The sequence below is a fragment of the Palaemon carinicauda genome, chromosome 4 (genome assembly GCF_036898095.1).
Source record: "Palaemon carinicauda isolate YSFRI2023 chromosome 4, ASM3689809v2, whole genome shotgun sequence".
Lineage (NCBI taxonomy): Eukaryota > Metazoa > Arthropoda > Malacostraca > Decapoda > Palaemonidae > Palaemon > Palaemon carinicauda.
This window is the reverse complement of record NC_090728.1, coordinates 172,130,663-172,183,162: the sequence shown is the minus strand read 5'-3', so window position 1 is coordinate 172,183,162 and position 52,500 is coordinate 172,130,663. Positions and strand designations below refer to the sequence as shown.

At 38.0% G+C, this 52,500-nt stretch overlaps 1 protein-coding gene across 1 annotated transcript; it reads right to left on the bottom strand.

Moving 5' to 3' along the window:
• Positions 1 to 4,387: 4,387 nt before the first annotated feature.
• LOC137639201 (galactosylceramide sulfotransferase-like) lies at positions 4,388 to 39,288 on the bottom strand. Its single transcript, XM_068371494.1, has 10 exons — positions 39,237 to 39,288; positions 30,717 to 30,859; positions 29,766 to 29,874; positions 29,051 to 29,221; positions 17,345 to 17,443; positions 15,816 to 15,962; positions 6,263 to 6,400; positions 5,863 to 6,105; positions 5,219 to 5,331; positions 4,388 to 4,883 (listed from the first exon to the last, which is right to left on the bottom strand). The coding sequence occupies exons 2-10, from the start codon at positions 30,836 to 30,838 to the stop codon at positions 4,859 to 4,861; spliced, it is 1,167 nt and encodes a 388-aa protein (XP_068227595.1). The 5' UTR covers positions 30,839 to 30,859; positions 39,237 to 39,288; the 3' UTR covers positions 4,388 to 4,858.
• Between the last annotated feature and the right edge of the window lie 13,212 nt (positions 39,289 to 52,500).

Genomic DNA, 52,500 nt, shown 5'->3' with positions numbered 1-52,500 from the left:
TATATCCTGGGACAAAGTTCTCCCGGGGGATATATATCCTGGGACAAAGTTCCCACAGGGGGATATATATCCAGGGACAAAGTTCTCCCGGGGGATATATATCCAGGGACAAAGTTCCCACAGGGGGATATATATCCTGGGACAAAGTTCTCCCGGGGGATATATATCCAGGGACAAAGTTCCCACAGGGGGATATATATCCTGGGACAAAGTTCTCCCGGGGGATATATATCCAGGGACAAAGTTCCCACAGGGGGATATATATCCAGGGACAAAGTTCTCCCGGGGGATATATATCCAGGGACAAAGTTCCCACAGGGGGATATATATCCAGGGACAAAGTTCTCCCGGGGGATATATATCCAGGGACAAAGTTCCCACAGGGGGATATATATCCTGGGACAAAGTTCTCCCGGGGGATATATATCCAGGGACAAAGTTCCCACAGGGGGATATATATCCAGGGACAAAGTTCCCACAGGGGGATATATATCCAGGGACAAAGTTCTCCCGGGGGATATATATCCAGGGACAAAGTTCCCACAGGGGGATATATATCCAGGGACAAAGTTCTCCCGGGGGATATATATCCAGGGACAAAGTTCCCACAGGGGGATATATATCCAGGGACAAAGTTCCCACAGGGGGATATATATCCAGGGACAAAGTTCTCCCGGGGGATATATATCCAGGGACAAAGTTCCCACAGGGGGATATATATCCAGGGACAAAGTTCTCCCGGGGGATATATATCCAGGGACAAAGTTCCCACAGGGGGATATATATCCTGGGACAAAGTTCTCCCGGGGGATATATATCCAGGGACAAAGTTCCCACAGGGGGATATATATCCTGGGACAAAGTTCCCACAGGGGGATATATATCCTGGGACAAAGTTCCCACAGGGGGATATATATCCAGGGACAAAGTTCTCCCGGGGGATATATATCCTGGGACAAAGTTCCCACAGGGGGATATATATCCTGGGACAAAGTTCTCCCGGGGGATATATATCCAGGGACAAAGTTCCCACAGGGGGATATATATCCAGGGACAAAGTTCCCACAGGGGGATATATATCCTGGGACAAAGTTCTCCCGGGGGATATATATCCTGGGACAAAGTTCTCCCGGGGGATATATATCCAGGGACAAAGTTCCCACAGGGGGATATATATCCTGGGACAAAGTTCCCACAGGGGGATATATATCCTGGGACAAAGTTCCCACAGGGGGATATATATCCAGGGACAAAGTTCTCCCGGGGGATATATATCCTGGGACAAAGTTCCCACAGGGGGATATATATCCTGGGACAAAGTTCCCACAGGGGGATATATATCCTGGGACAAAGTTCCCACAGGGGGATATATATCCTGGGACAAAGTTCCCACAGGGGGATATATATCCAGGGACAAAGTTCTCCCGGGGGATATATATCCTGGGACAAAGTTCCCACAGGGGGATATATATCCTGGGACAAAGTTCTCCCGGGGGATATATATCCAGGGACAAAGTTCCCACAGGGGGATATATATCCAGGGACAAAGTTCCCACAGGGGGATATATATCCTGGGACAAAGTTCTCCCGGGGGATATATATCCTGGGACAAAGTTCTCCCGGGGGATATATATCCAGGGACAAAGTTCCCACAGGGGGATATATATCCTGGGACAAAGTTCCCACAGGGGGATATATATCCTGGGACAAAGTTCCCACAGGGGGATATATATCCAGGGACAAAGTTCTCCCGGGGGATATATATCCTGGGACAAAGTTCCCACAGGGGGATATATATCCTGGGACAAAGTTCTCCCGGGGGATATATATCCAGGGACAAAGTTCCCACAGGGGGATATATATCCAGGGACAAAGTTCCCACAGGGGGATATATATCCTGGGACAAAGTTCTCCCGGGGGATATATATCCTGGGACAAAGTTCTCCCGGGGGATATATATCCAGGGACAAAGTTCCCACAGGGGGATATATATCCTGGGACAAAGTTCCCACAGGGGGATATATATCCTGGGACAAAGTTCCCACAGGGGGATATATATCCAGGGACAAAGTTCTCCCGGGGGATATATATCCTGGGACAAAGTTCCCACAGGGGGATATATATCCTGGGACAAAGTTCTCCCGGGGGATATATATCCAGGGACAAAGTTCCCACAGGGGGATATATATCCAGGGACAAAGTTCCCACAGGGGGATATATATCCTGGGACAAAGTTCTCCCGGGGGATATATATCCTGGGACAAAGTTCTCCCGGGGGATATATATCCAGGGACAAAGTTCCCCCGGGGAGATATATATCCTGGGACAAAGTTCCCCTGGGGCGGGGGGGGGGGGTGGGGATTATATATCCTGGGCCATATTTCCCCCGAGGGGAATTTCGGCCGGGGGGAAAAACAGACCATTACAACGGCACCCACTGTTCTATAATCAAGTCGAAGAAGCCTCTTGAATTGTTTCAGTTCTGTGGCCTATTCAAATACTCATTATACATTATACTTAGCCTTGCGCAGTACATGGGACTTGGGGAAAGCTTTACCCGTTATAAACTATTATAATACCCGAGGTTAAACTAACTCTCTTGGCCTATGACTCCTTACTCAAAATGAAGTCGGCCTACCCACTTTGCAAATAACATATCAGTTCATATCTTTTTTAATAACTGTAAATATACTTCCAATAAAAAAAATTGCTATTTGAATTAAAAATATCAACCTTTGAGAAAAATTGTTACGTTTAATTACCCAAAATGGCGTAAACAAGGAAAGATTTCTGTTTTTCTGGTAGTGAAGCCGCTGTGGAATGACACTGTCACCTTTTCACTGTCACTGTCACACACGAGTGAGGAGCAATACATTTGGCAGGAATCTAAAGAACTTTTTTTTTTAAACATTATTTAATAGTATCTCTTTTGAATATCATGATATAAAATCAGAACAAAACATACAATAAATGTTTACTTCACATCGCTGGTTTTACGATAAGACGGAGGAAATACGATGAACTACTTTTCCTACTTTTTTTCCCAGACTATGGGATTTTTTTTTGCAAGCAAAAAAATGCATATACATTTTGCACAAATTCATATGCATGTCCATTGAAGGAAAAAAAGCTGCAGAGACCCATCAATATCTATGTTAAACAGATAAAATCCATTTCCTATCTCTTCTACAATATGTCCTGTTTATATACATACATATATATATATATATATATATATATATATATATATATATATATATATATATATATATATATTATCAAATAAGCACCTGTACGGGATTGTCATTGACTTTTTTCTTTCTTCGTTGCTAAATGGTAAGGTCAATGTCATACAAGTATCCTGGACCAAGGTTCGAGACCCGGCCGGTCAGATACTATAGTCTTTGAGTGATTTTGCCTGGGGCTCTGATCCCGAGGTTGTTAAGAGAATCTAGACTTTAATGTATTAATATATATGGTTTATTTGAAATATGAAAAACACATTTAAATGTGCAAAATTTATCATATATATATGTATATATATACATATTTATAAATGTATATATATATATGTATATATATATATATATATATATATATATATATATATATATATATATATATATATATATATAGATATATCGTTCTACGCCTATAGACGCAGCAGGCCTCGGTTGGTTTTCGCCAGCCGTCTCTATCTTGAGCTTTTAATTCAATACTTCTCCATTCACCATCTCCTATTTCGCACTTCATGGTCCTCAGTCATGTAGGCCTGAGTCTTCCAACTCTTCTAGTGCCTTGTGGAGCCCAGCTAAACCTTTGGTGAACTAATCTCTCTTGGGGAGTGCGAAGAGCATGTCCAAACCATCTCCATCTACCCCTCATCATGATCTCATCTACATATGGCACTCGAGTAATCTCTCTTATAGTTTCATTTTAATCCTGTCCTGCCATTTAACCCCCAATATCCTGCTGAGGGCTTTGTTCTCAAACCTACGAAATCCATTGGAGATAGTTTCATTGTCATACCATGACTCATGTCCATAGAGTAACACTAATCTCACAAAACTGACATATAGTCTGATTTTTATGTGATTTCAGGCGATTTGATTTCCAAATTTTACTTAACCTAGCCATTGTCTGATTTGCTTTTTTTTCAATCTTTCACTAAACTCTAATTCGTAAGACCCTGTATTGGGGATCATAGTCCCTAGAGACCCAAGAGATTATAGACTTGCAATGAAATGTAAAACTTATGAATCTTATCCTATGAATTATTCATAAAGTCTGAAATTCTTGGTCATACATTTTAGAAAAGGATAGTACCATACAAAACATGTTTGATAAAAATTATTATTCAATAAAATAAATGTATAAGTCACGTGTGTTAACATACCGTAATCATCAAATAACATTTTGCTAAAAATGTAAGAAGATATATTATTGATTTGATTATTTAGTAGTATCCTAGCTAATATAGTATACAAAGTAAGAACTCAGTCTTAGATTATATAATAAAATTTGTGTTATTAGAAATAGAAAGCACATAATAAAATCCCTTTGTCACAGCAATTTCACACTTCGGTTGCCAACACAGAAATGTGAGTCACGAAGGCAAACTTAAAACTAAGAATAAAAAAACCATGAATAAATTGTACTAGATCATTTGTTCTGGTATTGCCATATAAGGTGAATAGATCTTTTCTTATCTGCTTCAACTGTCTTCTCTTTGAGTGATGTTACCCTCGACGGATTCTTCTTGAGTTCTGTGAACGAATACTTCCTGAAGTAGCTTCATCCTTTTAGTTGGGTCTCCAGAACAACGTAAGGCCATTGCCCTAATCGACAAAGCTCATTTTCACCGTATCTCTTTTGATCCAAATCTAAAATAAATATTAGACATAAGCAACAAGAATTTTCTCTTCATAAAGCCATATTTTTTTCCATCTTATTAGCGTTCATTATGTATCTGCAGGTATTAACGAACAAATGCTGTAACCAACGATAACACAATGAGAACAGGTCAAATGATGAGTTATTTCATATCAGTTATTTCGTTCTAAGCATAGGCGAAGTAGAACACCGGAAGAAAGATCTAAATAAATATTCCTTGTATAATACAACTTGTATTATCAAGATTTAACACTATTAAGCATATTCGCAAACAGGCATAATGGAGCGCGTGAAACAGTAGAATAAAATAAACTTCAGAACTTACGTTTTGTTATATAGAGACATTTGCCTTTCACGCAATTCATGCATGAAGGAAATTTCTGAAAATGACATCAGCTGACATACAATGCTTTTAGACTGTGACTGGTAACCAGAAACCTGTGAAGAGAGGGAGAGAGAGAGACAGACCTAATTTATACGATACGCAAGATATGAGGATCTAAGTTGACCAGATTCACTCTAAATGTAAACCACTGGCTAGATGTTGTGAATACAAATAGCACCCCATCAGCACCTAAGTCTAAGTCTCCGTGCGTTTGTAGCTGACTTCCTTGACTGCTTGACCTAGCTTGTGGAAGTGGGATCTAATATGCAATTTCTTTAAAATGTCATTGTAATTTTCTTACTTTATTCTATTCCTAGCAGTTCTAGTATAATTCGTCTAGCTTACACATCCTTTAAAGTTATGATATTAGAATGGAATGTGCATTGAATGAGACTGAATTTAAGGACTTTAAACATTTCTACTTGGCCCCTAAGGAGCACTGCCTCTAGTCTGCCTTGTAGGATACATTGTAGAACTTGAACAATAAATTCTATAAGCCTAATAACAGGTAAACTCTATTAAAATCAGGTGATAAATAGTGATAATTAGATGTTCGGTGTTTCATCCCCTTTTTAACATCACACCTGAGGAGACCAGGGTTTGTTTAGCCCTGTCATATTCTGACTCGCCCTCTGCTCGAATCCACATTCAGTCCTAAGTTTTTCAGTTGCTTTTCTAAGCTTAGACACGTCCTCGGCCATCCTTTTTCTTCCGTAGCGCTCCACCAACTTGTCGAGCTTCTGAGAGAAGAAGTTGTAGATGAGATAGTCAGGAGCTAGTTTCCTTCTCAAAAGTCCCTTGGTTTTCTCGTTTATCTCCTTCTTGAACTGAGTGGAAAATAGGACGTTGTTAGTAGTAGGAATAGATTGTAGTTGGGACGCATATGGATAGAATTTATTTCTTTATAAACCCAGTATGAAATAGTAGTTATAAAGACTCGACAGCTATTGAAAGAGTGCACAAACGTATTGTCTCCATAGTTACATCTGACATCCTAGCATTAATTTTCAAAACGAGCACATCAGTAATGTTCCAGCAGAGGAGACGGCTCATGAGAATCAAAGACTCTTCCATCCTCTCAGCTACCATGACGAGATCAAAGTCTTTGTCGGCTTTTTTTACCTGTAAGCAGTTAGAGGAGGAAATTGTTATCAAAATGTGATACCATAATTCGATAAGATATGAAGACATTCTACATTCGTGAGACAGAATTATCAATAATAATACCCTGGCGTTAAAAATAACAATTATCCTTTGAGATTACATTGGTCAAAATTAAAATCATATTTCAACAATTACTACCAAGATTAAACAGAGTTGACTAAATTACGCTGAATGGTTACGCTAATATCCTATCTATAAAAGAGAGCATGTATCTGGTTATATACACACACACACACACACACACACACACACATATATATATATATATATATATACTGTATATATATATATATATATATATATATATATATATATATATATATATATATTTTTGGGCTCGAGCCATGTCGTCCTGATGGAAGTTCCTATAGGGTAGCTTCCTAGGGTATATTACAACTACGGCGATATTCCCAGAGAATTTACCTTAAGGTACCAGAATTCTAACTCCTGGAGCGAGTATCCCTCGTGAAAGGGATATCGCGACATATCAGAGGACGTATTCTAGACACGCCACATGGCAATCTACATCCTGGACAGAGATTTCGTCTCGTAGGAGGTGATTGGCGAGATACGAATTCGGGAAAGAAAAAGGGGAGCCGCTCCCAAGACTTCCCTATCCCCGATTCGTATGCGTGCCTGGCGCCAATCCTGGCGCCATCTGTATTCCTTTTTGTGTAGCTTAACAACTCGGTGTTTTTTCCTGTTTTTCTCGCAAATCTTGGATTTATTCTACTTTTCATGGCTTCTCCGTCTTCGTCGGCCTCTGATAAGTTGAGTATAGTGTCTTTTATGTATAAATGTAGGCTCTTGGTAAAATTTTGAGTGATTAATAGGATTAATCTTTGATACAAGAGCCGTAGCCTACCAGAGGCGTCTTGTACGCTGTCGCTCGCTAGGTATAAATTAGTTAGTCAGAGCGACATTCCTGGTTGTTTTGCTTTAATAAATTTTAGCTATTTAGCATTACATAGGATTTCCTTTCGTGCTTAGTATTATTTGGCGAAGTATTCGCCATTCTGGCCTACGCTAGGCCATGTAGCCTAGTCGTTTGGTCCTAGTACTTCATGCATGATTATGGTTTTTCCGAGTGTAATTAGAATTTTATTGAAGCTTTAGGCTATATTTTATACATTTTAGACTGTGTGGAATATTTCCAAGATAGTATACGAGTGAGTTTCGGTGATTTAGGTAATCGATTCTCTTGGTGCCTAGGCTAGTTGCTTATGGAGCCTTAGTATACTTTATCATACTCCCCGGTTGCTTTCTTTTCTTCGGAGAAGGTATGTAATCCCTTTCCCTCTGTTTAAGCCTTGGGCTTATCCCTAAGTGGTTTTTTCCGAATTTATTTTCGATAAAACTATACTAGGGTGTTACTGTACCTTCCTGTTCCTGTAGTTATGGTTCAAGAGGGACAGAACAACAGAGTTTTTTAGTCTGAGTCTGTGTTGTCTGGCTTGGGGCTGAGTCCCCCTCGCTGACCTAACACAGACAAAGGGAGCTTAGCTCCCTTAGGTCACTACCGAAGGTTTCTGTGGATATGATTCCTTCTTTTGTGATCTACCAGACTAGTCCTTGTTGCTGTTCTCGGGGGAGGATAAGTTCTTTCCTTGGGAGTAGCAACGCCTTCCTTGCTTTGGTGCTCTGGGAGCTGGCAAGTATTGCTGGCCTTCCCCCTTAGATCTCCCTTAGGCTAAGATAAGTTTCTTGGCTGCGGGTGATCTGTCACTAAAGCAAGGTTGGCAGGACCCTCTTGTCCCTTCCCCCTCTTTCTTCGTAATGGCCGAGCCATTACTGTACTGTACGTCGTTCTACATCTGGACCTAGTGTAGGTTAGGATGTGGAATTGACTCAGCCCCTTGCCGGCCGGCAGAGCTGCTGGCCGGCAAGGGTCTTATGTTTTCGAGTGCTGCCCGGACCTCTCTTGGTCCCTCATCCATGCCTGCCGGCAGAGCCAGACGGCATTGGTCAGGAAGCCTGAATTAGTTTCTCCCCTTCCTTATATGCACTCTTTTGGTTGCCGGGCTTGGAGGTTGTGTACACTCTTATATCGGCATCCATTCTATTTTTTTTCTAGTGCTGTACTTGACCCGGCTGCCGGCCTATGTAGTCCTCTGGTTCTTTTGCTGCCGGCTGGCATCGGTCTTGTACCTTTGCCGGCCGGCTTATGTCAGCCCTTGTCTGCCGGTCACCAAGAGTGTGGCCGGCAGCTGGGTACTACCTTGTGTAGTTGCTGGCCGGCAGCCATTGCCGGCCAACATTGGCTGTTACCGGCCGGCAGTTGCTGCCGACCGGCACAGGCATTTGAACCAGAGTGCTGCCGCCCTATAGCTGTTAAGTAGTATACTTTAAAGCTAGTTGTGGTGTGTGCCGGCCGGCAAAGGCAGGCCGGCACACATCCCCCTATACTGTACTAGTATTCTTCAGTATAACATATACAGTAAGAAGAAAACTATGGTAAGGGTTTTGGTACAGCACTGTGTCTTCTAACACTATTGTGTTTTCTTGCACATCCCTTTGCTGTTGCCCTCAGATAGGAAGCTGAGTTCTTTCCTGTCTATTATCCAGGATTTTAAAATCATTGCTTAGGTGTGAGCTCCACCTGTTTCCTCTGGAAACCTTGCATTGGTTACTCTAGAAGAGATAAACCATTTTGATTTTATTATCTGGAAGGCTGCAACAATGGGTTGTGAGGGAAACACAAGTGTGTGTCTTTCCTTTATGAATTGTTATGCTATACTATGCATATCCAGTGATACATAGTTCACTTGATACTCATGGAAATTTCTTCTCTTTACAGGAGGACCCTCCGAAGTGCGGAAATGTTTTCTGCAACGTCCGCAGCAAGAAACTCTGCGGACATGAGTGTTGTAGGAGACACGCAGCATGCGCTGTCTCCAAGGATGATCTACAGTATTGGGACCCTCAGGTATGTACTGTATGCACTAACCTGATTACTGAGGCTTTTGATTCCCCTAGAACGGCGGAATCAAGGGATATAGCAAGGGAGAAGCTTCGTACTTGGGTAAGGGGCTTCAAGAAGAACACCTCTGGCCCTTATCTTCCAAGTGAGAAGATGAGGGCGTATCTTTTTCCCCAGGCATCAGCTGATGCAGTGATTCCCCAGCCTCAAGAGGAGATCCCTCAAGATCAAGTCCAGGTGGACGTGGAAGTCGCAGTCGCGATGCAAGACATCCAGTTAGATGACAGGATGTCTGACCTGGACGAACGTTTGGAACAAGACCTCCTGGCAGAAGGTCAGGATGAAGTTCAAACCCCGGATGTCGTAGAGGATGAGGTCGACGAGGTGTCGGCTACTCCGGTTCAGATTCCGGAGCCTATCCCCTCAACATCGGCCGGTCTCCCAGTAGAACTGGGACAGGCCCTCTCTTCGATTGTTGGAATGATCCAACAAATGCAGAAGGAGAATCAGGAGAAGGCGGCTGCTATGGAACTGCGTATGCAGTCCCTGGCAGAATCACGTGGGCCCCGGAAAAGGCTCAATGTGAAAGACCTTCCCTTATGCTCAGATGCTAACCCATGGAGGTATGCTGAGCACATGCCGATGACGACTGGAAAGATCGTCATCTCGGATAATCTGGGTTCAGTTCCCCTAGAGGAGGTGGAATTCTGGCCCAGCAAGGCATCATATCCGGACTGCTATGTCCGGCTGAGAAAAGAACCAGCTTCAAGGGAGGAGACAGAGCCGAAGGAGGTCATAATTATGGACCACACTAAGGCTCAAGCCCTACTTTCATCCTCGATGAAAGAGAGGGGCTTCTCTAACTCGAAGGTAGCTGCATTGAGCAAGAAGCTCCCTTCTTTTGTGTCCTCTCCTGCTAGAGCCTTCCCCTTTCTACAGAAAGGGTTTGCGGCTGTCCTAAAGGCAGTCGAGGCCGGCAAGCCTTGCCCCTCCCTGGAGGAGTGTAAACCCTTGTCGCTGGCCCTGCCTATGGACCACAAAGACTGGAAGGATGTCCATCTGACATTCTCTGTGGGAAAGTTGGAGGCTGATATTGCCGGACGGCAATTCGGCGAGGACCTCCCCAAGCTGTCCGACTCTCTTTTACGAAGAGAGTTCGAGACAAAAGAAAGACTGGCTGCCTCAATGTCTCATCAGACTACTCTTGAGACGATGGCAAGTGACCCCAAGGTCCATGAAATGTTCATGGTAGTGGCTAAGTCTCACCTAGCCACAGTGACGAAGGACCTTTATAGCTTCGTCAAGGCAAGGAGAGCTTGCAGGGAGTTCGTGTTCACCGGGGCTACGGTGAGACACGAGCCAAGGAAGTTAATCTCCTCCAACATTTGGGGAAAAGACCTTTTCCCTACCGATGTGGTCAAAGAAGTTGTTGATAAGGCCGCCGTGGAGAATAGAAACCTTCTCCAGAAGTGGGGCCTGGCTATCAAAAGAAAGTCTTCCCCGGATGAGGGTCCTCAACCAAAGAGGAAGAATATGAGGACTAGGCTACCGTCTCGGCCAGCCAAGCCTTTTAGACAGCAACAGCAACTGCAATTGCCATTGCCTCCAGTGCCCCAGATGGTGGCACAAACCCCGACTACTTTTCAGTGGGTACCCCAGGCTGTGCCAGGTCAGTCAACCACATTCACCCCAACGTTCGAAGGACAGTCTTCTTCCTTTCGTGCAAAACCTAGAGGAGCAGCCAGAGGCTCGTCTAGGCGCCCCTCAAGGGGAAGGGGATTCAGAGGTGGTCGTGGTCAGGGAGGCAGGACCTCAGGACGGCAGTCCAAGTGAAACGATACCGGTAGGAGGGAGACTGATGAAATTTTGGGATCGCTGGACCTTCGATCCCTGGGCCCAAAGCCTACTCAAGAATGGACTGGGCTGGAGCTGGTACAGCACTCCACCCCCGTGCCTTCGGTTTTTCCAACACTCCACCCCCGTTCTGGAGGAGTACGTTCAAGAACTGTTGGAGAAAAAGGTGATCCGAAAGGTGAAGTCCATCAAATTCCAAGGGAGGCTGTTTTGTGTTCCCAAGAAAGACTCGGAAAAGCTCAGAGTCATTCTGGACTTGTCGCCACTCAACAAGTTCATAGTGAATTGCAAATTCAAGATGCTAACACTGCAACACATAAGGACCTTACTGCCCAAGAGGGCATACTCAGTCTCTATAGACTTGTCAGACGCCTATTGGCACATTCCAATCAGCCGTCGACTCTCCCCCTACCTAGGGTTCAGGCTACAACGGAGACTATACGCCTTCAGAGCCATGCCATTCGGGCTAAACATAGCCCCAAGGATTTTCACGAAGCTTGCGAGCGCAGCTCTCAAACAATTACGCCTAAAGGGAATTCAGGTAGTAGCCTACCTGGACGACTGGCTGGTGTGGGCAGCATCCGAGACCGAATGCTTGCAAGCTTCCAGTCAGGTGATCCAGTTCCTAGAGTACCTAGGCTTCAAGATCAACAGAAAAAAGTCTCGACTTTCTCCATCCCAAAAGTTCCAGTGGCTGGGAATCCACTGGGACCTTTTGTCACACAGTTTCCCCATCCCGACGAAGAAAAGGAAGGAGATAGCGGGCTCTGTCAAGAGACTTCTAGATTCCGAAAGGATATCAAGACGCGAACAGGAGAGGGTACTAGGCTCTCTCCAGTTTGCTTCAGTGACAGACCCAGTGCTAAGAGCACAGCTAAAGGATGCAACCGGAGTTTGGAGAAGGTATGCATCAAACGCGCGAAGAGATCTGAGAAGACCAGTGCCGCCTCGGCTACGTACTCTTCTCAGGCCTTGGTCCCAAGCCAGACATCTAAAGAAGTCGGTTCTTCTTCAGCCACCTCCCCCGTCGATGACGATTCACTCAGACGCCTCAAAGGAGGGATGGGGAGGTCACTCTCATCGGAAAAAAGTCCAGGGGACTTGGTCCAAGCTATTCAGGACCTTTCATATAAACTTTCTAGAAGCTATGGCAGTGCTCCTTACCTTAAAGAAAGTCTCCCCGCGTCACTCGATCCACATAAGATTGGTGATGGACAGCGAGGTGGTTGTAAGATGCTTGAATCGACAAGGGTCGAGGTCACCACCTCTCAACCAGGTGATGTTAGCCATTTTCCGATTGGCGGAAAAGAAGAAGTGGTACCTGTCGGCAGTTCACCTTCAAGGAGTCCGCAATGTGACAGCGGACGCTCTATCCAGGTTCACACCGATAGAGTCGGAATGGTCCTTAGACGCAGGATCATTCTCCTTCATTCTGAATCAAGTCCCAGAACTGCAGATAGACCTCTTTGCGACGAAAGACAACAAGAAGTTGCCCCTGTACGTGTCCCCGTACGAGGACCCCTTAGCGGAAGCAGTGGACGCGATGTCCCTCGACTGGAACAGATGGTCCAGGATTTATCTGTTCCCTCCTCACAACCTTCTGTTGAGGGTCCTCAACAAACTGAGATCCTTCAAGGGGGTAGCGGCAATAGTGGCCCACAAGTGGCCGAACAGTATGTGGTTCCCCTTGGCGTTGGAACTACAGATGAAGTTTGTGCCGCTACCACATCCAGTTCTGACCCAGCGAGTCCAGAAGTCGACTGTCTGCGCTTCATTACAGAAAACCCGGACCCTACAGCTCATGATTTTCTCGCCCTTGCGGTGAGAAAGCGTTTCGGGATTTCGAAAGCCAGCATAGACTTCCTAGAGGAATATAAGTGCAAATCGACTAGAAGGCAATATGAGTCATCTTGGAGAAAATGGGTGGCCTTTGTAAAGGCAAAGAATCCGCAGGAGATCTCAACAGACTTCTGCTTATCTTTCTTCATCCACCTCCATGGCCAAGGGTTGGCAGCTAACACGATTTCAGTGTGTAAATCTGCTTTGATGAGACCCATTTTATTTGCCTTCCAGATCGACCTAGGTAACGAGATCTTTAATAAAGTTCTGAAAGCCTGTGCTAGGCTCAGACCTTCAGCACCTCCAAAGCCCATCTCATGGTCTTTAGACAAAGTTCTTCATTTCGCCTCCCTGTTGAGCAATGAAGAATGTGCGTTAAAGGATTTGACGCAAAAAGTTATTTTCCTATTTGCACTCGCGTCCGGGGCCAGGGTTAGTGAGATCGTAGCCCTCTCGAGAGAGGCAGGTCGTGTTCAGTTCCTGGATGGGGGGGATCTGAACCTGTTTCCGGATCCTACGTTTCTCGCCAAGAATGAGTTACCCACCAACAGGTGGGGTCCCTGGAGAATCTGCCCTCTGAAAGAAGATGCATCTCTATGTCCAGTAGAATGCCTAAAGGTCTATCTTCGTAGAACTTCAGACTTCAAGGGTGGTCAACTATTCAGGGGAGAAACATCAGGCTCAAATTTATCTCTGAATCAACTCAGAGCGAAAATCACATATTTTATTCGCAGAGCGGATCCTGACAGTACACCCGCAGGTCACGATCCGAGGAAAGTTGCCTCATCCCTAAATTTCTTTAATTGTATGGATTTTGAACATCTCCGTTCATACACGGGCTGGAAGTCTTCCAGGGTGTTCTTTCGCCACTATGCGAAGCAAGTAGAGGAACTTAAGAGATCTGTGGTAGCAGTGGGTCGTGTAGTTAACCCTACTGTTTAACTCTGCGAGGAACAGTGGTCTTAATTGGGACGATTAAGTCCAGGGTGAGTGTGTAGGTACATACTGTACTACAAACTAAATGAGGGCACCAAGTGCCTACATAGACTGTTCCTTCTTTCAAAGGTGAACCTAGCATAAGTACAGACATGTGTGCCGAGCGTTTCTAACGCTAATGTGATTGATTTGTAATACAGACTTTTATGACTTGATACCTCGGTATCTTATTAAAGTGGCGTTTAATGGTTTTTCTTTCAGATAAAAAAGTTCTGTTTACTATCATACTTATGCTTAAAGTTTTGGGTTATCCTCTTTTATATATATATATATATATTTGTTGTTAACCTGTCTGTTTATTGTCTGTCAATAAACTTGTTCTTGAGAACCTTGCGTCTCTTTCACCTGTGTCAATTTATTGGTATAATTGAGCATTTAATTCTATGTATCTTATCTGGGATAATTCTGATAGAATTGTTCTGTTATGCAAGCTATGTTGCATTGGTTTATGTAGTCCCCTAATGGGAGGACTCCGTCCCATAAAGGGACGAGGGCGGTTTTATTAGTTTCTTCCTATGCGGATATAAACCTTTGTCCAATACAAGTATTGTGCGGATTACTGGTCAATATATATTGACGCAGTGGTTCTATACAAACTATGCTTTACTTAATATAGGGCGAGACCACTATATTAGCTTGCCTGGTATTCATACATAGGTATATGTACTCTTCGAGACTTTTCCAGAGTCTAGTAGGACTCTTCCCTGTAGGGGGCAGGAAGCTCTAACATAGTTTATAGTTAGTTGAAAAGATGAATAACGGTAACATCTTAGGTCTCTAGGTCTAGTCGACCGGGAAAAAATTACCTCCGGGGAGTACGGCACGTTCTGAGAATCCACAGATACAGTAATGCTCTGGTACACTTCCATCAGGACGACATGGCTTGAGCCCAAAAAACGGATTTTGAGCGAAGCGAAAAATCTATTTTTGGGTGAGATGGCCATGTCGTCCTGATGGACCCGCCCTTGCCTTTCTAAGAAAGGGCTGTAGGACCCCTCCCTACATACAGTATCTGTAGCACCTCGTGTACGCTACAAGGAATACAGATGGCGCCAGGATTGGCGCCAGGCACGCATACGAATCGGGGGATAGGGAAGCCTTGGGAGCGGCTCCCCTTTTTCTTTCCCGAATTCGTATCTCGCCAATCACCTCCTACGAGACGAAATCTCTGTCCAGGATGTAGATTGCCATGTGGCGTGTCTAGAATACGTCCTCTGATATGTCGCGATATCCCTTTCACGAGGGATACTCGCTCCAGGAGTTAGAATTCTGGTACCTTAAGGTAAATTCTCTGGGAATATCGCCGTAGTTGTAATATACCCTAGGAAGCTACCCTATAGGAACTTCCATCAGGACGACATGGCCATCTCACCCAAAAATAGATTTTTCGCTTCGCTCAAAATCTGTTATATATACTGTATATATATATATATATATATATATATATATATATATATATATATATATATATATATATATACTGTATATATATATATATATATATATATATATATATATATATATATATTCTTTTTTTTTTCTGGTCACGCTCAACTCTCTTTAAATAATAATAATAATAATAATAATAATAATAATAATAATAATAATAATAATAATAATCATAATAATAATAATAATAATGATAATAACAGCAACTTCAATTTTTGCATCTTCTGAGTTTCAGTGATATTCGCTTTTCTCTAAGTGTAAGAAAAAAAAATGAAGATAATGAGTAGTGTATCTCATTAAAACGAATTAACATACCATCTCTTGGATAAAAGTAAGGTCATTGATCTCTGATTTGGGCGCGCCAAAATCCCAACTCATTTGGTTGTATCCCAAAACCTCCAAATACCTCTCGGTATCAACATCTCGAGAAGCCACATACTCATCAAGAGTTTGGTTGTAAATCTGTTGAGTAGATGAGGCAATTGCAATCAAAAGTATTTATCAATCATTAAATAATTCTTTAGGTAAGGTTATAAAAAGGCTTAACATATAACTGTCTGAATTCCAATTATTTCAATTTCAACTCTAGGATAAGACTGTAGATATTCCAAAGCTACCCCAATACCAGCCTTCTTTTTCTTCTTCTACTATTTTGTCTCAAGATGAGGACAAATGTTGTTTGCTGTATTATTGAGACAATGCTCATCTCTTTAAACAATCATTTCCTTTCTTTAGTGTATTTTTCTTTTTTTTCTAAATCTGATTACAGCCATCACCAAGCTACTTCGGCATTCGGAAGTGAGGAAAGGAAATAAGGAAACAGATAGAACAATGTGCCCGAGTGTACCCTCAAGCAAGCGAACTCTAACCCAAGACAGAGGAAGACCATGGTACAGAGGCTATGGCACTACCCAAGAGTAGAGAACAATAGTTTGATATTGGAGTGTCCTAGAAAAGTTGTTTACCATAGCTAAAGAGTCTCTTCTACCCTTACCAAGTGGAAAGTTGCCACTCAACAATTACATTTCAATAGTTAACTCCTTGATTGAAGAATTTTTTTCGGTTATCTTACTGTTGGCAGGTGTATAAGGAAAGAGGAGAATTAATAAAGTATATGCTAGACTATTCAGTGTATGTGTAGGCAAATAAAAAATGAGCCGTGATCAGGAGGGATCCAACGGCTAGTCAAAGGACCCAATAACTCTATTGCGGTAGTATCTCAACGGGTGGCTGTAGAGCTTCCATTCACAACAATCTATACTATGATTCTTTCATAACCAATAGGCAACAATATAGCTTTCCTACTCTCAAGGTTCAATTCCTCCCTTCATAGAAGTCAGTAACAATGTTTCTGTTTTTCAGTCATTATTACCATAATTATACGATTCCCCTTTAGGGGAACCTATGAAGCTTTTGTCTTTCCTTTCTCAACTGCTGTTCATATATTTACATAATTCATTGTTTGTCTGTTGACTTATTCATTTGCATATTAGCTTGATATTTTCTGTGAAATAGAGGTAGAAATAATTTTAGTTCTTTCCACATGCCTGGTTTTGGAAGTCAGTGGTCTTTTGAACGCAGATATTTGTTAGCAGAGGTAAGATTAGTTTCTATGCAATTACTTAGAATCGATTTCATGTGAATATTTGCTCATTTCATACATCAAATCTAGAGAATGAAATAAGTACCTAAAAAAAACTGAACAAGTTGTGTGCGCAACATGCCTAAAGCAAAACACCTTGTGAGAGCTATAATCTTTCTAAGTGTAAATAAAGTAAACATACGTGTTACTTTTTTTTTTTTGCAAATATCACATCGGAAATATAATACTCAAACTTTCTCACCTTAGCCATTTTCAGAAATGTGTAAAGCGACTCGAACAAAGCAATTGGTTCTCTGACGGCTGTTATATACACCGAATCCTTTGGCATGACGTTCATCACCTGGAGAGATTCAAAGAATACCCTTCAAGATCATAGGAACAGTTTAAGTTTTTTTACGGATATATATTGATAAGTGAATAAGGGATTTGTTATTGAATTCTGTCATGATTCTAAGGTAAATGTTAAGAGGATAATCATAGAACATAAAATGATGAATTAAGTGAATGAGAATATTACTGCCTCTAAATTTCCTGTCATATCAAGAACTACCTTTACATTCAAATCTCCTAGCACAAGCAACATTCCGTGTTCTACCATACCAGCCAAATACAGATTCAACCTCTAAATAAATGACCTTCATTGTGATTTTTTTTTTTCAATTTATAGAAAAAAAATATATTCTGTATTTCAAGTTTTTCATCAGCCCCACTTAAATTCTACCAATAAAACCCTAAAACTGACAAAACTGTACACATTTATTAATACCCGGAATCCTTCCGTAATTACAATTACTACGTTTTATATATCTTTATGACACAATCGCTAAATTTGTTTCTCTTCACCACATCGACAAGCATTTAAAACCTGCACAATATTAGTTTTTCTTTTGATAACAGTAAATGGCATTGTTTCCGATACAGGTATGTGTTTGGCCCCATCAGGGTTATGTGTATTGATTACCAATGTATTTGATCTGAAATATTTTAGATTTCTTCCTCTTGTTTAGGTCCCGACTTGTTTTACTATCTTTTATTCAAAGCTATGGAAGAAGCAACCTAATGCCCTTATTAACGGTGTCCGGTAAATTGCTCGAAATCAATTGTTCGAAAACAAAATCCTCGAAATCAATTGCTCGAAAAATTATTTATCAAACTGTCAATTCCTCGAAAGACAGATTGCTCGAAGGCAAATGACTTGGAGCATTTTGTATTCGAACAACTGAACTGGAAAAAAGATAAAGATTGCTTGAAAATAAAGGGAACTGTTTTGTTAAAGAGATGATACAAACTAAAATGCATAAAGTGATTGATCTTTACAATTAAAAAGCAAAACAAAACACCTTTTTTCGCTGCTAAAATTCATAAGTTCTGGAAAAATCTCGTTTTCTGTCAAAAATTCAAATGTTACCACAACGTTGGGTACCAGTATAAATGCCAATGTGGATGAGACGAGCCTTAAGAGCAAATTCGGCACTAGTGTTGTATATAACCTTTAGGCTCCTTCTTTGAATTTTTCTATAAAGGCTTAGACAGTGGAAATTCTTGGCCAGTTCAAAATCAATCATTATTGTTAAAGGCTTGGACATAGGGATTTTTTCTTTTTAATGCCACCAGGAACTTCAGTTTATTAGGTAACAATACATATACAAGAGGCATAATTTCACCTGATTTCACGCCATGTATTGTATTTGTAATATATACATTTATAAACCCATGACCCAAGGGATCATTGGAGAGTTGAGAGTGTGACGACAGCCATAACAGGATGTGCTAAAGCAATGGTTGGAAAGCATTGCATGGGTAAACATTTATGTATGTCTTGTAAACATGTCACAACGCCTCCCGTGAGAAACAGTTGACCTATTGATCCTTACCGGAATCACCTGACTTCCGGCCATAAGGCTACGTGATCAATTCTCTTTGTATTTACATGAAACGCTGAGATAACTAATATTACGTTATCTACGCGAGCTTATTGTAAAGCAGTTCTATTCATCTTTTCATACGGAATGGTCATCCGACCAAACCATCCATACTCCAGTGATGGAGCTATCAATAAATTGTTTAAAGTTAACCTAAAACTTTGACTTATTCTAAGAAGTAACCTACAAGTCTAATATTTCTATATCACATTGAAGAGACATAAGATGGAACCACAATGTGTACGTATAACATTCGCACACTAACAATTGGTGGCAGCGATTACAACTATAACAACCAGCGATTACAACTATAACAACCAGCGGTTACAACTGTAATAATTAGCAGTTACAACAGTAATAAATCTACAATTACAATGAAGTATCTACATCTACCGAAGTAATGAACTCATCAAATATCGGCTATAAATCAGATATAAACTGAGGAACCAGGAACTTCAATCAACAAGCATCAGTAAACATCCTAAGAATACGAAGAAATGTCCTTCATCGAGACGAATTCTAGTATCAATATCAATGTTTAATGAACGACTTTCATCACAAACATTCAAGAATCACATCGGGAAGTGAAACATTCATCGAATAAACAACGCACGACGAGAAATCAAGTCGAAGGTCATCACGCCAGCTAAACTCTTCCTAAACGAGAGAGAGAGAGAGAGAGGATGTGACGTCATTGAATCAAAACATTCTTCGCGCATATATACTAAAGCTAATTACATCCTTTATTCATTCAGGTTTTTTCAGTGAAGTGTTTTATGTCACGAGTCGATCGTCCATTATTGCTGGGGTGAGTTATGTGTAATCTTAATCTTCCTTCATTAAAGGAATCTATATTCAACTACGATTTCTTGTCTGCTGTATTTTTTTTCTCTTTGTGCTAATTCCGTTTTCTTTCAGAAGTTCTCGGGAAATATCTTTGTCACATTAACTGTCTTAATATCATCATTTTGGAGGACTTTGTTATAATCTGCAACACATCTTTATTGTATAGTGCATATGCGTTTACTCAGTGGACGTGTGTATTCATATAGATATTTTGATAGGATCGCAAGGAATCGTAGTGATAGGAAAAAAGTTAAAATGACGCCACCTGTGAATCCCAGTGACCCCACTCCCGGACCCAGTAACCCCACTCCCGTACCCAGTAACCCTAGTCCCGTTGTTACTCTAGTGAGTGCAAGGTCAGCTATTCTTCCTTTTCAAGGTCGGGTCAATGGGTTCCTGCCTCAGAATGTTGAGTCATGGATCTCGTCATTAGATGCTCATTTAAACGCAAAACGCATCACAGACCCACTTGTACAATTACAAGAAGCTAAAAGTTTCATAGAGTTTTCTAAAGGAGATGCAAGCGCGTATCTTAAAGGAGTCTCTTTCCAAGAGTCAGTTACATAGGACGATTTCAAAGTTAGGCTACGTGCAATATATGGCAGTGAGGAAGCTTTAGACGTAGTTTTGACATTAAGAAATACACTTAATCAAACCTCTATACTCAGCTTAATGTTATAGAACAGGCGGCTCTCATTGCCGACCGGCTGAATGAATATCAGGATATTTTAAGTAATTCCACATGGGTTACAGGAGATAACATCACCGTGAAAGATTTCTTACGGCTAATGTGTTTAACTTGCATGACAATTATGTTGCCTGAGGCTTTAGTGCGCTGTTTTGATAAAAAGCTAACGCCCGAAAGTACAGAATTAGATGTATATAAACAGATAAAGAAACACATGTCAAAGTGTACTGACCTTAATCCCTTGCTTACTCAAGTTTTTGCAAAAAATGAAACTAAGCCACAACAAGTAAACGTAGTTAATAATAATCAAGCTACAGGGATGACTTGTTACAATTGCAAACATCAAGGTCACTTGATTGCAGACTGTAGGACGCGATTTTGTTCGATTCATAATAGTTCAACCCATTCATATAATTGATGCTTCTCGCGTAATCAACAGCACAATCCTAGAAACACGCAGACAGTTCCCTATGGAAATAAGAAGAAAAATCCTCAGTTTAATAAAAAGAAACAGGTGAACGGCAATGTAGTTCAAAATAAAAAACAAACAAATAATGGTTCAAGTAACTCTGTTCCTGGGCCGTCTAGCCAGAACTCGCAGGGTCAGATGAATTTTCAGAATGCACAAAGCAAAGCAAATACCACATAGTTAACTCCAATGGGGGAGAGATTGATGTTGGGTCATTCATATCAACATCTTTAGTATCAAATAATCCATTTAATAATTTATCAGATCATTGTGAGGCAATAGATTCTCCTATGAAACACACGGCCGAATCCAGTAAATCAGTGCAGGTTCCCGTAGATTTGCAACAAATTCACGCAATAATAAGCCAAAATGAGTTACGACCAACATTATATGCTGTAAATTTAGAACACCGATCCTTCACATTATTTTTTGGCTCTGGTAGTCCACGTAATATCATGGATTTGAGGACTCATCACTTGTTATTTTCGAACTTGCCTATAGCTCTCGGGTATAGGAAATAATGAATTAAATGTAATAGGAGTAACTCATGTTCAGTACAAGGTCGGTAAGCGCACGTTTGCCGATACCTTTATCGTTGTACAAAACATTGATATGTATCCAGCTGTAATTATAGGATACCCATCTATGGGCACTCAAAACATTACCTTAGCCCTAGCCAAACACGGCGTGTATATCAAAGGAAAATTCTATAAGTCTTCTAATACCGTAAAATCAGTTTTGGATAGAAAGGAGACGACAAATAAAACAGTTACGTACGTTAAAGAACCAATCATTTGTCTCATGAATCAAGAAATAATATACGCGACCCAACAGAATTCTCGTTCATCCATAATATCATCTTGCACGCAATCTATCGAGCCGAACGTAACTTCGAATATATTAGTGCGAGTAAAGAAAACTTTGCCGGGATCTGAAATATTAATCCTTTCCGTCACTCTGAAAACTAACGGATTGTCCGTCACACAAGCTATTTATACAGTCGGCTCACAACAACAATGTAATGTTGAAGTCTGTAATCATTTGAATACCACTTTAGTAATTCACAAAAATCAACATATCTTGGATGTGGAAGTTTATAAACATCGCATTCTTACCGTCGCTGAGATCAATCACGCTCAATCAGTTGTGGATGAATCCCTTTTGCAGTCTATAGAAAATAAAATCAATAAAGACATTCAAGAAGAGGAAATATCATGATGTTTTCTCCACTACGGATGGATCCTTAGGTAAAACGGATGTCATAGAACACCAAATAAGGTTAAAAGACAAGCAGAAAACTATCTATGTACCCTCGTACAGACTCCCTATGAAATTCCAGAATGAGATAAATGATGAAGTAGGTAAAATGCTAGAAGAAGGCGTTATTAGGAAATCGAACAGCCCTTATAATTTTCCATTCATAGTTGTACCGAAAAAAGATCGAACATGGAGTATCTACGTAGACTTCCGTCGCTTAAATGAGGAAACGATCCCTGATCGATTCCCAGTGCCATGTACTGACGATATTTTATCTTTGTTAGGTCAGAACAAATATTTTACCAGTTTGGACTTACTTAGAGGCTTTCATCAGATATCATTAGAAGAAGATAGTATCCCATACACTGCCTTCAGCACAGCCAGGGGACATTATGAATTTTTGCGTATGCCTTTTGGTTTACGTTGTGCTCCCATAACATTTACTAGAATGATCAACATAGTGTTTGGAGACTTGTTAGGGGACATATTGCATGCCTATATGGACGACTTTGTAATCTTTTCCAATACCTAAGAAGAACATCTACGTAAACTGGAGCTAGTGCTACAGAGACTAAGACAGCATAATTTAAGGGTAAAGATTAGTAAGTGTGAATTATTCAAAACAGAATTAGTCTATTTAGGTCTTACGGTGTCTAGTCAAGGTCTTAAAGTAGTCGGCTATCTGTAACTTTCCGATACCTACTAATGTCAAGGGAATACAGCAATTTCTAGGGTGTAGTGGGTATTATGGGCGTTTTATACGCAATTATTCAATAATAACCGCTCCCCTAACCGATCTTACGAAGAAGGGCATAGATTTCATATGGTCTGAGCAGCATCAACAGGCATTTGATACCCTGAAAGATGAACTGTGTAGTTCTCCTATCTTAAAATTTCCTGACTTCAGTAAGGGATTCTTCATTGCAACAGACGCCTCAGACCTAGGAGTAGGTGGGGTATTGCTTTAGTAATATGACAAACAGTTTTTCCCGATAGCTTTTTATTCACGTAAACTGAGACCTTCCGAAAGTAAATATGCAGTAATAGACAAGGAAGGGCTAGCTATTGTTAATTCACTAGTGCATTTTAAGTTCATAATATACGGTTATCCCGTCAAGGTTCTTACTGATCATAAGCCCCTAACCGACTTCTTTAAAGGCTTTAGTCACAGCCCCAAACGAACTCGGTGGCATTTGATCATCCAAGACTTTGGCGCGAGGATCAGATATTTACTTGGGAAAGCAAATATCATTGCTGACGTATCATCACACAACCCCGTGTCATCTTGTACGGAGCCATTAGCTGAATTAATAATTATATCAACATCCATGCCTATTGTTAAAACTGTATCTGAACAGGAAGATCTGGGCTGGAGTGCTGAACCAATACAGACTGAGCAAAGAAAAGATCAGCAATTAGAAAAAATCATAAATGCTTTGAACGGAAATCCTAAGGAAAAAGAATATATAAAGTATACGCAGCAGAATTATATATTCAAAGATAATATTCTGTGTAGATCCGTGACAAGGAAAACCCGCAATACACCACAGGTGACTAACGACCAGGTAGTGGTACCAATCTCACTTATACCCACTGTCCTAAATTGGTTGTATGCAAATCCATTGCATGGCCACCCGGGGTTCTCCATAATGTCACAGAAAGCCAAATCATTGTTTTATTGGCATACGATGCTTACAGATATAAAAAAGCACATAGCTAATTGTCGCACTTGTCAGGAAAACAAAGGGCACACAAAGACACCTGTCAGCCTAGGGGCTTATCCCGTGCCCAATCAACCCTTTGAAAGAGTCCACTTAGATTTATTAACAGGGTTTTATGAGTCAGACAGAGGAAATAAGCACCTCTTAGTAATTATAGATGCTTTGACTTGACATACAGAACTGATAGCGCTTAAAATTAAACCGCGATCTAATGCGCTAGGAAGTTTTACGAGTGCTACATTTGTAAACATGGAATTCCACACATGATAATCTCTGACTCGGGTGGAGAATTCAATAATCATTTCCTTAACTCGTTGTGTGAATTCCTTGGCATAAAGAAAATCAATACCATGATCTATCACCCAGAGTCGAATGGGCTAGTGGAAAGAGCGAATAGGAAGGCTTTAAACATATTAAGAGTTACACTAGGGGGATCAGACCCCAACTGGGATATTGCCATACCTGCGGTACTAAGTACTCTGAATCACTTATATCATGTATCTATTAAAATGTCGCCGCACGAGGCACTCTACGGTACCCCAGCTAGAACGCCTTTCCATGTATTACCGCCTACAACTAATTTATCAAATCCTCTGAAGGATGTTATGAATGCAAGCACTTTGTTATAATATCCTTCGAAAGAATCTAGAAGAATCACAAAGCATAATGAAAAGGAATCATGAAAAAATAGCGAAGCCAACTAAAACATATACCGTGGGTGATAAGGTATACATACAAGTATATGTACGCAAAGGACTCAATTGCAAACTGACACCTAAGTTTGAAGGCCCGTTTAACATTTTAGAAACATTAACGGCCAATAGATCTAGAGTTCAAAACGTTTCCCAACCCACTGATGAGAGAATTGTACCATTGGCTCACATAAGAAATTAAGATAAGGGAGAAGGAAGTGAGAGAAATTTTTGTATCTATGAAACTTGTATAATGTTTGTATGTAAACATTTTTTTTTCTTAAAACAGGAGTAATTACATATATTTTTCTCATTGCAGGTTTCCAAAATGAAGTTTTTATTGTTAGGAGTGATATCGTTCGTTCAGACATTTTTTTCGTATGGGAAGAGCCCTAAAACTAAAATTATAGATTTTAAATAGGGCACTATTGTAGAGAGAACAGAAGACGTTTTTATTACAGCAAGCTATAGAAGTAAATATGCAAGCGATTTTCCTCCCAGAGGATGATGTCACTAACTTAAAAAGCGACCTGTCAAGGTTCGCTGCTTCATTAAATAAAATGCATCAAGGTCATTTTCCTTTTAATACAGAGAGTTCGCTTGCACCAACATTAAGCATTGCAGAAATGTTATCATACGACTTGTAAAATAAAACTGACGAGGCACAAGCTCTGGCTCGCGACCTACTGATGTGGACTGTGCGACATAATAACCTTGAAAGACGTAACCCGTTTATTTTTGGTGCACTAAACATCTTTGGATCTGTTGCAAGTTTAGGCTTAGGAATTTCAAATCGTCTTAAAATCAGTAATTAAAATTAGAAAATTGAGTTTTTAGAACATGAAAACGAACTAGTTTTATCAGAACTGAGGAATCAATCAATATCAATTAATCAAATAATGAGTTTGGTGAACGAACATTCTAGTAATATCAGTCAGATTATGGAAGTACAAAACTTGCTGGCAACGTTAACGTATTATAATTCAAAAATAGATCATATCCATACTAAAATTTCACATTTTGTTGAGAAATCAAAAGACTATGTGGAAGCTATTACATTAGCAACTAAGGGTGTTTTATCACCACATCTTTTGCCAATTAAAGACCTAACGTTAATTTTGGAGAACGGACGGGAGAAAATAGGTCATGTTCCTTTGTTAAACGCCCATAAAATAGAATTTTATCATAGCTTAATATCAGTAAGCGTTGAAAATTACAGGATCATGATTACAATTCCCTTTAATTCTTCTGATGCCTGGCAAGCATACAAAATATCACCATTCCCAACTTTCATGTCGAATAACTCAAGTCCAGTAATATCCAGTTTGACAGGACACATATTGATTTCCCCTGATAAGGAAACATATACGGTCATTAGAGACTTAGATAAATTAACTCACTGTTCAGAGGCAATGAATAATAAAGTATGTACAGCTGACTCCTTTGAATTCCATCATATATCAATGGATTCATGCGAGTTAGGTATAGTGCTAAACGTTTCTCTCTCCCAAACACATGAAGATTGTCTGAAAAAACTTTATCCTTTTGACATTAATAAGTTCAATTACAGATTGAACAACGGCTCGTGGATGCGATACGACAAGGCCGGCTTCAATGTATCATGCCCGGACGGATCCACAACCCACTCCAAGGTCTTCGTTGCAGCTGACGGTTGCATCGAGATGTCCACGAACTACACGGTCCAAGGAATTAACACTATCATCAGGGAACGGGCCTACTTCGCGAATTTCACGTGGACCACTACAATCCCGTCCTTACCTCTCCCATACAACGCAGGGGTGGCTAATCGGTTGACGCAACTAGCCGAGATGGACCACCCATCACTGACTTATGCAGAGGGGAATCTTCGTTTTTACGTGTCTCTGGCATCAATCAGTGTTACGGTAGTGATTTTTATAGCTGTTAACATCCTTGCTTGGCGTAGATTGAGGCAAAAACAGGTGGAACTCCAGAGGAACGTTTTGCCACATCCAGACAACACTCTTATTGCATTGAAAGCATTTACATTTAGAGCCGTTTGAAATTGGCCATTTCACTTGACTCGGGGGGTAAAATTGTCTGGAACTGAGAAGTGTGTGAAAAGCGGTCAGCACGCTGGTAATATGTAGTTGAAGAGACTCCAGGACAACGCATTTGTATTTTATATATATAAACAGTTAAAGAGTATCTTTTGGGCACCTAATAAAATATTGTAGCCCTATATATTAAAAAAGTATCTTTTGGGCACCTAATAAAATATCTAAGCCCTATATATACACAGACACACACACACACACACACACACACACACACATATATATATATATATATATATATATGAAACCGTGGTGCGTGTACGTACCAGGAATTTTTATCTTGTGCACAATCACATCAATTTGATGTATTTATACCTTTACCAAGGTAACAAATATTCTTAATCAGTTACTAATGAACAATAATATCAGTTTTGATGTAGTTATATCTTTACCAAGGTAACAAATATTCTTAATCAGTTACTAATGAACAATAATATCAATTATAATATATCTGTATCTTTAACAAAGGTAACAACTATTATTTAACAAGTTACCAATTCGTTTGTACATGTTAAATTTTTTTTTGTGGTACCTCATAATCATTTGGTAGCATTATGCCATATATAGCATACATGGATCTGTATTTTCCATGCATTTTTTCTTTGTTTATGACTATGTATGTTAGGTATGTATTTTTTTTACATACACTTTTTTTGCATATTCTTCCTTAATCACTTGTTTATGGCTATGACTAAAATATATATCCAGTCACACTCCTAGGAAACATATTTCAATGTAACTTTTAATGTTCAATGCTTGAAGGTAGCTGTCTGAGCTAATGTAATATATACATTTATAAACCCATGACCCAAGAGATCATTGGAGAGTTGGGAGTGTGACGACAGCCATAACAGTATGTGAAAATAGACTGTGCTAAAGCAATGATTGGAAAGCATTGCATGGGTAAACATTTATGTATGTTTTGTAAACATGTCACAACGCCTCCCGTGAGAAACAGTTGACCTATTGATCCCTACCGGAAACACCTGACTTCCGGCCATAAGGCTACGTGATCAGTTCTCTTTGTATTTACATGAAGCGCTGAGATAACTAATATTACGTTATAGACGCGAGCTTGTTGTAAAGCAGTTCTATTCATCTTTTCATACGGAATGGTCATCCGACCAAACCATCCATACTCCAGTGATGGAGCTATCAATAAATTGTTTAAAGTTAACCTAAAACTTTGACTTATTCTAAGAAGTAACCTACAAGTCTAATATTTCTATATCACATTGAAGAGACATAAGATGGAACCACAATGTGTACGTATAACATTCGCAAACTAACATATTCAGTTCAGCAAAAATAGAGGGAACTGATCTAAAAGTTTCACCAGTACTCCTATTGAAGTAAGATGTTGAGATTCTTTTGGGTTGCAAAAACCAATATACGCCCATCTTGATCGTTCGAGGGTTCCAGTAATAATGATGACAAAGAAGCAAATAATAAAAATAAGATTTAAAAAAAAAAACTGTCATTAACAGCTAAGATAATGTAACTAATCAATTGTTTTTTAACACTCAAGTATTTTCAGTGAACTAAAGTAAGAAGTTTAGAAAATAAAGCTATCAACGACTAAGTAAAAGGTATTTAGCAATGGTGTTTAAAGATTAAGCATTTTTAATGAACGTTTAAAGAATGTGAATCGGAATTCGATTAGTTTAAAGAATGAATATCGGCTGTCGAGCAATCTGTCTTTCGAGGAATTGATAGTTCGAGAAATAATTTTTCGAGCAATTGATTTCGAGCCTATTTACCTAGAATCCTTATTAACAACCCATGTCTAACTAAAAAGAGATAACAAATGTGGGAAGGAAGATAGAAGAAATCACAATCTCGAAGATGTTGATTAACAGTGGTGCCAGATATGGGGATTTATTCCTAGATTTGGGGATTTTAGGTGTTTGATGGGAATATTCAGTACAAATTTCTATGGAGAAGAAACAGAGATGAGTAAACCTTTATATTATTGCAATTAGTTTACTTGTAATTATAAGACGTATAGTGGGTAATTTCTATATTAGTATAGCTTACATGATCAGAAAAAAATATATTTGTGGAAATGGGTTTTTTTTTTTTTTCATCATGAGTCTTGGGGATTTTTAGACTAACCCATCTGGCAACACTGTGTTGATTAACCCAATAAGCACCCCAGAAAGATTTAGATGTTTGCAGTTATTTAAATATAGTTAATACGGTTAAAAATAGACCCTGTGTGATATTAACCAGGTAATCACCTTGTCCTTCTATTACCTTTTCTTGGTTCCATTTTGTGTGTATCGCAAAAATGTTCAATCCAAGCTTGAACCAAGGTGTGTCGCGAACCATGGAGTCATGGAAGGGGGTTCCTATTCCAAAGTAGTTCCCAGTTTTCGGCAGAGCAAAAAGAAGATTGTGCTGGAAACCGTACCTAAAGAGAATGTTCTAGGAAGAAATATTACTATTAATAGTATTAATGATAAAGACGATCGTTAAATAACAGAAAATTTGAATATCATATGCATGTTGGTTCTTCTGGGAAACTTCTAAGTTGAACAGGTTGACACAAGCCTTGTTTTCTAGTCTATATATGAGTGATATACTTTATCGTTGTTACTAATTTTAGAATATATATAATTTCCTATAAAATACTTATATATAGTTTATTTGCTATTCCCTTATTTCCTTTCCTCACTGGGCTACTTTCCCCGTTGGAGCACTACAACCAACTTTGTAGCTAGGCTAGTAATAATAATAATCTAGGAATAGTCCTGACAAGGATCAAATGACAGATGCTAAGATACTGATGAGGGCTTAGGTTCTTAAGGAAATAAGATCATAACATTACAATCAAATCACATCTGTAGGAATTGTCACCTTATTCAGTGTAATTAGCAACACTAGATACTATCGTCCACTAGTAAATAATCCAGCGACGGAAAAAGAACCATTGGCTAATTGACTTCACGATGTTATAACCCAGACTCACCTGAATTGCAGACGAAGCACATTTGTGTGTTTTCAGAAAGGCGATGTTGGTTACTGCACTGCAAGTTTCTTGAATCTGGTCATTTATCCATCCAGGCAGGTTATATGAACTAGAAATAAAATAATACTGTTGTGCATCGGATTTCATAATTGCTTTGAAATATCATTATTAAAATTCTGTATATAACTCTATAATAGTTTCTTAATATGTATACACAATTTCTTTCTTCATGAAACAAATTTTGTACTGACGTATCAGCATAGTTTCATTGCAATAAACAAATACTCCATAGACTTTATCAGAGTGAACTCTTATGAAATAATAGTTCTAAAGAAGAAAAGAATATAATATCCTCAAACGAAGCATTTTTATAACCAGCATTAACGATCCTTTGATTTGATAGGAAAATCTGTTAGAATATCACAAAGGTTTTATCAAAACTCTCATCAAGCTATAGATTATCTATGACATGTTAGGATTATACTTGGCTCTATGGAGTGAAATCAACCTATAATGGCTATGAAAATTCAACAGTAACTATGATTTGAAGGAAATGTATGTAAGAATGGCACGATGTGAGAGAGAGAGAGAGAGAGAGAGAGAGAGAGAGAGAGAGAGAGAGGATGCTTTAAGACCAGTTATAAGAACTCGGAGTTAATAAAAAAAAAAACCTTCAGCCTGAGAGAGGTATTTAGGGGAATTATATGCCTGTTTCAATATCAATATTAACTATAAAAATATTTAAAAGTAGAAACATTCTGATTTTATATCTAGAGAAGGAAATTTAAACTAGAAGCGAAAATTCACTGTTATTTGGACGATCATTGAAAAGGCGCAGTGAGAGAAGGACCAAGATGAGTTAGTTGTGTTTTTAAATGTAACAAAAAAGCCACAGAGAGAGAGAGAGAGAGAGAGAGAGAGAGAGAGAGAGAGAGAGAGAGAGATACCTACTACTTTTTTCCAGAATTTGCGATTCTAGCAGGGAAGTATAGGTAAATACTGCTGCTCATGAGAAGCAGGAATATGAGTAACTTCTCAGATGAGATACTTGGGATGGTCACGGGCAGGCCCATCTTTTTTCAGACTTCGGTTACCTAAATTCAAAGTAGATAAGAGAGGAATGGTGTATATAAATAATATTCGTATAAAATAAACATATTTAAACACAGACCTATACATATATGAATATAAACAGTAATATATATATATATATATATATATATATATATCATCATCATCATCATTTCCTCCTACGCCTATTAACGCAAAGGGCCTCGGTTAGATTTCCCCAGTCGTCTCTGTGGTGAGCTTTTATTTCAATACTTCTCCATTCATCATCTCCTACTTTGCGCTTTATAGTCCTAAGCCATGTAGGCGTGGGTCTTCCAATTCTTCTAGTGCCTTGTGTATGGGTGTACATTTGTGTGTGTATATACACACACACACACACATATATATATATATATATATATGTGTATATATATATATATATATATAAATATATTGTGTGTGTATTTATATATATATATATATATATGTGTATATATATATATATATATATGTGTGTGTGTGTGTGTGTGTATGTGTATATATATATATATATATATATATTTAAATATATATATATATATATATATATTTAAATATATTATGTATATATGTATATATATATATATATATATACTGTATATTAATACCCGCTCCCTACATCATCTCTATAAATGTCACGAACGTCAGTTCTGACATTACGTCAATCCTTCTTGGATATTAGATAAAGGGGATAGAATCCCAATCAGTTTCTACTTTGGACAATTATAGTGCAAAAAGGCCAAACAAGTAATTAATTTGACTCATAGAATTAGTAAATACATAGATTCACTATGAAAATATTAGTAGTATTGGATACATAGGCTGAACTAAAGAATATATTAGTTGCCCCACTTATATGAAAGAAAATATATGTAGTACATGTTTTTTCTCATAATATTGGGTAACTATGACAATTTTGTTTCGATCCTTTTTCCCGATAGATGAGCTATTAGTTTTGTTATTTTGTAAAGTCGAACGATTATTTTGTAAATGATTGTTAATAGTATAATATATTTGATGCTTATATTATGTTTGTTAAAGGAAAAAAAAATAAAGGGTAAGGTAAAATATCTCATTATAATCTGAAAAAAGGATCAGCATATTAAAAATACAAATGTCCATTATCGAGTATTGGACAGCTTTCGCATGTTTTGGCTGGCAGAAGGCTTACTTCCTTTGTGTTTTAATTGTTTACAAGTGTTTTTTGGTATTTTATGTATGCATCTAAGTTATCCTTTTGTACCTTGTACCATGTCCCCCAAAAGGAATTGGACATTGATGAAGCCCTATGAAAAGGACAACAAATGGATGAACATTGCGTGCCCTTTAAGACTTGCCCTTAACTTCAGTGTCCATCAATATCCATGATAAAGACTGCATTGTTCAATACGTTACTAAAAGGACTTCATCATTTAAAATTCTTACAATTAATGTGAAGAAAGGAATAATACACGATAAAATGGCACGCTTATTATTTCATTGGATAGAAAGGCAAACACATGAAAGAATTCCTACATTCAAAATACAGATTAAAGAGAGCGTAATTTTTGTTTGAGGACTTGTGTAAAAAAAAAAGAAAAAACATCACAGTGAAGAAATTTCATTTGCCACAAGTCTTCGGTAGTTTAATAATTTTACGAGCGGTTTTAGTTTTTACAACATCAAAATTCAGGGAGAAACTACTGCTGACGATATTGCAGCTGACGAGAAATATCCTGAAATATCATCGATGAAAAATAAGCTCCTCCGCAACTCATGGTCAATTTCAAAGGCATGGGCCTGGTTTAGAAGCAAATGCACTGTCGTTCATTTATTTCCAAGGAAGAAAAAACGGTGCTACTATAGCGTGAGGTCTACCGCCGTATGTCACCTACCCAGGTGGAAGGTGAGGTCTACCGCGTGACCAGCGTCCCAGAGCCCCGCACCTAACCATGAAACATGTGAACTGCCCAGATCCATCAAAAACGGGACATATCTACGTGACCTCCCCATATAAAAGGAAGCAAATGGATCGGCTAAATCAGTTTTTCCCTTGGCCGAAAAGAGATATCATCGATATCAGCATTCTACAGTGAACCCCCAGCAACAGGAGCACACATACAGGCAATTGAGGGATCATGGTTGGATGCTAAAACGATGATTCTGAAGAGATTAATGCGAGGTGTTGGTTGTCAGCTGTTCCAGTCTCAGCTTGATCATTTTTGGTGGAAGATGATGAGAAAAAATACCAATGATCTATTTGTGTCATTCTTAGATGTACGAAGTGTGTATCGCTAGAATAAATGTATGGAAATATATGATAACCTGTTTGATGTACGAAGAGTGTATCGCTAGAATAAATGTATGGAAATATATGATAACATGTTTGATGTACGAAGAGTGGATCGCTAGAATAAATGTATGGAAATATATGATAACGTGTATTTTTACCTTTATTCCTTTTTTAATGTAATTAGAAATCCAATTATCTATTTAAGTCACTTCTAAAATATGTTTAAATTAAGTGTTCATTGCTTAAAAGAAATGTATGAAATATGTTTTATCTATGAGGGACGAATAATTCAGCGGTAGACCTCACGCTATATTACTAACGGGAGGTAGATCTCACGCTATGGTGTGGTAGACCTCACGCTATAGTAGCACCGAAAAAACTATGCCAGGGTACATGGTAGCCAAAAATATGCTAGCATTAATGTTAGGATGTAAAATAACTGCTAATTTCAAGTAAAGCCGTCATCAGTCTACCATTTCCCTAATCCTAGACCCTCAGAATCTTCTAAAACTCCATGCTACCTGTGATTTGGATCATTGGATGACTAATCCGAAGGCACAAGTCATGGCCATTTTCGAAGAAGGATTCAGCGCCCCTTTTATACCATCAGTTGAGGAGTGTTGCAGGGTAAAAAAAAAAAAATGTTTGAAGGTGGGATGCACTCAGACATTCCACATATTAGAATGACCTGAAAACATGTGGGAAGGATATCTTCATATACCAAGATAGAATTCGGTATTAAATGCCATTCGTGGGTGATATTTACATTGATTGAAATCACGTGTGCTTGTGATATATGTTCATTAAAATAACCACGTGTTGCAAACTTACGATTCAGCCATCATGGTGGAGATGGGTTTATTTCAGGTCTATGAACATATTTCTGAATTCGCAAGGAATATGTACGGGGACTTGTCATAAACATATTGTCTCTCTTGATAGCTCAGTCGGTAAGGTCTCTGCAGGCATAGTTTGGAGCCGAACAGGTGGGAGTTCGAATCTCCACCCGGCCAGAAGCTGTTACCATAAAATGAATTCCAAGTGGATATATATTCCCAAGATAGAATTCGGTATTAAATGCCATTCGTGGGTGATATTTACATTGATTGAAATCACGTGTGCTTGTGATATATGTTCATTAAAATAACCACGTGTTGCAAACTTACGATTCAGCTATCATGGTGGAGATGGGTTTATTTCAGGTCTATGAACATATTTCTGAATTCGCAAGGAATATGTACGGGGACTTGTCATAAACTTTTTATCTCTCTTGATAGCTCAGTCGGTAAGGTCTCTGCAGGCATAGTTTGGAGCCGAACAGGTGGGGGTTCGAATCTCCACCCGGCCAGAAGCTGTTACCATAAAATGAATTCCAAGTGGATATATATTCCCAAGATAGAATTCGGTATTAAATGCCATTCGTGGGTGATATTTACATTGATTGAAATCACGTGTGCTTGTGATATATGTTCATATATATATATATATATATATATATATATATATATATATATATATATATATGTGTGTGTGTGTGTGTGTGTATGTGTCAATATGTGTACACAACCATGTATCATTTCTCCTAATGGCTGACTCCAGGTAAGAAACATGACAAGAATCACAGTTTCGACTATCTCTTCACTGATAGATCTGGGACTCTAATTTTTACTTTGGCTCAAGTAATTTATGCATCGACGAAACATAATTAGCTTCATGAATATATAGTAAACCTCATCAGCTGGTCGTTGAACACCATCATCCACCTCATTTACTCGCTAACACCTCGAAAGCATTAGCTGTATCCATAGTCTCATAAGCAACTTTCACTTCTAATACAGTTTCCCGGACGTTTGATTGAACTCTTCATTTATCTTTACTTTCCATCCACTGAAACACTCGCATCTCTATAGACCTCAATTCCATACCCCTGTAATTGACTATTGATAATTATTGAAGACTTACTGGGAAACTAAATGTCCGTACCATTTTAGGGCCATCGCCATCATATGCAAAATAATATACACTATATATATATATATATATATATATATATATATATATATATATATATATATATATATATATATATATATATATATATATATATAAATATGAAGCTGGTCTAGTGTAGGGTAAATGCAATAGTTTATTCCTGATTTTTTTATATATTTCATTTGCGCATTGAAGAGATGAATAGCCATCCCGTAAGATGAGTTTCTCTCGTGTAGATTCAAGTTTATCATGTAAATTACGTAAGACTTTCGTCGTTAATTTCATTGTATTCTTCATTCAAGTCAGTATATGTAAATTTACGTTATTTTTAAGCATTAACTTTTTGTTTTACAAATTTTTATTATGAAGTCTTACGTAATCTGTTTGAGAGTGTTATGTAACCCTTACGAGATATGAACAAGGGCTTATGAAATGTTCTTTTATATTTTTTATGAGGTATCGCATCATGTTTGTGAGAAAAATGCAATTCTTTTTATATGCCATGTACTTTGGAAGGTTCTTGAGGACCCTGGTGTTAGCTCTTAACTTCTTGTTATTTCGGGGACAAAGGGTGGGTAGAGCTAGCATAGAGAGAGAGCCATCACGCGTTGCGTGAGTACGCGTTCGAGAGAGCAATACTTAGACCAAGCCCCCACACTACCAGATCTCGGGCCTGGAACATTCTGGAAGTAGCTAAGTTTCATATACAAAGGCAACCCCAGGGTTGCATAGATCAGATAGAGAATTCCATCCTTAAGACATAGCCATCTCCACATCTCTCTCTCTCATATGCAGTTCAGAGTATTATTTTAAAAGTGTTTAGTGAAATATCAGAGTTTTTCTGTGATGGGTTTTTGTAAACATAGTAAGTACTTATAAAAATTCTCATATAGATTTGTAACTGGCCCTGAAGTAAGGTGAAAGGTATTTGTATCGTGATCTGGTTATCTATTTTCATTAAGTATCAAAATTTAATATTGTATTCAGATATAATTTTATGTGGAAAAAAGTTATTGTATAATTTTCATAAGTATTTCTTTTGTCTTAGTCTAAGGTTTTATTCAGATATAATAGTTCAAGTCAAGGGATTATATAATTTTCAGATCGTAACATTTTTGTCTTAATCTAAGTTTTGTTCAAACTTAATATTTCTAGTGACATTTCTTTTATGTAAATTCTTTCAAAGTGTTGTAATTCATATAGAATATATTTATTTTTGTAAAGAGTGCATTATTCCAATCTCTAGTTTTCAAATTAGTATTCGCTAGTATCCTGTTGAAGAGACCTTTGTATATTCAGTGTTTTATATATTGCTGTCTGGGAATTATATAAGTGTCTCAGAGTTCGGGTGTCAATATTTCCAAGTTTACCAAATTTATTATAAAAGCAAACAGGTGAGTTTGGAATTCGAGAGGTTGTTTAGCTTGCCAGCCGTAATATATATAATATTATATGTTTGGTTCCCAGACCCGGGGCCATCTTATAATTTATATATATATATATATATATATATATATATATATATATATATATATATATATACACACACACACACACACACACACACATATATATATATATATATATATATATATATATATATGTGTGTGTCTGTGTGTGTGTATGTGTGTGTGTGTGTGTGTATGTGTGTGTGTGTGTGTGTGTATGGTTGGCGTGTGTTAACCTCTTTGTCTGTGTCTATTAGTATAACTGTCTGAATATATGATTTTATATATATATACATATATATATATATATATATATATATATATATATATATATATATATATATATATACTTTGCATTTATATACATATAAAGTGCACGAATGTATGTTGATATATTTAGATATGCCTGACATCAATTGTTGATGATTAGAAATGCCATAACTGTCAGACGCAGTCACAGATGTGTGCGGAAGTAGAGAGAGAGAGAGAGAGAGAGAGAGAGAGAGAGAGAGAGAGAGAGAGAGAGAGAGAGAGAGAGAGAGTTAGATCGTTGACGAAGCTGAAGAGGAGCTATTCAGTAAAGGAACCGAAAGCAACAATCTGTTTAAAACTTTTTAACAAAAGTAAAAAATAAAGTCTTAATATAAGAAACTGGTTAACGATTCTAAGGTTTTGACACCCACGATATCAATTATAAGAACTTCTTTACTTCTGAAGCTATGCAAAGTATTGTCTTTTTCTACACTCAAACTTAATAGATAATGTACACTTTCAAAAATACATACACACGCCTACTCACGTGAATCTCACATGATTAACACGGTCAAAGGCAGCACTAAAATCAAGGACAATCGTACGAACTTTCTGATCACAATCTGTTTACTTTATATATTACCTGCTCTCTTAATATACAGTTATGGTGTAAAATAATGAAAAAATGCTTAAAAAGTAGTTTTCTAGTCTTAGAACGGACTAAAATTATTTGCGTTATTTGTAATGGGAAAAACTGTTTCAGAATTCGAACAAATCGCTTTTCGAACAGCCTACTGGAACTGATTGTGGTCGAAAACCGAGGCTGGATTATATATATATATATACATATATATATATATATATATATATATATATATATATATATATATATATGTATATATATATATATATATATATATATATATATATATATATATATATACATATATATATATATATATGTATATATATACTGTATATATATATTCTTAAGCAGAGTTATCTCTTATGGAGTGACCTTGATTCCTATGAACATACTCATGAGAACAAGATGTAATGGACACTGATTTGAGAAATACATGAATCCTTTTGTTCCTGAATTTCATATTGTAATTGACATTTAAGACCATGAAATAGGAGATTCTCTCACTGTCGACTGTTTGAATTTTTTTTTTTCACTTTTAATTTACAGAAACAGTTGAACCCAATTTGAATTCTATTTAGATTAAGAAAACTTTCAGAACAATATCTATCAACCGTGCAGACTACATCGTCAGATCGGCCTATTATTCGGTGTATGTGTAGGTAATGGAAAAAATTAACCGTAACCAGAGAGAGGGGTCCAATGTGTTACTCTCTGCCCAATCAAACGACCCAATAACTCTAGTGCGGTAGTATCTCAACGGATGGCTGATGCCCTGGCCAACCTAAAAGTTAGCGTGGATTTACTCTAGAAGTACTAGGCAAAATTTCTTCTTCTTTTTTTAATCGAAGTGTTATACTGTGATATTTTTATTAATTAACTCTTTTCACTGACGAACAACTTTGTGTTTTTTTTTTTCTTCTAAAACCTGAAGTCACGTCACAGACAGTTCTTGAAATCCAATGCAGGTGGAAATATACTTGACAACAATCATTTTTATCACTGCCGGAACGAGAACCTACGGGAGGTGTGTGATATACATATATGTTGTTCAAATAAGCCACAAATACACTTTGATATCTAATTCACTCTGCCATGGGATCTCAGACCCCTAAAGATATTCCTTTAGAGATAAATATTTCGGCCCGGTCAAGGACTCGAAACTATGACTGATGAAAATAAGGATAGACATTATTATTATTATTATTACTACTACTTGCAAAGCTACAACCGTAGTTGAAAAGCAGGATGCTATAAGCCCAGGGGCCCCAACAGGGAAAAGAGTTCAGTGAGGAAAGGAAACAAGGGAAAATAGAATATTTCAAGAACAGTAACATTGAAATATTAAATTACTCAGACAATTAGCTGTATTTATTCCTGTATAGTTCAGGATATATAATCAAAATTTAAATTAACCCATATCCACCATCACAGCTGATTGGTGATATGTACCAATTGGTTATTTGATAATTTGTAGCTTATTTGAAAGATGTAAATCAAGATCGTTAGTAATAAAATTAACATAAAATGGCCAACTGTTCATTTTCTGAGATTCTTTGCTGACGTCGTCTTGTTGTTTTTACTGGTGACTTTAATTCGTTCTCTTTAATGTGTTATGTTATTCTGACGAACCACTTTTTTTTTTTTTTTTTTTTTTTTTTTTTTTTTTGAAACTGTATACCACGGACACCGTTTATTGAAATCCAACTCAGGGGGAGATGTACTTGTTGATCATCATTAATATACAAAAGGAATGCACCGTAACGAATACTTACTGAATACGTGTGATATGATCCTGTTGAGCGAAGCCGACAGTGCACACTGAGAACCAAGATGGAAGAAGTGCCGGGAACTCAGCTGTGCTCTGCCATTTCACCTGGAGAGCTCAAAGTGTTTATTTGACAGGTGTCCTACACGATCAGCCATATGATTAATCACGCTTCTTTATGGATTCAAAACATTACATTTATGAAAGTAAGCTAATGTTAATGTCTCTATGACTATATTTCCAAAATATGTATTATGATAGCGAATACAGTATATCAAAAGATATAAAATTTCACGTATGATATAAATATTATTCACAACATTTCATTGAAAATCTCAATACAATCAACTCGCTCTCTCTCTCTTTCTCTCTCTCTCTCTCCCTCTCTCTTGCTTCAATGAAATAAATTTTCAATATTATTGAACAATTTCTTAAATCTTCTTTACATATTTGCTATGAAATTTTTCCTTCTTAGTGTAATATTTTTATGCTAAAATTAAGCCTATTTCTAATAATTAAAAAAAAAATCATTACCTCCCACGGAACATCAATATTGGTGACCTTGAGTATATCAATAAGATATGAAACGGTTCCGGCTTCTGGGTTTATAGGATCCCCATGGACAATTTTGAATAAATCTTCCATTTTTTGTAGCTTTTTCTCTAAAATTATTAGACAGAAATAAAACTCAAATACCCTCCATTTTCGTTCTGTAGGAAAAAATGAAAACTTACACATGTCTAAAACAGATATAATAGGTCAAAAGGTGGAATTCTTCATTCATTTTAAATATGCCGAATCGCCTTTTGGTTTTGTCTTCCTTGAGGCTGAGGAAAAAAAAATGTTTTCTTTGGTCTCGAGTTCAACAATCAATAATTACTCTGACTAGTAAACATGAGTTTGAAAGCTTTGACTATATGGAGCACATTATTGACTTAATGAATTTGATGACAGATTGTCCTGATTTAATAATTTTATATTTCTCATATCTCAAATGTATTTATTTTTTTTAAACGGGCTAAATTGAGACGCTTTGACATAAATACATTAATTTTTGCACTTCAACTTCATGACTTATCTCCAAGACTTATAAAATGATTCGTTACTCAGGATCAATTATTCTGCCAAGTATAGGAAAACTGAAATTTTTTTTATCAAGAAGTATTCAAGATGAGAATTTGAAAGTTTTATTTGAACAGTTTAAGAAGAAAACAAAGGCTTGTTAATGTGATGTTTTATGAAGTCAAACTTGTTGAGTCCATGCGTTTTTAAGGGGACACATCATTGGTTATGCAGAAAATAATGAACATATTCTTGCTTCACATGCTATAGTTGTGGAAATTGCTTTTCATTATGGCGGTCCACGTTATAAAATTGATTTACTATAAAAAACCTAGCAATTGGTGGTGGATAAATAGAAATTAACAAATCCCTCCCCTCTCCCCCTTTGAGAATAAAAGAAAAATGGCTATTTTAGGAAAAAATAGAATTTATAGTTTTTAAAGGGCTGAATTGATATCTGAGTAGGAAAATTATCACAGAATTAACTGTCTGAGGTGGAAATACATAGAAATACATGTGCCCTTATAATTGTGGCATGTATATTAGCTGAAATCTGGTATAACTCAACTTTAGGTCGTGACTCAAGTTGCAAATGCCTAGCATGGTGGTTGCAACTCCTTCCATTTGAGGTCTACATGTACAACCTGTTCCAGTCAAGAACGGCACAAAAATCGAACCCAACGATGCAGGAACATACAGGCATGAGTAAGCTATCAGTGGTTTTTTTCTTCTTTCTTTTTTTTATCACTCTCCCCTCGAGAGTGATAACGACAAAAAAAAAAGTAGATTAAAAAAACACACACAAGTACCGTTACAGTGTACGAGCGTGTGTGATACACACGCGGTACACCTGATTTGACGTCTTTAAAATCTGTGACACTCGCAATATCGATCAAGTCCAAGTTAATGTTTTTCTCTGAATGGTAACGATGAATTCAGTCGTCATTGGCACTGAAAGCTCTTTGCGTTTTTTGCTGGCATCAGTAAGCAGAGACAGTTTTATGCGCACCAAGTACTTTAATAAATTCAGCTATTTTGCGTGGCTTTCCATGCCTTATTCCAGAAGAACAATGATGTGGAGAATAGACACCCATAGTAGTTTCATGTTTTGTATATATGTATCATAAAGTCGATGGTGAATGTTAATTCTATATCTAGATATTATAATTTAGGGTTATTACTAGAAAGAGGACCATCCAAAATCTACGGATGATAATAATCTCTATTCATGAAATTTGTGATTACATGAAATTGTTTGGGATAAAAGAAATTTTGTATTTATATCATAAGTAACAAATGATTGAATGACGGCAAAGTTTATTCATCCTCAATGCCATTTATCATCAACTCATGAGAATAACATACTTCATTAACTATTTTCATTAATTCAACATAGAAAAATGAGTGGTTGACATCATGACAAATACTTAATTTTTACATACTGTTTTTTTTTTACTTTCCATTCATGAAACTTAATTAATGAAGTATGAGAAAATCTCATCAATTTAACAGTTGTTAATAAGTGATTTAGATGATGGATAAGTTTGCCGTCATTAAATCATACGTTTCTTATGATAGTATGTAACAATTTATTGCCTTTTTAATCATTAACTCCTATTTCTTATGTGGCCTTTTTTCTCTAATTTTTGTAGTTTGAAATCGGTCGAATAATTTACTAAATTTGATTTCCTTGAAATATTTTTCTATAACATTATGATATTCATATTTTTTCTTGGGATTATGCGAGTGGGCCGATAGGTTGTAAGTGAAAGGCAAGGTGAATGCAACTGACATTTCAACAGATAGCAAGTTTATATTCAACAGGTTCCAGACAAGAAGGTTATAGATATTGAAACATACTTATTCATGTAAAGGCTAGCTTAACCCCGTTCTGTTAACAGTGAGGTGGAAAGAAAGATATACAAAAAAAAAAAAAAAAAAAAAAAATAACACTGCAGTGTACAAGCATGTGTGAAACACATGCGATACATGGCTCCCCCCTAAAGAAGATATACATGTCTGCTCTTGAGAAGTGCACTGTAGGTGGGTCTTCTTACAGGAGATACGCAGGTTTAAGGAGATCAATGGAGACCCAGTCTTCTTTGCCATGAATGTTAATCAAGAAAGACTTTGGACTGCGAGGGATCATAAGGAAAGGACCCCTGTAAGGGGGCGGTAGTGGTGGCTTACTAGTGTTGTTGCTTAGGAAAACGTTCATTGCAGAGTGCAAATCTGTCGGTATGTGTTGTTTAGTTTGTAAGTTTGGCGGCATGAAGTAAATTTTCCCCAAACGTGACGTAAGCGCTGGAGATTGTCGGAGGAGGTTGCACAAAGAAAAAACTCAACAGGGACGACCAACGAGTTGCCATACACCATTTCAGCTGCCGAGACATCTAAGGTGTCTTTAGGAGTGGTTCTTAGTCCAAGGAGGACCCAGGGAAGCTGAGTAAGCTAGTTGGAGTCATTGCAGCAGGACACCAGTACTGCTTTGAGGGCACTATGAAAATGTTCAACCATTCCGTTGGTAGCAGGGTTGTAGGTGGTTGTCTGATTTAGGGTGATGTTCAGGAGATTCGCTAATGATGTCCATAGTTGACAGGTGAAAGTGGTACCCCTGACAGAAGTAATATGCTCAGAAATACCAAATCTTGCTATCTACCCCGAGAGTAAGGCAGATATAACTGAGGCGGATGTTGCAGTTTCCATGGGAATGGCTTCAGGGCAATGAGGGGAGTGGTCAATGATATCAAAAAGGGAAGAATGTCCTTGTAATGTTGGTAGGTGACCTACTACGTTGATGTGAATGTGGGCAAAACAATGCTGAGGTTGAGGAAAGGTGCCTAGTATTGAATACCTGTATTGATGTACTTGTGAAGTTTGGCATGAAATACATTCACCAACCAAATCCTTACCATCTTTAGAAATGCCATGCCAAATTAACTTCTTCAGTAGTTGTGCAGTAGATAGGCACAAGGGATGTGAAAGGTCATGAAAGAAATCAAACACCTGTTGGAGCATGGGAGCAGGTATCAATGGTCGTGGTCCACCGTTACTGACTTCATAGAGGAAGGTGGCGTTGGAGTCATCGAAGGCGATGTCTTCCCAATGGAGGGATAGGAAGGATGTCTTACATGCTTGGTACTCTGGATCTTTTCATAGGGCTTCTGCCAAGGCGTTGTAATCCAATCCAAGGTCAATGGCGGCCAATGTGTTTCTTGACAGGGCATTGGTAATGGGATTCTTTTTCCAAGGGACTAGTTGAAGGCTGCAATTGTATTAGGCCACAGCGGAGAGATGTCGTCGTTGACAGGTGGACCAGGCGTCGGGCTGTCAAGTGAAGGCGTGGACCAGGGGCATGTGGTCAGTGCAAAAAACAAAGGGCATACCTTCTAAGAAGTGGTGAAAGTGACGGACAGCCAAGTGTACTGATAGCAATTTGCGGTCGAAGGTAGAGTAGCCAGATTTCGCCTTGGATAGTTTTCTGCTGAAGAAGGTCAATGGGCGGTTTGAGACACGAACCACCTGCTCGAGGACTGCAACAATAGCGACGTCACTATAATTAGTGGAGAGAAGGAGAGGAGCATGTGGCATGGGAAAGGAGGGAGCAGTAGCTGTTGATAGGGCCTTCTTTGTGTTGCAGAAGGCCACGTCCTGAAGGGGATCCCACTTCAAGTCTCTTAGCTTGCCCTTGAAGGAAGCATAGAGCAAGGTAAGAGTGGTGGCTATAGCTGACAAGGACCGGTGATAAGAGTTTATCATGCCTAAGAATTCTTGTAGTGCTTTGACGGTCAATAGCGTGGGAAGTTCTGAACAGCTGATACCATCTCAGGGATGGGGTGGACACCTTTAGGAGTGATGCGGTGCCCTGAGAACGATATTTCGTTGGCACCAAAGGTACACTTGTCCCTTGTCATATTGGACTACAAGGTCATTCTGTTGTAGGCAGTTGATAACGATGTGTAGATGATGGAGGTCTTCCTCTTTGGAGGAATAGAACACAAGTATGTCATCAATGTACACAGAGGGGGAGGTCTCCTAAGATGCCATCATGAGGTGTTGAAAAGTGGCCCCTGCATTACAAAAGCCAAAACAGGAGTAATTGAATGTGTAAGTTCAGAAAGGGGTGGTATTGGCGGTCTTGGGATGTCTTCTGGGTTAATGGGCACCTAATAATACCCCTTCAAGAGGTGGAGAGTGGAGAATACCTTCGCTTTGTGCAAGTAAGAGATAAGGCCAGCTTTGTTGGGAAGTGGGTAGTGGTCTGGTTCTGTCTGCATGTTCAGATGCCTGTAATCCCCACAAGGGAGCAGGGAGACATCCTTCTTAAGGACGATGTGTAGGGGTAATGACCATGGGCTTGAGGCCTTTTGGCATAGGCTCATTTCTTCTATTTTGGTGATCATTTGTTTAGCAGCTACCAAACAATTCGGGGCCAGACGCTGGGATCTGACAAACAGATATGGGAATAGTTACTGTGCTTGGTGGGAACCATGAACTTTTGGTGAAGTTCTGGATGGAAGACTTCCGGGTATGACGTGACTAGGTGGGCGTATGCAATGATTTGGAGAGCAAGGTCGGAGGGGCTGGGTTGAAGAGGTGTCAACAAGTAAGAGTCTGCACTGGCCAACCGTCAGTGTGCAACATCAACCAGGAGGTGGAAATAGGAGAGGAAATCCACACTGAAAATTGACAATGTGACATCAATAACGAGAAACTTCCAATGACATTGGCCACTCCCAAACGATAGTGTGAGTGTCTCGTACCCATGGGTAGGGATCGCAGATCTGTTAGCAGTTACCAGGCAGATGTCAGTAAGCTTAGAATGACTACATAGTGTCCCGGCGAGTGGCCTTGGTAGAAGAGAATGGTAAGTACCAATGTCTACCAAAATCTGCATACCTGTACCTGCATCATATAAAAAGAAATGAGTAGTGACAGGGGAGGCCACTGCCACATGCGATGGCCTACTTACAAGTGTTTTAGCCACTGACTACCGTTCTTACATTTCTTCACAGCAGCCCCAAATCTAGAGTGATAGTAGCAGAACTGCGGCCGATGGGCGTCAGTAAGTGGCTGTAGAGGTTGTTGATTGGGTCGTGAGCAAGGGGTGGCATATATGGATGGTAGGCAGCTTTGTCACCGCTCTGGCATGTCACAGGGTGGGCATCAGTGTCTTACCACATTCACATCAGCTTCTGTCGATGTTGAATAGTCTTCTTCATCAGGAGTAGAGGCGTTGATGGAGGTTTTGAAGGTGATGAAGTGGCTGTCCATAAGGGCGTCGACTTTTGTCATCAGGTCCTTCATGGGCAAAATATCAACATCAGGGATGGCAGCGCATACCGGTTTGGGTAGATGTCATACCCAAAAGGCACAAATTAGGTTCACCTCCTGAGAAGAGCCATCTGTGGCATTGTTGCAGGCAATTGATATTTGTCATTTCCTTAAAGGGGAGCGAAACCTTTAGTCCCCCAGCGGATGTTGAGAGAGCTGAAAAAACTCAGTTATACAGGCGACTGGCAATGGTGAGTACTGCTTCAGAAAGTATGTTTTGAGGGCATCGTACACTATTATGGTGTCCCCTAGATCACAAAGCCAATCCAAGATTTCCGGGATAATGTCCTCGGGGATCACCGCAAGGACATACTTTGCTTTGGTGCTTGAGTGAGTCACACACTTGATGTGAAACTGAACCTTGGCACCCTGAAACCAGGCAGATGCCTCTGTACTGGCAAAGGGTGGTAAGTTCATGGATGTGGCGTGGATAGATGAGTCAGAGTTGGAGGGCAGCATCATCAAACAGTAAGGGCACAGCAGTGATGGGGAAAGGCGGGAGGGAGCTGGTCCTCCTGCGGTCACCAATTGTGTAAGGTACCTGTAAGGTGATAACAGAGAGGCAAACGAATGCAACTGAGGTTCAACAAGACAACGAGCTTATATACAGATAGCTTAGAGCAAGAATGACACAAAATTCAAACAGTACAAAACATGTGACAGCAAGCTTAAACAAGTTTATATTATCAGTGGGGGAAAGATAAAAAAGCAATACCGTTAGTGTATGAGTGTGTATGAAACACGTGCAGTACAATATATATCAGCCGCCACGGTTTCACTCAACAAGGAAATATATCATATTAGAAGGTTGGCCAAGGCACCAGCCACCCGTTGAGATGCCAATCCTTATAGAGTTATTGGGTATTTGACTGGCCAGATAGTACTACATTGGCTCATCTTTTTCTTTGCCCACACATACACTGAAACGTCTGGCCTATTCTTTACATATTCTCCTCTTTCCTCATACACCTGACAACACTAGGATAATTGAAAAAATTCTTCTTCACTCAAGGGGTTAACTACTGCACTGCAATTGTTCAGTATCTACTTTCCACTTGGTAAGGATAGAAAAGACTCTTGAGCTATGGTAAGCAGCTCTGCTATACAAGGAGAAGGACACTGAAATGAAAACATTGTTTTCTAATATTGGTTAGAATCATAGCCTCTGTACTATGATCTTTCACTGTCTAGGGTTAAAGCTCCCTTGCTTGAGAGTACATTCAGGGACACTATTTTGCCAGTTTCCTTATTCCCTTTCCTCACTTGGCTATTTTCCCTGTTGGATCCTATGGGCTTATAGCATGCTGCTTTTCCAATTAGGGTTGTAGCTTAGCAAATAATAATAATAATAATAATAATAATAATAATAACTGTTGAATCATGGATGAATTCATTATCAAACCATTGTTCTCTAGTCTTGGGTAGTGCCATAGCCTCTGTACCATGGCCTTCCACTGTCTTGGATTAGAGTTCTCTTGCTTGAGGGTACACTCGGGCACGCGGTTCTATCTCATTTATCTTCCTCTTGTTTTTTCAAGTTTTAATAGTTTATATATGAAAGGTCTAATTTAATGTTGTTACATATTTAAAAATATTTCATTTTGGTTGCATTAATTCTATTGTAATGTATTAATTTCCTAGTTTTCTTTCCGTACTGGGCTATTGTTCCCTGTTGGAGCCTTTAGGCTTATAGGATCTTGCTTTTCCAACTAGAGTTGTAGCTTAGCTTCTAATAATAATAATAATAATAATAATAATAATAATAATAATAATAATAATAATAGGTAGCCTCCACATCATTTGTTGCTTTATACTCACGTGACTTTTGTCATGTATAAAACCTACTGATGTTACTTAAGAGGCAAAAAACTGATTGTCTCTCAAGCTTGAAGAATTTTTACCAGAGGATTTATAAGGACAACTGGCATTCATCCTTCAGGAACTTTATTATGGAATCTCTAACAACATGGTTACACTACATCTTTAATTCTTTATAGTCTGGTAGAACAAATAATAAATTTATTTTTCAGTCCCTCCAAGAAAGTTGAAATTGTTATTTCCCTCTATCATCTGGATTTAAAAGATTCCTTTTCTGATTCCAAAATGTCAGTTGAATCTTGAGGGTTATCCATCTTCCACAGCATATTAGTGTGGGCTCCTACTTTATCAAAGATAGATGTCTTAGCAACTAATAATTACGCGAGTTTTGGTGTCTGCATTTCTAACGTGCACACCTGGTGAAGTTACAGATGCACAAGCAAAAGAACTCACTTCAAGCGCAGCCAACCATACCCCTGTAAAGTGCAGCTGAATTATTAATACACTTGTGGACGCCAAAGCTTCAATTACGGAATTCTAGGTTAGTACTAATTTTGCAATCCTAATCACATACTGTACGTCTATTGATTATTGACTATACCTTTACGGCTTTAGAATATTTTGGATTGTTGAATGTTGGGTTTTCGTAGCAAAATTAAACTTCAACTTTGAATATTCGGAATGAAAGTTGAAACATAAGGTCAATCTTGGACTTGCAAAAAAGCATACAACATAATAAAAGAAACCAGGTGGAGGCGCGTAATTCTCTAACACACGAAAGGGAGGATACTCAACTTAGTCGATGAGGAAGAAGTTGAAGCATCCGTGAAAAAAAAAAAAAAAATTAGAAAAAAAAAAAAAAAAAACACTCAAAATGCTAAGAAAACCAGCAGAAACTCTCCAAGCGAACGGCAAAGATGGCGTTGCGAAAGGGAATGGTTCAACAGAAAACGTGTTAGTTGTAGCACATTGAGATCGGGATTAGTAACGATTCACTTGCCTATGTCCTTCCCTATACCCTTATCCTTCAAGACAACGTTACCTCTATTCGGGGAAGGATAGCCATGGCTTGTTATTAACACGTCCCGGATTTATACACGATATCTCTCGGGATATTCGCACCAGAGGTCAGAACTCTGTTGATACCTTTAAGGGAAAATTTCTCTGGTATACCACTCGTAGAAATATCCCAAATAGAAGCTGCCAATGAGGAACTTCTATCAGGACGACTTGGCTATCTCACCCATAAATAGATTTTTCCTATGTCAAAATCCGTTTTCTAAGACCTATTAACTAAAATTCAATTATCCTTACTAAAGTTTAGTTGCACCTACCCATTCTGTCATTTCAGTTCTGACTGTTAAATTCATTCAATTTTACTTAAATAGCATTTGGGAACTATACTTCTGCAGTATGATATGCATTTTTAACTTAACCCTAAGTTAAGTTGTTACTATCTCTCACACATAATACCTCTGAATACTAACCTCACCAAGTGAAGCCAACGAGGAAACACGGTGTACCAGGGTGTAACTGTTGCTGTGCCTGCACTTCTAGAAAATGGAGGTGAGAGATTGGCAAATGATGAGAACCTTTGTCAGCACTCCATGCAAAGCATGGAATGAATGCTAAGAAAAGATACTACCATTCATGCTGGAGCATTACTAAACCACCTCTTGCCTGCTAAGTTATTAACTATTGAGCTGCAGAATTTTATAAACCAGCAATCTAAAGTCGGTCACGAATATGAATTATATGTATATATATATATATATATATATATATATATATATATATATATATATATATATATATATATATATGCACACAAAACATCCAAATACCTCTTGGCATCAACATCACGAGACGCCACATACTCATCAAGAGTTTGGTTGTAAATCTGTAGAGTAGATGAGACAATTGCAATCAAAAGTATTTATCAATCATTAAATAATACTTTAGGTAAGGTTATAAAAATACTTACCATGTAACTGTGCGAATTCCAATGATTTCATTTTCACCTCTAGGATAAGAATGTGGAAATCCAAAAGCTACCATAAATGCCAGCCTTCTTTCCTTCTACTATTTTGTCTGAAGATGCACTAGACTAGAGGACAAAAGTTGTTAACTGGATTATTGAGACAGTGATCTTCTCTTTAATTCTAAACAATCCTTTCCTGTCTTTGCTTTTTTTTTTTTTTCCTTATTTCTAAATCTGATTACAGCCATCACCAAGGTACTTCGACAAGCCTAGAAGGCAGATTTTTGTAATCTATTTTTGTTGCCACGAATTCATATTTTTTTTTCTTCTCCACTTATTTAGTTATCAATATTAGGTAAATTATAAATACTGTTTATCAAAATTTTATGTTTATTGTTTTATTCTATTTATTTATTTATTTATTTATTTTTTTTTTGCGTAGGGTTTAAGGTAATTCCCCCCTAAAATCATATTCGAATAACGGAACCCCCTTATATGGCAGGTCACTATCAAACGCAGCCCCCATGGTAACTGTAGTACGAGGATTTTCTGGTCACGATACTTCTACAATGTTTTGATCTTTTACCCGTTAATTCTCATCTCTTTTCTAACCGTAAAAACCGTATTATTGTTTTCGTGTAACATTTTTATGTCGAAATGTCTGATGACCTTGCAATACTATAAGTACCATATTACTTTTGGACCTACAGAATCAGGAAAACAAGTGTCATGTAGCTTCAGAAAGAAACGAAAACTCCAAAATCATTAAAACATTCAGAAAATAATAGAAAACTTTGAAAATGTGACGGAACTATACAGTACCTAAGAGAGGAAGAAAGAGAAAGTGGACGGTTGTGGGATATATCACTGGCGTCTCAATATAAAAGGCCTGGGTCTCAGAATTATGACGTCACGGACTGCGTCTTTACCGAGTTCTCTAATGCTAACATATTTACCCTCATTTTTTCCCCTGTTCCTTTAACAGTATCGACTACCTACGTTTTTCTAACACCAGGTATGGTGCTTTTCTAAATATAATGAATCTTGCTACAAACCTGTTGAAATAGTTATTTCTGTTTTTATCCATTTATGTTACTTCATAAATTCATTAGGTATTGACTTGGACTAGGGCAGAACATTATTTTTTCCCCTTATTATCAGGTTGAAATAACAACAACAACAACAACAACAACAACAACAACAACAACAACAATAATAATAATAATAATAATAATAATAATAATAATAATAATAATAGCATTAAATATATTTTCACCTCATTGTCATGATACTGTAATGATAATAATATAGCAATACATTTTTCACATCGTTAAGTTACAATCTTACGAATTCCAAAGTAAATCGTTTTCAGAATAGGAAATTCAATGTAAATATATTCTATATTATGATACCAGAAAAAGTTATATATTTTCGATTCTCGATTCCGAGTACTCGTATCATATATATATATATATATATATATATATATATATATATATATATATATATATATATATATATATATATATATATATATAATATATATATATATATATATATATATATATATATATATATATATATATATATATATATATATATATATTACTACTTGGGCATGTTATTCTACGTTTAGAATTTATAGGCAATGTCTTGGTGGATTTTATAACTGGAAGATAGCTTCTCTTCGGAAAAAACTGTCCTGCAAATAATTTTCAGAATAACAGGATATGGCATTGAAGTTTCTCTATATATTTTTTGGTGTCGACACGTGTTTCGATTCTTCAGGACTACACTGGCTGATTGAATTCCACTTTAATATATAGTCTATGATGGTGAAAATGTTGATGCCAAAATATTTGGAAAATCCAAGACTAATTGACAAAAATTGAAAAATTAAAGTTTTAGATTCTTGAAAATGTAAAGATAAAATTTACGATTAACTGGTTCAGGTTCAGGTTCTGGGGTGAGGCATAGCCTTTACAACGGCGCCTCTCTTTTAAATACACGAATCATTAATTTTTCACAAGGCTTCACAGAACTTCATGGCCGATCTTGCATGCCCTCCACTGTTTCGCTGAAGTTTACATTTCCACTTTTTGCAGTCAGATTGACATCAGTTCTCGACGAAAGTGATATCATGTTCAAAGCAGACTAAATAGTGAAGCTTACACGCTCCATCAGAAATTAGATGTTATTCTGAAAACTATCTGCAGGACAGTTCGTCCGGAGAAAAGGTATCTTCCAGTTTTAAACGCCACCAAGACATTGCCTATTCATTATAAACGGTGAGTAACATGCCTAGGTAATACATATATATATATATATATATATATATATATATATATATATATATATATATATGTATATATATACACACACACACACACACACACACATATATATATATATATATATATATATATATATATATATATATATATGTGTGTGTGTGTGTGTGTGTGTGTTTACGTGTGTGTATGTCTGCATTTTGCTAATACAAAAGCACTTTAGAAACCTTGATCTATTTATAACCAATGCAGTATTACTGAATATCAATTAAAACATTAGATAATTGTCTTCTGTGAACTATCGATTAAACGAAATTAAAAATGTGAAAGGCGTTAAAGATTTAACGATAAAATTGGAACTGACGAACAAATTATAACTATACTAAATCGTAAGAAAAAAACATAGTATGCTTAGAAAAGCGATAGCCATGACTTGATAGATATTGTGATTGAGTTTATAGCAAAGAATCAACATCGTCAGTATGCTTTTGATAAATTAATCACGTAGGCCTACCGGTGTTGATAGTCGTTGTGTAAAAATTTCAATTGGTCATATGAAAATCATCCGAAATTGCATTTTTTTTTAATGCTGCAATTTGTTCAGGTACGCAGAAATTGCGAGAGTGCCATTTCAAACGCAACCGACCCTCCCCCCCAACGAAATTTTTTCTTTTTCCTACGCCATTGATTTAGGCGTCCCTTATTTAAATTTTCAGAATCTCGCCACCCTGCTTACGTCCTGTTGCTTTTATGGCAGGTAATGTTATTGTTATATAATTTTTGAG

Coding starts and splice junctions, on each gene's coding strand:
- LOC137639201 (XM_068371494.1), bottom strand. CDS start 30,838: ATGGGCCTGCCCGTGACCATCCCAAGTATCTCATCTGAGAAGTTACTC. Junction 29,222..29,765: donor GTGCTTCGTCTGCAATTCAG/GTGAGTCTGGGT, acceptor ATTTCTTCCTAG/AACATTCTCTTTAGGTACGG. Junction 17,444..29,050: donor CAAAATGGAACCAAGAAAAG/GTAATAGAAGGA, acceptor GAATCTCTCCAG/GTGATGAACGTCATGCCAAA.